The following is a 60948-nucleotide window of genomic DNA, read 5'->3' on the forward strand; positions in this document are numbered from 1 at the left end:
GAGCTCCTCCACCCGGCATTTTGTTGAGGTCGACCTAAACCACCACTTCCCATTGGCCCCCCAAGCCTCCCTCCTACGACAATCATGACATATCCGCCCAAACCACTGGGCCTCAGTACAAGTTAATCAATGTTTCTAGTATTCTACCATTCTGCAATGTTTATTATTATCATTATATTGTTATTGTTACTGATGTTACCACATTACTATAAACTGAGTTAATTGTATTGTTCCCGTTTCATGTAAACCACCCTGAGCCTTCGGGGAGGGTGGTGAATGAATGAATGAATGAATGAATGAATGAATGAATGAATGAATGAATGAATGAATGAATGAAGTGTGAAGATTCTGGGGAAGTATATCTAGGAAGAGCACAGAACCAGTTGCAAATGCATCACAGCAAACTTTCAAGACACCTTTGATGGATTTACCCATCTATGATCTTGGATCTCAGTGGAATTCTTACAAAAGATACCCCAAATTTCAAACAGATTGTTTGTTTTAAATCAGCAGGACACAGAGACATCCTAATCAACAATCTTCTGGACTTCTTTGATGCCCACAATTTTTGTCTGCACGATGTATTCTAGAAACAAAATTTGGAGATTCAGATTGTCACACTGTTTTACAAAGTAGTGACGTGTGAAATGTCGCATCCGTTTCATGTTTCTAATACACACTTAGATTCGTTTTGTAGCCTTTCATGGTGGGGTGGTTGCCAGCTTCCAGGTGGGGTTTGTCTCTCCGAATAGTGGCTGACACCCAGACTGCAGAGATCAATTCCACCAAAGAAAATAGCAACTTTGTTGTGTGGCATCACATTTCTGCTGAACTCCCTTCCCAAATCCTGTGCTCTCCAGCTTCTGCCCTCAAATCTCCAAGAATTCCCCTGCCCAGAACTGGCAACCCTATTTCATGGCTTGCCCCCAAAGAATCATGGGAACTGTAGTTTAAGCATTTTACCCTTCTCTGTGAGAGAATCTTAAACATCTCACCCCATGACGTTTCCCAACGTTCCCTGGGAAGAAAGGCAATAGCTGTTGAACCCGTCCAAGCCTGTAGTGAAAGCATCCCCTACCTACCAGTTGCCGTGAAGGATAGGAGATCAAGAGAGATAAAATAGCTCGTAACAGTAAACAATGAGCCAGCCCGGTCGAGAAGCCATCCTCTCTGCCTTGAAAGTCCAGAATGAGCCATTCCAAATATCGGCTTTGACGCAGCAGTGATCCTGGAAGCGGTTCTGCGTTAGAGGAGGAACAATGCCCCACAGTGCCCATTCTTACTGTAACATGATTCAGGGGCCGGCCTGCTTCTTTTCTGCAATGACTCTGGGAAACACACCCGGCTTATCGCTTCCACTGCTCTGCCACACTGTGAAACCAGACACCTTCCGAAGGGGCCCCAGGACAAAGAATGGGAAGATTAATAAGAATATTGCTCCACATTCAGGGGGTAGTCATGGGTTACCTTGCCCCGCCAGCTCACGTTACCTTTGAGCTTTCAGAAAGACCCCGTCTTCAGCAACAGCAGCCCAGCTTTTATACAAATAAAAGTGAGGCTTTGAAGAGGCCTTGGGACAAGCTCGCATTTGCTGTTCTTTCCCTTACAAAGGCATAAAAATTAAGCGAAACAAGCATCTATCACAAACCTATCTGAGACTGTTCTTCTTAGACTTACGTGCTCAACAGTACTGAGACTTTCAGGAAGGCATCTCAATAACCAGAGACAGAGAAATTGTCAGATGTGGTTTAGACCAGGGGTAGTCAACCTGTGGGCCTCCAGATGTCCATGGACTACAATTCTCATGAGCCCCTGCTAGCATTCTTTGGGGGGCCGGAACTCAGACTCCATAAATCCAATTTGGAATGATACAGAGAAGATTAGCATGGCCCCTGCGCAAGGATGGCACGCAAATTCATGAAGCATTCTATATTTTGTGCTCGCTTTGGCAGCACATATACTAAATCCAGTTCTCACAAAACTTTGAGGGAAGGTAGAGGAGAGTTTTCAACCTTATAATTACCATAAGAGGTGATTGTCCCATGAAATGTATAACCCAATACATAGATCCATTTTAGTGGAGCCCTTTTTTGATGACATCTACATGAGCAGTCACACAAAGAGTCAGGTATGCTGCTTTGAATGTCAGACTAGGGTCCAGGGCATGTGTGTCTGAATCTTTTCTCTGCCAAGGTGACCTTGGGCCAATCACATTTTTTGGCAAGAATAAAATGAAGGGAGGGAGAACGATATTGTGAGCTTTGGATTTGGACCCTCACTAAAAACAAAAGCGAGCTATAAGTGTTTAAATAAATAAAACCCCGAATGCAGATTGTTCCTGAGGTTTCTTTTTTCACATTTTACTCCTTCTAGCATTAGAAACACTCCACACCTGTGTAAAGAAACTGAAGCAAAGTAGTTCAGACAGACAAAAATTGCACCTAAAACATTTCCTCCGGGTGAGAATTTGTTATTGTAAAATAGCATTGGCAAATATGTAGCTTCCCTGATGAGGGAATACAAGACTGTTTCTTCAGCATTACAGCCGATACAGCTGTGAGCTGCTAATAGTTTTGCTCCTACAAACCAGAATGCCTTTTCTCAAAACAGTCTGTTTACCCATAGGAATTGTAAATCTGGATTTACCAGTGTTTATATTCATTCTTTACATACTCAGAGAGAAAAACTAAAACAGAAGTTCTGGGAAGCTGCCATTTTAGTTCTGCTAGTCCCAGACACGCGACTGCAGTATGCAAAGAGGAACTGCATTAGACAAAGAGGTAGCTGGCTGGCAACCTCTGAAATAGACACACACACACACACAAACTTACTATACATTCAGCCCTGCTACGGATGGCCCAGGCTAGCCCAATCTCATCAGAAGTTAAGCAGCTTAGTATCTGGATGGGGGCCCACCAAGGAAGCCCAGGGTCACGATACAGAGGCAGGCTAGGACACCATCTCTGAACGTCTCTTGCCAAGAAGAAGAACAAGAACAAGAAGGACAAGGACAAGAACAAGAGTTTGTTCTTATATGTCGCTTTTCTCTACCCGATGGAGTCTCAACGTGGCTTACAATCCTTTCCTCTCCCCACAACAGTCACCCTGTGAGGTAGGTGAGGCTGAAAGACCCGATATTACTGAAGAACAAGAGTTGGTTCTTATATGCCACTTTTCTCTACCTGAAGGAGACGCAAAGCAGCTTATAGTCAACTTCCCTTTTGTCTCCCCGTGGAACCCTGTGAGGTAGGTGAGGCTGAGATAGCCCTGATATTACTGCTTGGTCAGAACAGCTTTATCAGTGCTGTAGTGAACCCAAGGTCACCCAGCTGGCTGCATGTGAGGGAGAACCGAACCCAGCTCACCAGATTAGAAGAAGAAGAGTTGGTTCTTATATGCTGCTTTTCTCTACCCAAAGGAGTCTCAAAGTGGCTTACAGTTGCCTTCCTTTTCCTCTCCCCACTACAGACACCCTGTGAGGTAGGTGAGCCCTGATATCACTGCTCACTCAAAACAGTTTTATCAGTGCCATGGCAAGCCCAGCGTCACCCAGCTGGTTGCATTTGGGGGAACGGGGAATCACACCCACCTTGCCAGATTAGAAGTCTGCACTCCTAACCACTACACCAAACTGGCTTTCTACAGGTTCACCATTAGTCGGCTGTGACTGGCTGGCAAATGCCACTTCATTGCATGACAGCCAGCTTCTTTTCAGCAATGTGTAAATGCCTCCTTAAAATGCCTCAAAGGGGCAGGAACTGTGGCCGTTTTCTCCAGAGGTCATTGTGGGCCAAAGAGCCCTTGTGCGTGCTGTGTGTCCTGGTGACCTTGCGTCTGGTTGCAAGTGCTTGTTGTCCATAAACCTCTGGTGAGCCACATCCACACTCCATGTTAGAGAATATCAGGGAAGGGATTGAAAATATAACAGTCAACATAATAATATGCTCCTGTATAGATCTATGGTGCGGCCTTGTTTGGAAGGCTGCTGACACATCCTCTCAAAAAAGACATTGCAGAGCCAGAAAAAGTACAGAAGAGGGTGACCAAGACAATTAGGGGGCTGGTGCACCCTCCCTATCAGGCAAGGCTGAAGAATCTGGGACTTTTCAGTTTAGAAAAGAGACAACTAAGGGGGAGGCATGATCAAAGCTTACAAAATTGTTCATGGCAAGGGGAGAGGTGACAAACAGAAGTTCTTCTCCCGCTGCCAAAATGCTAGAACAGGAGGGCATCCATGAAGCTGATAAGTAGTAAGTTCAGGACAGACAGTAGGAAATGCTTCTTGACACAGAGAGTGATTAAAACGTGGGATTCGCTGCCAGAGGATGTAGGGATGGCCACACAAATAAACAGCTTTAAAAGGGGATTAGGTAGACACATGGAGGACAAGTCTATCAGGGCCTACTAGCCACAGCGCCTGACGGGAACTCTCCCCATTCAGAGGGAGTAAACCTCTGAATCCCAGAGCCGGGAGACAAGATCAGGGGACCCCCCCCACACACACACACAGCCTCCCTGCTCTGCTGTTGGCCCTGCAGAGGCGCTGGTTGTCCACTGTGCGAGTCAGCATACTGGACTAGATCAACCATTGGCCAGATCCCGCAGGGTTCTTATTTATCTATTTATTTAATTCATTCCGCTTATATACCGCCCCTCATCTGACGTCTTGGGGCTGTGCACATAGAACATAGAAACTGGAAAATACACTTTAACATTTGCAACTATTTGAAACAAGGAGAATTAACTAATATATAACATTTAACAGATCACAAAGAATGGCATAACAGTTGAGAGGGACATTTGGAGGGTCGATGTTGCAGTTTCCTGGCGGTTGGGTCGGATTTGGGGGTCCTCGTCGCCGGTCTTATCCAAAAGCCTGGTGGAAGAGCTCCATTTTGCAGGCCCTGCAGAACTGTTTGAGCTCTGATAGGGCCTTGATCTAGTTGGGGAGCTCATTCCACCTGGTTGGGGCTGCGGAGGAGAAGGCTCCGGCTGGTGTTGAAGCCATGCGGATTTCTTTGAGGTCAGGGATTGCTAGGTCGTTGGAATGGGTAGAGCTAGTCGCTTCTGATGTTCTTATTTGTTTAGTTAAGTACTCTTCCTTCAAGGAACTCTGGCTGGCATACATATATCTCCCCTTCCCCTGTTTATCTTCACAATAACCCTGTGAGGTAGATCAGTCTGAGAGAGTGACTTGCCTGGCATTACCCAATGAGCTTCGTGGCAGAATGGGGATTTGAACCTGGGTTTCTCAGGTTCGGGTCCAGCCACTCGAAGAATTGTACCACGCTGGAACTTCCAGGAGGCTGTTCTGCAAACATGGATTGATATGCATTAACATAATATTAAAGGATAGTTGAGTAGACCAAATTTGTTCTTGTATTTTGCGATTACTTCAGGCAGACTCTTGCCAAGAGTTCTAGGGAGAATCATGATTGATTTGCTCATGTATTTACCTCAGTCGTTCTCCCCAATGGAGACCAAAGGGGCTGATGTCATCCCTTCCTCTTATTTTATCCTCACAACAACCCTGTGAGGTAGACTAGGTTTAGAGTGGGAATGGCCCAAGGTCGCCCTGTGAGCTTCTACAAGAGAGTGGGGATTCGAACCTGGGTCTTCCAGATCCTAGTTGATTTGTCTATGCAAATGTTAAATTCCCACCTTCCAAAATAAGAATTTCAAGGCGACTCACGAAAGTCAACCGCAATATCAGATGTGGGTTGTTAATAATGTTGCCAGCTGTTAATTCTGCCCTTCGTCAGTTCTCTCCCTCCCCCCAGCTGCAGGGACAAACATCCAGGGGGGGGGGGGTCTCCCGGTCTGTTTTCTATGTTCTCCAGTCTGAAATGCAATCTGTCTGCTGGCTCTCTTGCTTTGAAAAGTGAGAACACGGAGGACTGTCTTGTGATAGTTATGTTTATAATTCTTCCCTGCCTTGTGCTGAATTGTCATAAAGATGAGAAGCACATGTTCTGCGCATTGTGTATAGGAAACATAAGGCTAGAAGCCCGGCTAGGGTTGTAAGGAAAATAAACGCACACTGCAGCATGCCCAGCAGACAGAGCAGAGCAGAGCAGAGAAGAGCAGAGCATATCTCCTCTCTCTTTTGTTCTCCCATCCTCAGCAAACGGGGAAGCAGGCCGGCCTCTTGCCTTTCAAGGAAGAGGCCATAAAATGCCACTTGTGCCTGGAGGGGGGGAGGGCTCCTCTCTCACGCTGGATGTCTAGCAAAGTCTATCTTCACTAGAAGCTATGAGCCAATTTCTACGTGAGGCTGACAAATTAAGAGAAGGGAGGCAGCACAAGCTCCACCTCTCATTGAAACCCAGGAGAAGCAGCTGCTGCATTTTGCACCCCAAGAACCATAGCCCTGGCTGACGCATGCTGACTGAGCACTCGGAGCTGCATGGCATGAACTGAAGCACAACGCAAGACTCGGGACCTGTGTCAAGTCACCAGGGGGAGGTCTCTGCCACCCTAGCCTCCTGAATAAATCTACTGTTGGATTGTGGCAGCAGGAGACTTAAACGTGGTGGCTTTTACTGAGCTGCCCCTTGCAGCAAAACACTGCACGATAAATTTGCAACAGACCAAATTATCCCTGTGGGGGGTTGGGGTAAGGATGCCAGCCAGAATTACAGTTGATCTTCAGACTACAGAGATCAGTTCTTTGGAGAGGGGACTCCATAGCATTTCTCCCCACTGAGTTTCCTGTCCTCCCTGGGCTTCACCCCCAAATGTTGAGCTGGCAACCCTACTCCTCCTACCTTCTGCCAGTGGCCGGAGGGGACCTGGCACCCCTATGAGGGAGAAGTGATTTTATTCCCTTTGTAAATTTGACCCAGCTATTAACAGAAAAGATGTAATATTCTGCTCCCTCCCCAAAGAGTTTCCCCCCCCAAATTCAGCCAGAAGCAGCTGATTCATACACTAATGCAGATCAATGACCTTTCTGCCTTGTGATGTTCATGATGTGCTTTTATACCCTTGAAGGTTTGTTCCCAAGGAGCAAGGATGAATCCACTATGACACAGTGGTCAGTGTGGTCAGGGATGTGCATTCACTCAAGCAAGCCCAACAAATTATGTACACTTTAAAAATAAATCAGAATTCTTCCCAATGAAAAACGGAACCTTGCAACTTGTGTGTGTATCTGGCAACATTTGCCTGCTCACATAAGGCGACTTTTGCCAGCTGGGAAGAAGGGCAGAGCCTCATGTAGGGCACGGAACTCCCAATTTCCAGCCACTGGAAGTCCTGCGGAAGCACCTCCCGAGAGCCAAGTTTTGGCAAGGCACTCCCAAAAGAGTTCCAACAAAAACCGTTTGCAGCTTGCTTTAAGGGAGAGAGAGAGGGGTGAGATTAAGGAAGCTCAAACAGGCACTTTCACTCACATCCTGTCATGATCTGATTTTTGGATGGATGGCCAAGCAGTCCATTCACGGTTGCCTGGCAGTTTGCTCCCACCTCCTTCCTCCCAACAGCAGGGTGCATCCTGCTTTTCACACAAGCCAAACCTGAGCCTGGTGGAGCCCTGTTTCCCCTCTCTTTGGTGCAGTGGTGGAGAGCAGCGGTTTCTAAGCCGGTGAGCCAGGTTTGATTCCCCACTCCTCCTCCATGTGCAGCCAGCTGGGTGACTTTGGGCTAGTCACAGTCCTGATAGTGCTGTTCTCACAGAACAGTCCTGCCGGAGCTCTCTCAGCCCCACCTTCCTCACAGGGTGTCTGTTGTGGGGAGAGGAAGGGAAAGGGATTGTAAGCTGCTTCGAGACCCCTTCAGATAGTGAGGTGCCTCCCCTCCCCCAGCCTCACTTTCCCCAGACTCCAGCTCCACATTTCCAGGTGAGAGTTGGCAACCCTACTTAACTGCTGTGTAGCTGCAGGAACAAAGAGTCGGGTCTGAGAACTCGGGGTCAAGCCACATGATACGCCGAACAGACGCCAGGTCATGTGCACCTGACCAGACTCGTGAACCATTGAACGCTGCTGGTGACGACAGCTAGTGTATTGCCTTCTTGCAAGACGGAAACATCACAGAAAGGCTACATACCACATGGAGGGTGTCTACGGATATCCCTCTACGCTGCCGCAGGGATCAAATTGCTTCTTTTCAGCCGTGACGCAGCTGGGCTCTGATTTCACCCGCAAGCGTTCATCTTACAACAGTGGTTCTCAACCTTCCTAATGCCGTGACCCTTTAATACGGTTCCTCATGTTGTGGCGACCCCCAACCGTAAAATTATGCAAGTGTTCTTTCGCAGAAATTAAACCAAAACTGACCAATGGCTGAAGATCCATTGTTCATGATTGTATATAAACTGTTTTTTTCCCTGGGGTTTCTCAGTTCAGTTCTGCCTTTTGTCCCACCATGATGATTTCGCTCTTTTCTGCTGCTCCAGACAGATGCTCGATCTACCCCACAAGGCTGTTGTGTGGATGGCACCCCCCCCCAGCCAAGCTGTTTGTCCCTGTGACTTCCCTGTGTCCCGACCCCCAGGCTGAGAACTACTATCTTACAAGATGGGCTTGAGCGAGTGGTGGGCTCCCTGCTTAGCATACCTCACAGGGTTGTTTTGAGACTAAAAGACAGCTCTGAGCCCCATAAACCAATGGCAGATTACAACTGTAACCCATCAACAAGCCAGTCTCCAGAAGATATATGTAAACGATTAATCCAAATGAGTCTGGTTCAAAGAAACAACAGCTTTGTTGCCCGGGGAAGGAGGTTTTATTTCAACTTGTACTGACCTCTTCCCCTCTTTTTCCTCTTTAAGTCCCCCATCCTGAGATACTTAAAGATTTTTTACACATACACAGAGAGAGAGAGATGCGTTGACAACCAATGTGCTTGACCTCACATATAGGTCAACTCAGCTTACTCAAGGTATACACCAGACACCTCCCACCCAAACCTCCTGGCCTTTGGTCAAAGAGCACTCAGCCATCTGCAGCTGTCTTGTGAGAAATCTTACTTAGGACTAGGATGTTTGTCTGGCCGTGTGTTTTAAAAACTCCTTGAAAACACCTTTTGGTTGATCCGCATTGTTAACATTATTCAGTGGCCCATTGCGTACGTTTCCCAAAAAGAATTAAGCGGCCATCTTGGGTGGGAGGTCACACCTGTGGGCCATCCATCATGAGCAGGCCAGGCTGGCCATGCAGCTGTCTGCTGAGCTACTCATTGGCACAGCAGGGTGAGCACTTTGGAAAAACTCGAGAGTTGTTTTCACAAGCCACTTCTTGGTTGGTTGTCAGGTACAGCCTGGGTCTTCCATCTGAATGCAAAGCCCACAGTTGATTGCCCTTCTTCAACTGATTAAGGAGCATGCACAGCATAACACGTCAGAGTTCAAGAATGTCCCCTAATCCAGGGGTAGTCAACCTGCGGTCCTCCAGATGTTCATGGACTACAAATCCCATGAGCCCCTGCCAGCAATGCTGGCAGGGGATCATGGGATTTGTAGTCCACGAACATCTGGAGGACCACAGGTTGACTACCCCTGCCCTAATCCACAGACCTCGCCTTAAGCTCTTGCTCCCCTTGCATTCATTTGTGGCACCCGAGACATGAATGTGGAATAGTGATTAGAGCAGGCTGTTCCCTGACAGCCCTGGAAGGGTTTTTTTCCCAGTTGATTTGGGAGTTAATTAATTTTAATATATTTTAATTTTAAAAAAATTATCAGATGATGTTGCCATATATGGACAGATCTACCAGCCTTCCCCTCTCAAAATGGTCAATGATGGACCTGGGGGGGGGGAGAGTAAGGGGCCCAAGCCAAACAAACCTTTGCTGGCTGGTGATGTCCAGTGGGAGTGTCTGGATGAGGTCACTTCTGGTAACATGTGAATTCTAGGGGCGGGGCAGGAAGGTGTGGCCTGCTGGCATTATTTCCGGGGTTTCTCAATGGTAAAAAGGTTGAGAAAGGATGGATTCGAGTATCAGACCGGCAGACCCAGGCTCACATCCTCACTCTGCTAGGGCCAGTCATTCACTCTTAGCCTAACCCACCTCACTGGATCGTTGTGAGGAAAAAATGGGGGAAAGGCAAACAATGTAAGCTGCTTTGAGTCCCCACTGGGGAGAAAGGCAGAAAGTGGATTTTTATGGGGTTTTATTGAATTTTACCGTATTTGACTGTTTTTATTTTGTGTGAACCACCGCAAGACCACTGGAAGAGCAGCGGTATAAAAATAAATAAACAAACAAGCAAGCAAATTATAGGCTCACCTCCCTGACCTATTTGCTCAACTGAACTGCATTTTAAGAAAATCAAGGGACAAAACATTTAATTCTCAGGACTTATTCGCTACAGTGAGGATGGTTCAGAATGTGACACGCCTTCTGTCAACTCTGGATAGAGCCAATAGGCCAGGTGAGCGCTGACCGAATGCATGGATCCTTTGATGCGAGCACCACCTTGATACACCATTTTATCTCTTTTATTGTAACTTAGTAGTCCATGTTTACATTTTTAGGTACACAATATTGGAGAAATATTGTTTTATTTATTTATATTTGTGACATATTGTTTTAATTGTGTTTTGTAATGGCCTTTGGCTACATACAATAAATGTTTATCGTATCGTATCGTATCGAGCAGTATTAGGCGTCTTTTTGCTGTAACAAAGGCTCGCAAATCTCTTGCCTGAATCACTTCTGAAAGACAAGGCACTTGAGAAGAATTGCCCTGGGCTTCAGTGTGAGGAACACGATTGGCTGTCCTCAAAACCCATGTCGCCCTTGCCAAACGAGTGGTACAGTGGGCTCTTTTATAAGTGCTTTTTCAGTAGACTGAAAAATAAACAAATGTCAAACTTCAAAGAGGGAACCATCAGGGAAGGAAGCGGTGCCAAGAAAAGGGCATTTTGGGGAGGGGGGGACCCGAGAATCTAATTGTGAGATGCAGACAACTGAAGCAACTTCAGCTCTAAAAATGACTTCCTAATTCTTCTCCTTATCCTACACTAAATGCCGTCTGGAAATGCAATCCATGTGAAGTTCAGTCTAGCATGCAGGAGAAATAGCTGAGATGTACAAAATAGGTAGATGAGTTTGTTTTTCTTGGGGGAGTGTGCTTCCCCCTTACCTTTGGGTGATCAAAAGCAAACTGTCAGGATCATGTAATGCTTATATTTGCCTTTGGTTTGCCTTTCCTTTGTCACAATGCCTCTAGGACCAAGAATATAGATCCCACTCAGCTAATTCCTGGAAATTCAGTAACAGTTCTTTACGTCAAATCTTGGTCAGACGCATGAATCTATTTAATGAAATGTATTCATTTAGTAAATGTACACTCTGCTTTGCTATTATAGCCTTGCTCAGGGTGGATTCTGTTGACCGTTAACGGAATACAATGATTAAAAGCAAATATATCTGAAATCGGCTACCTAAAGTAGCAATTGTTTAAATGAGCAATCAACAGTAATCTTAGGGCATTTCCGCACCCGTTAAATATAGTGAAATGCTTACCTTATGTAGTCGTTATATTTCGGTCCCTCCATATGACGTCGCCAACATCCAGCGTCTGGGCAGTAATAGATTTCCCCAACCTATTTAGCGTGAACTACAGGAGAGCAACCAGCAGAGGGAAGGTATGGAGGCTCAAATGTGCTAAAGGCTCCTGCCTCATCCTGCCCTTGCACCTGCCTCCCTCTCCCTTGTTCTTGGGGATGGGAATGTCTTTTTTAAAAGGTCTAACATCCTGGAGCGGACAAGCATGCAGGCAATGCCAGAAATAATTTTCCCCAAAAAAGTTGTAACACAAAGCATGCCTCTGAAGCCCCCCCCCCACAAAAATCAGGAAAAATATTAATTTTTAAAAGTATCAAGACTCATGATTCAATAAGGGGTGGCATTCAAAAATCACTATGCATCTAAACCTGGCCCACAGCTAACAACTTTTGCCGAAACCTAACCAGAACCATCCACAGAACAATGGCGGGGGGGGGGGTTCATGTCCAGAAAAAACAATGCTGTAAGCAGCCTTCTAGTGCTTCTTAAGTAGCATCAGGGTTGCTGCCCTGCAAGGATTTCTAGCATGTGACGGACTGGATATTTCTGGTTTTGTAGGAGCTTCAGTACAAGATTGGGCTCATTCTAAGCATGACTTATGGGGTTCCTGTCCTTTCCCCCTTTGAGCTGCAGCAACAATAAGCAACTTTGCACATAAAAGAAAAGCTGCCGGATGGTTGTGGAAAGAGCCACTATGTGGATGCTGCATTTGTGACACACCTGGGTGGGAACAGAGCTAAGCTTGGCCTACAAAATGGTGGAACTCAGCTTGACACCCACCCTCCAGGCCATTGAATGGCGTTTTTTCTTCTCAGCTGTGCCACAGTGCCGCTGTGAAGGGGAAAGATGGATTTTGACTTTAGTGAAGCCTCTACTACATTAATTTCTGGCCCCTTGCACTGACCTGTCAGAAAGCCAAGAGAAATTATTAATAAATGCCAACTTCTGACACACACACACACACACAATGAAGCTAGGCCAGGAGAGTTTCTTGACTATTCTTTATTTATTTTAGTCAAAGAATCAAGGTTGCCCTCTGCTCCCCTCCATGCTTTTATGGCCCTAATACGCATCCCCTAATTTGATCTTTTGTTTGGTATACACAATGGTAATAGTCTAATTGGTATTCACACTAACTCAAATTATAGGTCTGAATGCAGCGTGCGGCTGCTTATGCCAACCCCGATATTATTTATGCACTGTTTAAAAGAAAATAAGAAACTATTGATTTTTGTACAATAGAGGGAATACTGGCAGTGACCCTGACATTCATCTTGGATTGCCTTGTTTTTTAAAAATACATTTGAGAATGCCAAAGAGAAACTGTGTCACTTCCACGTGTATTTCATCCAATTCCGGGGGCAGGGGAGGGGGGGCATAAGCAATACTCCAGTGCTTTGAGCTGAAAAAGATTTATTGACTGTAATGCAGAGAAATTCTTCTTTGTTCCCTGGTGAGAAATGTTAGAGTGATCTAAATTTCCTCTTGATCTAGTTTTCATACAACAATTAAACATCATAAGGCAAAAAAATATTTACAGTGAAGGTGTTCAGACGCCACCAAGTACTGCCCCTGCCAATCGGAGATGGTTGAAACAGCAGGCCCTGTGTTATTGTACTGTCCTTTCTGCGCAGACTTTGAGTGTCTATACATAACTCTGATCAACAGGGCTCCCCAACATGGCGTCCACCAACCCCTTTTCTGGATCCCACCAAGTGTTTTGGGGAAGTGGCTGGGGCTTTGGTCAAGGCATATGACTGACAATTGGGGATGTTTTAAAAGGTGGCTTTGGCAGCTGCTGCCACTTCAGCACAGGGCTCTACCAGCCTTCCCCTCTCAAAATGGTCAATGATAGACCCAGCTGGATCATGCCATGAGGTTCCCCACCCACCAGACCTGAAGGGCTTGTATCAGGGAACCTTAAGAGCCCAAATCACCGTAGGCGCCGGCAAAGAACACACAAATACAATATTCGCTGAGAACTGGGGCCCTTGTGTGAGCGGGAGTCACTTCTGCTCCATGCTGCAGTCCCCCATGCCGCATCTCGCATGACTCCCAAAGGTCAGGAGCAGCTCTCCGGAGACTGAGAAGCCTCCATGGTCAAAAGGTTGGAAAAGACTGAACTAGAGATTACTTTTGTTGTTTTTGCTGAAATCAAAATGGAGAATCCAGAGAACTTCCTGAGTCTATTGTTACAATTCTCCAGTAATGTATCAATATTTTAAAATGGGGGAGGGATTCTGTGACTCCACTGATGTCACCACCAATGACCGTGAAGCCCTCCGTTGAAAATCCTCATTATTGAAGGGCTGAGTAGAAGGAAATGAACTGTCTCCACAGCCATCAAAATGCACAGGGAGAGCAGACATAAGGAACAACCTTGCCCAAATTGATTCCAGTGGACTGACTCCCAAGAAAATCAGGAGTGAGTTGAGCGTGCTGAAAAGCCCACTGACTCCATGAAAGGGACATCCCTGCAGGGGGAAACGGCATGCAGAGTTCAGTTTTGTTTCATCAGCGATCATCACCTAGAGCAATCGCGTGTGCCAGGATCCAACTTATTTTTCTTAAAACCGTTCTATTCACGGAAGTTCAGCAGGAATCAGAAGCAGCATTCAAGCACAATTCACTGCAATATTTGTGTTTATTTTAACTACTTACCAGGCCTTACCAGTGATTTATTACCAAGATCTCCTCAATCCCACTCCTAAACATTACAGAGTTGAAGCTGTGCTATCAAAAGCCTGGATGCTAAAAGGTCAAACGGCCATTAATTCAAAGGGTTTGACAGTCACATGTCAGTCCTCCAAGGTGCCTGAGATAGTTCTGCAGTGACTGGGAGGGAGGAGGGCACAGTCTGCTGCTCATCTGCATGTTTGGAGGCAGTTCCTGCTCTCCCCAGGTGAGCTGCAAGCTGCACTTCCAGGCAAATACCGTTGGAATGAACACGAACTATGCTCTTTCCAGAATAGCATACTAACATTCTGGAACCACGGCTTGATCTCTGATCTGATAACTTCTCTGAAGTCTGCAGGACTCGTACATTCAGGAAAAGGAGTTGGAGCCTGCATTCTCAACTCCTCCAGAAATTCTGAGAAATGTGGACCTCTGAACATACAGACACACGACAGCCTTGGATTTCGGAAAAACCTGTTAACTGGATAGGAGAGAAGGCTAACTATCCTGCAGACTAGAGTTTCCCAAACTAAATAAACCTACCACTCAAAAACAGATAGGAAACAGAGAGAAAAATATTCTGTCATGGATGATGAAAAGTTTATAGAACGGGCTGATAATTTTCTATCCTTTCCAAAAGTGCTTCAGAATATCCAGGGGAATAGTACCTGGAAGAGAAACAAGCATGCCTTGATTAGAAACAAACTACATCATGCAAAATATCAAAGCTGCAATCTAGCAGAGAACAAGGCCCACTTAAGCACCGCAGTGCTGGATTGTGGCTGACATATTTATGAGGAATAAATTAAAGAGGCTCAGAGACCGCCTGACATAATGATGTAATTATCCACTGACTGAGCCTTGATGTCATGAATTTCCAGGTGCCTGAAGTGCTTCCGTGCTTGTATCCTTAGACTGGAACAAAGCAAGGATTCAGGGCCAGGTTCTTAAACTGGCCCGTGGGATATGGAAAGGGCCTTTGGCAGCAGAGATGTCAGCCTCCAGGTGGGACCGGCAGATCCCCTGGAATTACAGCTCACCTCCAGACTACAGAGATCAGTTCCCCTGGAGAAAATAGATATTTGGGAGGAGGGCATAGGATGGTTTCTATCCTCTCCAGGCTCCACTCCCAAATCTCCAGAAGTTTCCCATACTGGATGGGGCAACCCTATCCCCTACACCCAGCGATGACCAGGGGGGGGCCTGGCAACCCTATTTTGGGCCCAGGTTTTATGTGCATCTTTATTGATTGAAGGCCTTTCTTTTCTCAAGTCAAGGCGGCTTCATCAGCCCCTCACAGTCAGTACGGGGCCGGAGGGCACTGACTTGCACGGACTGAGAATGCCACAGCGACTGGAGCAGTTCCCTACCCAGATGTATATATTTTAAAATGCCCCCCTGGAATTTTTTACAATGCATTTAGGAAGCCAGAGGAAATATGAGTTTCCTCCTTCATTTTTGTCTGGTTGACAAAAAAAACTAGTAATTGGACGCCTTTTGCTCCTCCTTTTGCAATCACAAAAGTTAGGATGTTAAAATCAGAGTCCAGGAGCACCTTTAAGACCAACAAAGATTTGTTCAAGGTGTTCTTAGTCTGAGGAAGAGTGCTTGCACTCGAAAGCTCATGCCTTGAATAAATCTTTGTTGGTCTTAAAGGTGCTACTGGACTCTGATTTGATTGTGCTACTTCAGACCAACACGGCTACCCATTTGAATCTAAAAGTTAGGATGATTTGCTCTCTTCCTGACTTCTCTGCTTATCCCGTGCTTAAGGATATGAAAACTGCATTCTGATCGGGTGTGATATTTATAAAGAAGATGCTATTGCTATGCTTGACTTGGAGGGGAACAGAATCAATCTAGAAAGTTGTTTTCATGTTGTTAATGTCACCGCAGGAAAAACTTTGGGAATTGGATTGCACTAGATATTGAGCAAACCTTAGTTTTTCCCTACTTCCTGCATCTTTTTTCTGCTGTATGATACAGCTCTCCTACTGGAGTGTAACTGCATTAGTGCCATAGGCCTGTGCAAAGCTGGCCTCAAAAAACAGTTCACATGGGTACTGTACACAAGATTTATCTTAAGAACACAAGAATTGCCCTGATAGATCAGGGTTAAGGTCCATCTAGCCCTGCATTCTTTATCACAGCGGCCAACCAGTTGTCCTGGAGGATCAGCAAAGTGAACAAGGGCATCCCCTGATGCTGTTGATATCCAGGGGGTTACTGCCTCTGGGTATGGAGGTTCTTTAACAAGATGGATCAAAAATCCCTCCCTCATTTGTCTGTAATTAGACAGCTATTTAAATAGATAACTGCTGCTTATCAACCCCCCCCCCCAAAAAAAAATCCCTCAAATAATATTCTAGCATCCTTGGTGCTTTGGTTACAGAAAATGGGGGGGGGGATTTCACCCTTACAGGATTTCTGTAATGCTGATTGGTTCCCATAAAGACTTTACTTGGAAGAGTTTTACTGCTGTCTAACTATAGCCTCTTGGATAAGCCATAAAAGTGTAAAAATAGGTTCTAGCGTTCCTTGGACACAGGCACAAAAGTCAAATGTTAAACGGGCATGACCAATAAAAAATGATTTGAAAAAAGAATTGGACAAGGGGGAGCTATATGGACAGATCCCAGAAGAGCTCAGTTTAATCGGCTGCATCCAGAAATCCCTGCAGAGATTTGTCCATCATGCATGCAACCAGTGATTGTTGCTGCTCTCACATGTTGCTGCTCTCACTGCATGACTGAAGGGCATTTGGGAAGCCTCAAATCCGTTTACAGGTTGGTGAGTGGGGAAACTCCAAATTCACTCTGGCACCTCCTCTGGGACACTGCAGTGAATTGGAGTAGTTTGGCTTGGATAACCTGAAAAGTACCCAAATCAATGTTGATTGGGGTACTTTTTTGCCTCATCCAAACCAAACTGCCTGCATTTGAATGGTCTGAATCAGGGCCATGATTTGGCAGTTTAAATGCATCTCCCCCCCCCCCACATGCACTTTCTCAGACAGCAGCTGAAAAGGTGTGGGGGGGGAACAGCACTGAGCTAGCTGCCCACTATCATCAAGGAGGGTGAGCGTGGAGTGGATGAGTCCACCCTCCCCAAGCTTCTGCAGCTACCCTCCCTGAGCTGCCTACAGTCAACTACTGGCTTGCAATGAGGAGGTGAGGCATTGGGAACTCTGCGCCTGCCCTCCCCAATCCCTATGGAGACAGCTGCTAGCTGGCATAGGGGAAAGGACATGCTCCCCCAACGCTTTAACAGGTAGCACCTGAGAAAGAAGGTGGGAAGTTATTTAAAGGGTGAGTCAGCAGCTGATCATTGCAAGCAATAGGCCCAACCAAAGTGAGCACAAAGTGGTTTGCAAACCCTTTTCCAACCAGGCTTTCTGTTTTTCTGTATTGAGCTTGTCAAGGCAGACACCACACTAAAACACAGCTATGTTCCCATTTCTTGAGTTTGATTTGATGACTGATTGATCCTTAATGTTGCCAAACCAGCCTTCCGCCTTGGGTTTCTATCACTTATTTATTATGTAGATATGTCCTTGATAAATGCACAAACACAAGAGATTCCTTTTCCAAGATAAACATAAAAAGTGTTTGTAGCTGCAAAAATGGCCAACAGGCTTACTTCACCTTCCAAAGAAAACTGTAAGCAAGCTGTTCTGTTATCAGACCAAGATCTGTTGATGTGACAACAGGCAAAGTCCTGAGTAACAGAATGCAACTTCACCAACTTTGTCTCAGGCCCAGCTAAATAAAAAGCTTGAAGGGTTTACCTGCTCTGCTGGCAATCTGGTCATATGAAATTCCTCCCTATGGCTACAATCAGCGGGACTTACTCCAGGGTAAACATAGGGCAAGCTAATAGCTTGTAGTTGAAGCAACGTGAATTCCACCACACAAAATGAACTGGCACCTTGAACCGAAGGAATTCCACCGGCTGTCTTCCTACCATGCTGGCATAATAAAGTCTCTCTGACATTAGCCCCAGACTGTGTCTGTCATTGGCAGCAGCAAAGTTTAAGCACATTTTATTTTATTTAGACTGGCTGGGTTACTCTTCGCAGAAACCAAAACCACTATGCCTAACTCAACTGCTCTGGACAAAATCAGAGTCCTGTGGCACCTTTAAGATAAAAAAAAACCTTTGTTGGTCTTAAAGGTGCCACTGAACTCTGATTTTGTTGTGCTACTTCAGACCCAGCACGGCTACCTATTTGAATCTGTTCTAGCTGGAAGGAGCTATAACTGACTTCCATGGGGAAAGCCAATGACCAGCAGAGGGAGCGCAACAGCATGACATCTTTGTGAACTGGACACTGTGAGAGTTGACCAACTTCTGATTTGTAGGGGAGGGAGCTGACATCAGCATACTGTTACAGGGGGGGGGGGCAATTCCTCTTTATGCACCAGGACTGAAGAGTGAGGAAGCATTGTTTGTTCCTATTCAGGAGACTAGCAGCGCAGTCCTAAGCAGAGTTCCACCCTTCTTAACCCACCATTTAGGATCGTACTCTGCTTAGGAGAACACTGAAGAACTCAAGAGCGAACAAACTGGGGATGAGACCACAGAGCCAAGTAGCCAAACAGAAGGGACTTCTAAATTTGAGAAAGGCTGCTCTAGACCAGGGGTGGTCAACCTGTGGTCCTCCAGATGTCAATGGACTACAATTCCCATGAGCCCCTGCCAGCGTTTGCTGGCAGGGGCTCATGGGAATTGTAGTCCACAAACATCTGGAGGACCACAGGTTGACTACCCCTGCTCTAGACCCTTTTGTTGGCTGTCCAGAGGAACAGACTAGCCACCGTGTGAGACAGGATTCTGGACTAGGTGGGCCATTGTTCTGGTCAGAAGGACTCTTGTTATATTCTTATGGTATCTTGTGGTTGTCTGGAGATCAGCTTAATAACAGGCGATTGCCAGGCTGCCTCTTAGACTAATTCCAAGCTGCCTGGAACTGGGGATCTTTCTTTCTTTCTTCCTTCCTTTCAGTAAATAAACTCACAGAAATAATTGGATACAAATTAAATGCGCACAGAACAGCAGAGCTCTTGTGAAACAATAGCAGTCTACCTACTGTTCCGCACGCCTAACCGGATGCTATTGTTGTCGAACTGAAAAGCACACAAGGAACTTCAATTATACCATAAATCTCCCGTGTTTGAGCACAGCTTTGAAGAGAGCATTCCGGCATTCTCTCCATGCCTCACCTGACTATCTCCTCGGGATAACAGTTGTTAATAGTATGGATGTACTCTTGAAGAAGTGAGCCAGCCTCTGCTTTTATCTCCTGGACCTTTTTCAGGCCGCCGCTGGTCACGAAAAGGCGTCGGGCTTTGGCATCGTGGGGCAGAACCTATCAAAATCAAAATAACAACTTCAGGCTTTCTTGTCGAAAATCCTTTCAAGCTGCAATGGATACAGAATGCAATCAAAAGACAGAGACTCCGAGTGTATGATTCTGCAAGGAATTCTCCTCTGCAGGCCTCGCTGAAGTGAAATTTAGGCATGATTTCAATTGGACTTGTGCAGGGCAAGTTCTTGGGGATTATGCCCAGAGCAGATGGCGAAAGAAAAATGATCGCTATTCAGGCCTATTCAGAATGGGGTTTACCCCCAGGCTGCTGTTCTTAGGTACTGCGCAGCACCTGTTGTTAAAGTAGAGTTGTTAGGCCAATACTGATGAGAGAGGCTGTGGTTTGGTGGAAGACCTGGACTGGCCAGGTCAGTATGGCAGGGGAACGGGGATGGAGGGGGGGGGGACTAAAATTATGGCTGACTATCATTGCCCAGTCCAGAAAACAGAACTTGCTGTCTTCTTTGGATCATAACAACTGATGTCAGAAACACAGAAGTGAAGAACACCAAGTATGGATTCCGAGATCGTTGCCCACTGTCCTGATATAGGTCATGTGCCTGGAAACCTACCCAGAAGATGGGATCCAAGCCCGGACCCCCGAAGGAGGAGGGGTGGACAAAGGCCCACTTACTTTACTGAATTGCCCAACTATGTGCTTCAGAATGTTAGGCGGAGCATCGTTGAGCAAGGGCTCGAGCGCCGGCAGGTAAGTGCATTTCTGGAGGATGTTCTTTAAGGCTTTCTTCGTCTGGCAAAGAGGAGAGAAAAGGCTGAAAATCATCAACATGCATTCACCAAGTTCACTTGCAAAAACGAGGCCTGAGTTCTTTCAACCACTGCAGGCCCCTTTCAGGATCCTTTACTGAAGATTCTTGGCATTTATCATTTAAGAGGAATCCACCCTCTTGGTTGGTGGAGATGGCTCACAATGTAATCACTAAAACCATGCAGCATCAATAAAACAAATAAACAGCAGAATCACAGGGTGAAGCAGCAACAGATGGTTACACCTCCTTGGGGGCAGGTCCCACCTCTGCTCCAAAAGACAGCAAATCCACCTGTGGGACAGGCACCTTAATGTGGGGCGAGGCTGGTGGGTGGCAGCCGCCTGTACTATACATCTGGTGGGCATATTAGTCCCTGGAAGCTAAGCAGGGTTGGCCTTGGTATTATTTGGATGGGAGACCAGCCAGGAATGCCAGGGTTGCTACACAGAGGCGGGCAATGGCAAAACACCTCCCAATGTCTCTTGCCCTGAAAACCCTGCAGGGTTGCCATAAATTTATTATTATTATTATTTATTTGATTTGTATGACCGCCGCTCTCGGAAACCGGCTCGCGGCGGTTCACAACATTTTAATACAATACAATATATTAACCATTAAAATTCCCCATTAAAACCCCATTAAAACAATGACTAAGTCACAATGATGGCGATTAAAACTATTCCCGTACAGGCCCACTGGATGAGCAAAAGGGAACGGAGGATAATTGGGCATAGGATGGAACACTCTGGGGAACCAGGTCAGTTTAGTACTGGCCTCCCCCCTCCGGGGAGAGGGGTCCGATCTTAGCCCCGGGCCATCACCCGGCCTTAGACAAACGCCTGGCGGAAGAGCTCCGTTTTGCAGGCTCTGCGGAACTCAGAGAGCTCTGACAGGGCCCGCAGCTCTTCAGGGAGCTCATTCCACCAGGTAGGGGCCAGGACCGAAAAGGCCCTGGCCCTTGTCGAGGCCAGGCGTGCCTCCCGGGGTCCTGGGATCATCAGCAGATTCTTACCCGCAGAGCGAAGTGCCCTGCGGGGGGCATAAGGAGATAGGCGGTCCCTCAAGTATGCAGGACCCAAGCCGCGTATAGTCTTAAAGGTTAGTACCAAAACCTTGAACCTGATCCGGAAACAAACTGGCAACCAGTGCAGCTGCTTCAGCAGAGGCTGAACATGGGACCTCCAAGATGATTTAGTGAGGACCCGTGCAGCTGCATTCTGTACCAGCTGTAACTTCCGGGTTAGAGACAAGGGTAGGCCCGCGTAGAGCGAGTTACAGAAGTCTAATCTAGAAGTAACCGTTGCATGGATCACAGTGGCCAGGTGTTCCGGGGGCAGGTAGGGCGCTAGTAGCCGAGCTTGGCGTAGATGGAGAAACGCCGTCCGGGCTACCTTAGTGACCTGGGCCTCCATGGAAAGTGAGGCATCCAGAATCACTCCCAAATTCCTGGCTTGGGGCACAGATGACAATTGTACCCCGTCCAGGCAGGGAAGACGCGCTTCCTGTTCCTGCTCCCTTCGGCCTAGCCAAAGGACCTCCGTCTTGGAGGGGTTGAGTCTCAGGCGGCTCTTCCTGATCCATCCAGCCACTGCTTCCAAACAACTGGCGAATTTTTCTGGGGGGAGATCTGGCCGGCCATCCATCAAGAGATAGAGCTGGGTATCATCAGCGTACTGGTGACACCCAAGCCCATAACTCCGTACCAGCTGAGCCAGGGGACGCATATAGATGTTAAATAACGTGGGGGAGAGCACCGCTCCCTGTGGCACCCCACATGGGAGTGCAAAGGAGTCGGATAAATGAGCTGCAGCCAGATGCCGTGTTCCACCACCAGTCAGTTCTTCAAATGCCCTGGGGCTCAAGGCCAGGGGTGGGCAAACTGTGGCCGTCCAGGTGTCCATGGACTACAATTTCCATGAGCCCCTGCCAGCAAATGCTGGCAGGGGCTCATGGGAATTGTGGTCCATGGACATCTGGACGGCCACAGTTTGCCCACCCCTGCTCTAGGCCATCTAGTGCTTGGACAGCGAGAACCAGCACCTGGGATTGGGCCCAGGAATAAACTGATAACCGATGTCATTCTTTTAAAACGGATGCAATATGTTTTCTGTAGCCTGTGCAGAACTATGACAACAACAACTAAAGCTTGCCACAAAATGTAGGTGCATTATGAAGGATGGTTGTAAAATTGCGGATAAGCAGATATGTGCAGCAGCAGACTAAACCAAATCTTGTCTCAGCACCAGCATACAATAATATGCAGTTGCATCTCATCAAAATCAGTGGGACTGCAGCATGCATTACTCAGTGTTGGGGTTTGGCTTTTAAGTGTTAAGGCCCCAGTGAAAATGGAGGAAGGAAGCCAGACAGCCACTGCAAAGATGCTAGTTCAGATGATTGTTCATCAATACAAGAAGCTGTAATAGAATTAGTGCTTATATGCAATACAGCTTTTGCTACTAGTAATGCCTGGCCAGGGGACTCTAATAAGGGAACAATATGGGACTAGAAGAAATTTCAACCTACCCACAGAATGTGCTGGTAATAATTTCTTGAACGTTAGCTAGTGTATGTATGACATGATGGATACAGTTTGTTTTTTGCCATTCTACTCAGGCAGTCGACTGTAGTATGTTGCACAACATGTGTATTCTTAAAGATTTCATACACCTGCCAGGTTTCTAGTCCTCATTATTGTAAAGCATTCTGAAAATATGCCCATGGCTTCTGCAAAGCATCTCATCAGTCTCAAGTGGAACTTCTATATCCCGCCGGGATACCTGTCCCTCCTGCATGACCTCTACCAAGTTCAATTAGGTAATGACATGATATTCTATCCCTCTGTACTTGTGTTGCAAGTGGATTAAAATGCTACAGAAATTAACAGCTTGCATCCACGTTCCCTTTCAAGAAATGTAAGGGGCAGATGTAACTGAGCTAGCCACAGCTGGGAGCTTGTCCTTCGTGCAAGTTAACTAATATTCACCATTAAACCAAAATACAGCACATGAATCTCCCTGTGTCAGAATTCTAAAGGTACGCATAGGTGCAAAAAGACTGGGGAACCCCCCCCCCCCATGTTAAATGCTGTTATCCTTGGGGCCTTGGTCCATGAGGACATGAGAAGATCACTGCTGGATCAGACCAGTGGTCCATCTGAACCAACATCCTGGTTTCTCCCATGGAATCAGCTAAATGCCTCCTGCATGTTAGGGCTGGAAGGCCATATCTGGCAACCAGCAGGTGCTTTGGGGGCAGGGACAAGGGGGTGTGTCATTATGTGCATTGCAATGTTACTTTTGCAGAAGAAAACAGTTTTAGCATGGAGTTTCCAGCGATTTCTAGAGCTACCCTATCTCACCCTCCCCCCCCCCCACACACTCCCAAAGTGAAGCTGTGGTGCAAGAACACTAACATGTTTTTAACATTTTCTCCCACCTTCTCCCAGAGTGGTGGCAGCCTACAAGAAACTTCTCACCAGGGCAGGAAGCCGGGCAACCCCAGCACAAGTGGAGGAATCACCATCCAGTTAAACAAAGCTCTCTTTCTCTGCCCTTCCTCTCTGAGATAGGCACACACTGAGCGAAGGATAGAGAGGAAGGGATATGGTACACAGGCAGAAGTTTGCCCTTATAGCCTACTGGTCCAGGGGCATGGATGAAGCAGATCTTAAAAGAGAACTACAGGGACCCCTCCACTATGCCTGTGTAGGAAAGATTCAAATCTACCCACTCTGTTTCAAAATTCGCCACTGCTAACGGCTTTGGGCACTGCAGCTTCCCTCCTGCTGTATAGAGGCAAACCCCAAGGCCTACTTGGTCGAGAAATTATACACACAAACAGCCGCTGCTCCCATGAGCCCACCTGGCCCAATTCACGGGCCAGGCCTAAGAGGGCCAACCTCCAAGATGGAGCCTGGAGCTCACCCAGAATTATAACAGATCTCCAGACTACAGTTCTCCTGGAAGAAACGGCAGCTTTGCAGGGTGGACTGCACAGGGTCGCGTCTCAACGGAGCTCCCTCCCCAGACACCACCCCCAAATCTCCAGGAACTGCCTCACCCTGAGCGATCACCCCTAGCAAGGCCTGTTTGGGGCAGGGGCATTGGGGTGTGGGGAGCTGGCCTGCCTTACTGCCCTCCCCAACTCAACAGCTAACGGGTGCAATTCAGAATGTCTGATGAGGGCAATGCTCCGGCATCCTTGGCTTCTGCACATGCCCGCAATTAGATCAAGAGGATGCCTAACCAACGTGCTTACCTTGACTTGAAGGTCTTCTGAACTTTCACTTGCCATATACAGGGAAAGTAACACCGGCAAGACGTTGGCTACCGCCACTGCACGGGCGTGTTCTGGCGTGTGTCTCCCAATCTGTCCCAGGGACCAAGCAGCCGCTGCCTTAATGTGATCTTCCGGCTCTTCCGACAAACACACGGCCAGTTGCGGCACCCCCTGCGGGATTCATCAAAGGACGTCATGCAGAAGCAGCCTAGATCAGGATCGCAGAAACTTGGCAGAGTCGGCAAAAAAGGAGGAGAAAAATTCAACGCTTCTCTCTGGACTCAAAAGGCCCAAGACAGCTCTCACTTATTCCCAAACCCAATGAATTTGTCCATCATAAGAATATGACACCTTTGACTTTTTCTGACACAAGGATAGTAAGAGCTGGCACGTGGACTGCTTCAAAGGATTCAGAGAACGGATACCAAAATTTGGGCCACAAAAGAAAGTAAGGCTGGCCATTTTACCAGGTTTCGGGTTTCCCTTGTCCGTTGATCATAAAACAACCAAATATTCTCTCTGTGTGCTTCTCCCCTGCTTTTCTATGAGACTTGCAGGGTTTCCAGCCAAGTCAGACCCACTGAAAACGAATGGACTGGGTGCATCCATGGGGCTGGGGGACAGGGGAGGGTTTCTTCTCCCCCCCCCCCACCACCATCCCTTTTTCATTTCTTTCCCAGCAGGCATCTTTCACATATGTAGAGACTTCCCCCCCCCCTCCCATTCACTGCACACAATAAATTTAAACACGACTTCACAAGTTATTATTCACGCAGGCACTGACCCTGGCGGATGAATATTGGAACTTTCATCAGTCAGGCTGGCTTTTAGTCCTGACAATTTTATAATTAGAATACTTTGCAAAAAAAAAAAAATCAATACATGCTAGTATTCAGCAGGAACCATTGCAGGCACTGTTTTTTTAAAAAAAGAGAGAAAGTGAATACCATCAATACATATATTTCACATACGTGGCATTGACATATTAGATTTCTCTCCGCTGCGTCAGGTTCTCTCACAGAACCCATTTCGGCTGAAAACCCCCAGACACAAAGGCTCGCTAAGCAGTCTGCCCGTTTCGAGGGTAGGAAAACCAAAACGCATTTTGTCTTTTCAAAAAAAAGACTGTTCTGTTCCTGGGGCGCTTGCACATTTCACGGGATCCCACAACTGCAAGGCTGACTGCGGTGCGAATGCTAAGCTTTCCTTTGTTGCTGCTGGGTGGTGGTTGTTTTTACCAACGCATGATCTATTTTTCTCTTTAAAATGCAGCACCGGTGGGAGAAAAATAGCCACACGGACGTAACAAAAGAGGGCCTCTTTTATAAGTTCTCATTTTAAAGACAATTAAAGCTAGACATCAAATATTTATTCTAAGAAGCCATTTGCCCGTTTCCTTTCTGCTGTTTGTAAGAAGGCAAGTCAATTAGCATCTCATGAAAATGCAAAACTGCAGTAGCAAACTAATCCATAACCTTTAAAAAAAAAACAACAACACAACTCCAAGACAACTACACATCACACTCCCAGACACAGTGAACAGGCACACAACTCGGGTGGCAGAGCACAATTTAATATAATAATACGGGGGAGGGGGGTTGTTCTTGGGAAAGAAACATTTTTAATGCTCAGTTTCCTTCAGGGCCTTCATGTGCCTCCAAACAATCCTGGGCAGCCCATCACTATTATCACTATTATGTTCATGATATTTTTAAGGACAGGCATAATGGTGGTGACTTAATAAACCCATTGTATAAAACAGGAGAATAAGAGTTGGTTCTTATATGCCACTTTTCTCTACCAGAAGGAGCCCCAAAGTGGCTTACAATCGCCTTCCTCTCCCCACAACAGACACCCTGTGAGGGAGGTGAGGCTGGTAGAGCCCTGATATCACTGCTTAGTCAGAACAGCTCTATCAGTGCTCTGGTGAGGCCAAGGTCACTCAGCTGGCTGCATGTGGAGGAGCGAGGAATCAAACCCGGCTTGCCATATCAGAAGTCCACTCTCCTAACCACTGCACCAAGTTGGCCATCATTTCTATGGGAGAGACTTGAATGTGTGTTCCACTAGGCCTGTGAAAATCCGAGGTAACGAGAAATGCCTGCCTTTGGCAGGACTGCACCTGAGACGACTACCCTGCAGTGTTGAATACAGAAAATACTGTAATAACCACTTCCTTCGACAAGACACATTTCTGTACAAAGAAATCTTATGTTTATTACGAATGTGCATTAAAATAATAACTAGGAAACTTGTAATGAAAGATCCCATCCCACAAGTGAAATCTTACCCTGGGAAAAGGTGCAGATAGAAATGCCCATAGGAACCGACTCGAATGAATTAAGACCAGACTAAAGATTCTTAACAACAACGAAGAAAACAAAGTGCCCATGAGCAAAATTCATACTGGTGCATAGCTTGTGGGCAACCCAAGGTTCACTTGTTTGAAAGTCACAGCCACTGCGACGAACAAGGCTGATAACTAAGCAAATGGGTTTAAGCATCCACAATAGCAGCAGATTTCTGCTACCAGCAGAAAGTATATATATCTAGGCCAGTGGTTCTCAACCTTCCTAATGCCATGGCCCTTTAATACAGCTCCTCATGTTGTGGTGATCCCCAAACACAAAATCATGCAAGCGTTCCTTCACAGAAATTAAACCAAAACTGACCAATGGCTGAAGATCCATTATTCATGATTGTATATAAATTGGGTTTTTTTTCTGGGGTTTCTCAGTTCAGTTCTGTCCCACCATACTCTTTTCTGCTGCTACAAACAGATGAACGCTCTATCTTGATCTACCTCGCAAGCCTGATGTGTGGATGGCGCCCCCCCTGGCCATGTTGCTTGTCCTGTGGAAGGGTCGTTCAACCCCCAAAGGGGTCCCAACCCCAGGTTGAGAGCCACTGATCTAGGTAACACTCTCCTGCCAATCTCAGTGAACAGGTCAACCTGCAGTGCTGCAGTGTTTTCCCTTCTGGGGTTACAGTAACAGGAAGGTGCATGAAGCAACTGTGGTGAATTCAAATAAGAAGGGAAATGTATATTAGTGTCACGGGAAAGCATTTTCAAAAACAATCTGTCCTTCTCGGTCTTTGGTGTGCCTCGCCAGTCAGGTGAACACTTCTCCTCCACTGCCTTGGCCATGCACTGGCACAGTCCTCCTAAATTGCGCTTGCGACAGGGAGCCAAGCACTAACCTTGGAGATTATCACCGCCATGGCCAGGTTCTCTGAATGGGCTGCCACATAGCCTAGCATCATGATCCCAGGGAGCCGGACATTGCCTTTGCAGTTGCCGATACAATCAATCACAGCAGCGACTCCCCCGGCATTCACTATCAGTTGCGAGAGCTGGAAGAAGGCGAAGCAGAAAGGTCAGAGATGCTGCCATTCCAAGCACCTGCCCAACCTGTACAGTCAAGCAGCCTGTTTGCCAAATCCCTTGAGCCCTACAGGGCTGCAGGGTCAATCCACTGATACAGACGCGACTGAAGCCCCCTGATGGTCAGTCCATCACTCCCTTACATGCTTACATCCATGTTAAATGTTGTCCCCGGCTGAATGAGGGGAACAGTTAGTCGATAGTTAGCGGTTCGCCTGCCAGTTTTGTTGTGTTCAAGATCCTGCCCATGGCCCTTAGTCCACTTAAATATTGCAAGGGGGCTAAAAAGAAATCCAGATTTGGATCCTACGCCAAGTGGGTAAAGTTGAGCTATAAATATTGCACAGTTTCTCCCTCTCCCCTCCAACCATGGTCTTCCTGTGACTCTTAAAATTGTGCCCCCGAGAGTCAAAGTCGCTATTCAAGGGGACCAAGGGAGGGCAGCTGCACTGAGGCAGGAATGGGTGCAAATCTCCATCCCCCACGCCCTGCAAACAAAAATGCCTCCCACAAGCAGAAACAGAAGGTGGAACCCAAGTCACAACCGTATGTAGTGGAAAGGGCTGTCTAAATACTAAACAGGGTCAAGCTTGCTTGGCTTCCAAGATCTGACAAGATTGTGCTAACCTGGGTCATCCAGGTCATACTTATCTACAAATGTTTATGGCATCAAAGTCAGTGTTTGAAATTGTGTTTGGAAAGTGACTGGAAACTACCAGAGGAATTTGGGCCACTGATATAACATGCGCCTAATAATCTATACCCCTAATGGATGTGCTCCAGAAAGATCTGCATCCAGCATCTTATAAGCTGGCATTTCTGGTGGCTACAGATGCAAGCGCAGTTGCTGCGGAGCTGCACATGTCTACTCCAAAGCTGAAATCCTTTGAAACCCATGGGGTGAGCCAAAAAACGACACAGCATGCAGGGTCACATTTCACAAACGTTCCCAGACCGAGACACAGTTTGCACTAGAGCTCCTCTGTTCTGTCACTGTGAAGGAGACTCGGAATGCGCAAACTCCTCTCCTCTTGTTATCAAGACTCTTATCTGTTCACGCAAACTACCAAAAAGGACAGAACTGGTGCAGCACATTTAGTCGTGTTGACTGTGACTGAAGTCTCTCCACCTCGGGCACCAATGCAGGGCCCCACATACTGTGGACCAATTTCATTTCTGAGTTAGCCAGAGTCCCCTCAGAAAGGAGCAGAAACCAGCATTTGCTAACAATGAAAGCTCTCTCTGGAAAGGGGGGCTAGTGACAGAATTTGCTTCACAACCCAATCCTACTACATCTCAACAGAGAAGGGGCAGGGGGAGAAAGGGATCCTCAAGTGAAGCTCAAGAGCAGATCCCCTCCACGCAGACAGCTGCGGTCTGCAATTCTGCCCACCCTCCCCCACTCCTCCTCCTCCCCCTCCTCTTCCTCCTCCTCCTCCTCCTCCTCCCCTTCTAATGCATGTGCTTTTAGACACAGAGCAAGGACTCCCTGTGGAGACTGGGCTCTCCATGGCACAAAGGAAGTCTTGACTAAGGCACAGATCCCCCAAATCCATTCTCCTCCCCCTCCCCATGCCTAGCAGCATCAGAGTCCTCAAAAGGGTACCTTGCCAATTTGCCTCATGACGTGGGGTGGTCAAACTCCCCAGAGCACCTGAAATAATTAGAATATTGGATCTCTGAGTGAGGTTCGGCTTAAATTAATACGGAGGGGGGAAGCTCTCCCTCTCCTTTCATTTCTTTTAATGCACCATGACATTTTGGAGCCTACCTTGGGCTTTTTAAAAAAAATCCGTTTTAATTGTGCGTAACATGCATTTGATTGAAGCTTAATTTTATATCTTGTTTGGGAGGACTTGGGAATATTGCAGGGAACAGAGGTTCCACAAAAACTACCAAAAAAGAGAAAGGACCAGTTTGCAAAATCTCTGGGGCTTTGACACATGGAGATATGCGTACATTTTTAAAAGATGGTGAGAAACAATTATGTGCTGTATAGATTTACTTTTGTTTAATTCAGTGGAAGGAGCTAAATGTAATATTTATTGCTGTTTGCTCTACCAGACTCCATGTTTCACATACTTAAAGGTATCCCCTGTGCAAGCACCAAGTCATGTCTGACCCTTGGGGTGATGCCCTCTAGCATTTTCATGGCAGACTCAATACGGGGTGGTTTGCCAGTGCCTTCCCCAGTCATTACCTTTTACCCCCCCCCAGCAAGCTGGGTACTCATTTTACCGACCTCGGAAGGATGGAAGGCCGAGTCAACCTTGAGCCGGCTGCTGGGATCGAACTCCTAGCCTCATGGGCAGAGCTTCAGACTGCATGTCTGCTGCCTTACCACCCTGCGCCACAAGAGGCTCTTATTCACATACTTGGTATCACTCTACTTCCTGAACGGGATAGTCCAGGGAAGCCAGATCGTGTCAGATTGCAGAAGCTAAGCAGGGTGGCTAATCCTTGGATGGGCAGCCTCCAAGGGCAGGCAATGGCAAACCACCACTGAACATCTCTTGCCTGGCTGCTGGGCAATCTTAGGATCTCCTGGCTCCATAACACACATGCCACATGACAAGTAAATATGGGATTTAGGGAGATATGTCCCATCAGCTCCTGATGGAAACACAACTAAGAGACTGTTACCATCCTCATACTAGGGAAACATGTTCACAAAAGGACTTCATGCTGATTTAACATTTTGAGTAGCCCATGAGGCCGCAATCCAGCACACTGTACAAACGCTAAATTCAGTCGGCTTAATTGTGCATAATGTGCATTTGATTGGCGCTTGAGATTTTGACATTTCATGACTTCCTTCCAGTCCCTGGCCACTACTACCTCCTAACTGTTAAGAACAGTCTCTGTATCGACAACCACCCCTAACAAGAAAAGTGGGTTTTGCCCGTTTCTTTCTTCCCTATTTGTATTCCGAGCACATCCAATAACAGCAACAAATATTTCCCTCCTCCCTTGCACCGGTGGAAATTCCACGGAGGTTTTTGCCTTGCCTAATGAAAGAATAATGCTGGGGATTTTTTTTAAATTTAAAATATAAACACTAATAATGTGACCTTGTATTTGCATTCTCCAGGTTTTACCTCAGGCGTATGCCTCGCTATCTCTCTAATGAGAGTAGCTGCATTTTTCTTGACGTATTCATCGGAGTCCTTCAGGCAGGTGAGCACAACGGGAAAAATTTCTGCTTCCACCACCATTTCTGCCAGATCCACAGAATGCTTTGCTATCTGGCTGAGAGCTGAGAGCACCTGACGCTGTGGTAAATAGGGACCAACCAATTGTTTAATCAATGGCTTATTGGGCAAACACTTTACATGCAAACACACACACCCCCACACACACACACATAGGCACATTCAGAGCAATCAAGGGGGAAAACTTCCCTTCTGACTGGAAAGGTACCAAAACCACCCAGAATGGTTACAAAATTCACAGTCTAGCCACGTTCTAATTTAACAGCCAAAAAAAAAAAAATCCCTCCTTTTTTATTGATCAACGTTTCTCTTTGTTTTCCTCCAGGAATGCAGTTTTAAAAAAGGGAAATGCATTTACATGAAAGAAGTCTCATTAGATTAATTATAACAGCTTCTGAGAAAATGTAATTTTGAATCCAAGAAGAATAGCAATTAGAATCCTCAGCATTCAAAATCAAAGGTACGCGAGTCATGGCTGCTTTTTAAAAACAACTATGAAACAATTGTTCATTTCTCTCTTTCTCACGGAACAAATCCCAAAGGTCAGTGGTAATAATTTTCATATTTGGAAAATATTTATTAACTTGCTGCTGGTAAAGCCTAAATTACAAGGAGCATATTCGTTTTTGATAACTTTATGGAGCATCCCATTACTGAAAAGCAGAAGGGATGACTACTTTAAATACTCCAATTTCTCGTCCTATGACTGTCCGTAGGCAAAAACTCTATGCAATACAAAAGGAGATCATACACGTATCAGAAACTTTGCAGCCAGGTCCAAAGCTGACTTACTAACAGTCTGTTCCACTGAAATCGCCAGACCAAATTCCAAATAGATGTGCTTAGGAATGCAGTCCAGCTACTTACAGAATACCCCAAAAATGTAATTGCTGCTTTTCAAAAGTGCCGAGATGCTAAATATACAAAAGACGCTAAATACACAAAAACAGTTTTAGGTAGCGTTCACAAATAAAGACTACGGTACCTCACACTTGCTCCCTGCTCCAGAAACCTGCCCACGCAACGTTTGGTCTGGGAGCCAAAGAAGTCTTGTTTGCCTCATTCTTTTCTCACCAGTTAAGACAAAGTCACACTCCAATCTCCCTTTCGTTCCCAGGAGTTTAGATAGCAATTTATACTTGGGGGATGCGGGTGAGGGGTGGGAATAAGACCCCTTTGAGATTGCTGCATTTCTATAGCCAATCACAAAGGGAAACCCAGCCCTGTTTCTTGGAGGGGGGGTGGAGTTTGAAAAGTACCTTTAGTTTGGCATCGGGGTTGAGGATCATCTGAGCCAAGTGAGCAATGGCCCCCGCGTCTACCACCGTCTGCGCCAGCTCCGGAGAATGCTTTGAAATATCGCTGAGCGCCGAAGCAGCAATCCTTCTCAAGGCGATCTCTGGCTCTTGGATACAGAGAACTAAAAGAGGGATGGCTCCCGCATCCACCACCGCCTGTGACAGTTCTGTGGGTCGGAGGAAAGTAATTAAGCGACTCCGGGTGAATGACCCTGGTGCGAGCCATTTGTCACCCTGACAGATCCAGAGGGGAGGGGGGAGGGGGGAGTGGCCTTCAGTGGTTTGACATCTGCATTTCAAATCAGCTCTCCTGGTTTCATAAAAAACCATGTGGACCAGTCCTCTGCTGAAAAGAACACAGGTCAATAGCTGGACCCTCATTTACATGTACACATTTGAGGTAGATTAGTCTGAAAGGATTTGTTACCCTGTGTGTGCCTGCGAGCAAGGGTGTGTTTAAAAAGCGTAAGCAGATGTCAGCTGCTTAAGGCCTGACTGCTGAGCGGTGATCAATAGACAAGCAGGGCTGTGTTTTTGGTTTTTTTGTTTTTGTGGGGGGGGTTCTGGCACCACTCACAAAGAAAAGCCAAAATGCTAAAATACACCCACTCCTTTCCACAATGGAACTTTATCCCACTTATATGACAAGCAGAAAAGGGAAAGCTAAAATACAGTAAGGCATCCTTTTGAACAACACAGAGCTTCGCTGCTCAAAACCCCCAACCTGCTTTCATTTGACCATCAAAATACCTTTTTAAAAATAGGTAAGCCACCGATCATCCTCTCTCCCTCCACTAAATCAGGGCCACGGAAAGCTTCCTTTAAGCCCACAGAGCCGATTGCTTGCATCTTGAACACCCACAATTAACTGATACAGTTAGTACGCTGTTACTGCAAGAAATTCTGTACTCCTCCTCCACATATTTGCCATTAGCTTCAGTAGTGAAGCAGAATATAGCAAAGGCAAAGGATTACAGCTAGGGCAGTTTTGAAGATGATGAAAAATAAATCCCAAACCCCATTAATTTCAAATAGGCTATTATTGGTTCTTAAATAAGGTTTTGTTCGGACTTCTCTTGTTATGCACATAACTTCTTATCTTTAACATTTAACCTGTCCCTGCACTGCCATGGCAACAAATAGCTGCTGTAATTCAAGGACCCAACTTTGATTTTGCATTTTCAGTCCATCAATCAAACTCTGCGGTAGAACTTTTCTTAATCAGGTTGTTAGAGCCACTGACTCTTGACAGTTTCTCGAGGGGTGAGTCCTGCTCATGAAACAATTATAGATTTTAGATTATATAATCTATAATGCATTAAATGTTTTGTACACACCTTGGTGCCAAAATAACTGCTTGAACTACATTTGCTTTCAATGGGCCATACAGGACACTCCAGTCTCTACATCCCCCAATATTTACTTACTGTACTTAGAACACACATCATCTTACCATGTCATCCTTCTCCTACATGTTATTCATGATATATATGCAATGGTGTAATCATGACAGTGAATGTAGACATGTATTGCGATAAACTAGGTGTTTATCACAAAACTTAATATAGATATTAGGAAAGTACTTTTTCCCATTTTCAAAAGTTGCCTGATGGTGCGATAGATGCACAAATTTATTTATTGAATTAATTTATACCCTGCCTTTCTCTCTTCCCCAGGGAGATCCAAAACAACTTACTTTGTTCTCCTTCCCCCCATGCTGTTCTCTAACAACTATGTGGGGTAAATGAGGCTTAGAGTGTGTGATTGGCCCCATGTCAAGCAGCCAGCCAGCTTCTGTTGCTCTCTGGAGTTTCCAGGTCCTACGCTAACACTCTGCACATGATACCAGAACTGGCTCTCAAAACATACTTTCAATGCGGTCTGGGTGAAAAGGAATGGCACTGAAGTAGTAGGAAATTCTAGCACAAGTTTTCTTTTTGCAAAAAACTTTGAAACTACGTGTACAACAAGAACAGGAAGTGAAGTGAGATCTTAGGATTAGAAGTATACCAAATTCTGATAGTATTTTTTAAAGATCCCCACCCCAGTAACACCAATACAAATGCAAATCTTAAAAGTGAACATGAGCAGATAGACCAAAGCATGGTATTTCTATTATTATTCTATTTAGTTGCAAAGTCCCCCTTCCCCTAATTTTCTTACTAACTATCTGGACCATGGATAAGGAGAAAGAGAAGGCAAGTGGGTTATTTCCCCCCACCGTTTGGTTGTTTGTTTGTTTGTTTGTTTTTAAGCAGGAGACACTGTTATGTATACACGTGTAACTTGGTATATGCTAGAAAATCCGTCGTATTTGAGAAAGTGGCCAAAAGGCTACAGGGACGTTAAAATTAAATCCTGCTTCTTAAGTTTAATTCTGTAATACAGAAAGGCCTCGTGTTAATTGTACCTTTAGCTATAAACCAGCATGATAAGGGGGAAATCTGATATTTTATCAACAGGATTTACAAGCAACATTTCAAACTCCGAGGCAAGAAGCAATCAAGGGTGACAAGCTGAACTAAAAGGGAAAGAGGGGAAAGCCAAGTGCTGTGCTGTTATTATGGAGATACTGGATTCAGCCTCTGCTTCAGCATCTTGAATTGAGTTTCCATTTTGCCTGAGAAATCAGCATTAGGTCAGGAGGTGAAGAATTACAGACTTAGCCAGTCTATATGGGTACTGAAACCACTTAACACCCATTGGGAAGGTCTCTCTTTGAACTCCAAGGTGTGCTTTCCTCCCTACTGAGATGCCAACAGCACTAGCTGAGTTTATCAGATTGCAGATAGTTTTCCCCAGGAAAATTTTTTTTTAAGTATGCCTCAATCAATCAATTTGTCTTTAAGGTGCGACAAGACTCCTTTTGGTTTTTGTTGTTGACTTTCTCGGTAATCTTGTTTTAAGAGCCTCATTTTTAGGTTGGAATAAATGTTTTAACAGTTTTAGGCTGGAATAACTCCGCATAAGATTGCACTGTAACAAGGCAAACCGCTTTAGAAATGTCCCCAATCTGAGGTGCTACTTCATAGGGAATCCCTTGTTAATTGGAATACCTTGAGCTAGTGTTAAGTGATGAGCTGGGCCCTTTTGCCCTGATGTCACCTCCATCAAAAACGGTCATCCCTATGAGAGGGAGGATTCCCCGGTTGGCCATGTGGTCAGTTTTGCATGCTGTGTATGGCCGTTTCCATGGACACAACTTCTCCATGTGACTGCATCGGGTACTGCTTCGTGGGGAGAGAATAAACGCTCTCTAGAAGGATGTTTCAGTGATTTATGAAGCCTTTCTAACAAGTATTTTACCCTCTCTTCTAGACTCCATTAGCTGGTGAGCAAGACAGAAACCCATTCCTTTTTTTATGTTTGGACATACTTGATTTTTTAAAAATCACCTTTGCTTTAGCAATTCAGTTAGATTCAAGTGGGTAGCCATGTTGGTCTGAAGTAGCACAGCAAAATTTGAGTTCAAAGGCACCTATAAGACCAACAAAGATTTATTCAAGGCGTGAGCTTTCAAGGCACACTTCCTCAGACTTCCTCCTTGTTCCATTTTGTCTGAGGAAGTGTGCATGCACATGAAAGCTCACGTGAGTAATTCAATGTTATGCCTCTACCCTCTTAAGATGCTGTGAAATGTGCAGAAAAACCTCCAGCCAGCTGGAAAACCAATTACTCCTGATAACACGGAGAAGAGTTTGAAATGTATGGCCAGGGTTCTCTTGACTTTTATTCCACGGCCTCCACTAAATACAGGCTAAAAGGTTAGCAGCATCACGGTTACCTGCGTTGTGCCTTGCTATGTAGCCAAGGGCCCAGGAGGCAGCCTCCTTTACTCCAGGATCAAAATCCTCCAAGCAAATCACCAGGGTATCTAATGCTCCGCAGTCAACTATGGCTTGGGCTAGTTGAGGTGAATGTTTCCCAACTGCTCGCAAGACAAATGCAGCGGCCTTCTTGTAGAATCGCTGCAGGAACACAGAGGAGAGAAAGAGAGATAATAGACTGCAGTTACTGGAGGCGTCTTTATAACTTGGAGTTGTAAACTTATCTGCTGTCGGTGTGCCCTTCATTCAGCTGATGGAGTGACCTCTGGCGTGCTGGAATAAATGTTGTTCAGTCTTTAAGGTGCTGCTGGATTTCTGCTTAATTGTATTTGAGGTAGAGGAGTCACAGCTTGGAAATACATTCGTATCTTACCTCATCTCCATTATATATAACGCTTAAGCAACCGATTAAATGGTTGAGAACAGTTCTATGCCGCCTTATCAGAGTCCCACTTGAGGCAGCTTGCAATCAAAATAATTGTTATCAATATAAAACAAGCCCCTGGTCATTCATGGTCTACCTCAGCTTAAGAGACAGAGGCCACTTACGTGTAAGGCACTAATCTGAATCCTCATTCAAAATTTCCTGCTGGTCACTGTGTCTGACAGTGAGCTACAATCTGATTATGACTGAGAATTAAACTCAGACTGATCAGAAGGGAATGCTTATTGACTGACTGATTTACTTGGTTTATATCCTACCTTTCTCCCCTTGCCAGCACACTTTTCCTGACATTGATTACTCCCAGTTACAAACCACATGATATGCCACTCAACTGTTATCAGAATTTTTAGAGGAATTTGACAACAACCTTTGTGAACGTTACCTCTGGTCCATTTCTTCCAGCACTCTTTTCTCATGTAGAAACTGCAGTCAGACCTACTTCTGGAAACCCTACTTGTTCTTTCTCTGTTTTCCCTATGTCTCTGGAGGGTGTGTATGAAAAACACACATATGCAAAGAGACAGCAGTCAGACAAACTCCATTGTCACAGCCCCTGATCATATGCTAAACCAGCACCCTGGTTCTCCATGTAGTGCACAGGTCCTTCGCCTCTACCACGCATCTAAAAAAACCAGCTATGTGAGGCCACCGGAGGGCCCAATTCACGCACTCTTCCCCCACCATTTTGTTATTTTTGGACGAAGGGGAGAAATCCACATGGAAGTCTCTGTCACTAGGTGGAGAAGAGAGATGCACGTCCAGTTTCATCACTCAAGAGGTTTAGTCCGCTGGGGAATGCTTAAAATGGGTAGAGTCACAGATGGGTCCCCCTTGAGACTTTGATTATTTTGCAGCACAGAAAGCCACAGTGATGTCATGTGAATTCCTTCTGCCATCACAGCACATGCTTCCAGGTAAGGTGTGGCAGTTGCGAAGATGGAATCTACACTAGTAAATGTGAAGGTGAAACTAGGGAATGGTAGGTATTCTGGATATAAAAACTGAGCACGCCAGGTGTGATTTGGACACAATTACGTCTCAGCAGGCCAATGCTAAGTGGCTCATATCGGTGCTGGCTGAGCACTAATACAGAAAATGGTGTAGCGGTTAATCATATTGTAAGCAGGAATTAAAAGATGAAGAAACAAATCCCAAAATAGTCAGGTTGAACAAAGGCTTTGGTTTTGAAACAAAAAAAACCTGCAAGGAATTGTCGACAATTACTTAAAAAAAAATTGCCTGCTCAAAGAACAACCATTTAAGATCACTGGCACTATTACATGCAAATAGTTGAGTATGCATTGGAGTATGCACATTATTACTTTCGAATAATTAGGCTTGAAGCAGGAGGCCATCTTCTGAAGGATTTTTAATATCATTGGTTAAAATCTGTTGGGAGGGTCCTCTATGTTGTTCCCATTCATTTCACTGGTGCCTGCACAGCCTTGCTCCCAAAGGACTGCATCCTGTATTGTTATTCAAAATGAGTGACTTCTGAAATAATGCACACTACAAACAGTCACAGATGTAGAGGCTGATACAATTGTGCCAACGTGATTCACATGTGCAGAGCCAGCTCTAGGGAGATTTAACATTTGGAAGGAAGTAAGTTAACCAAGTTTAATAGTGTTGATAAGTCCAGAAGAGCTGCTGGTAACGAGGCCACATTTTATGTGGCAAGCACACAGAAAGGTCAGCTCCAAACAGAAGCAGGTGAGGTCAGAAGTGAAATCTATGCAGTCTGTTCTTTGTAGTAATTTAGCTGTCTTTTCAGACATGATTCCTGCCTTCATAAAAAAAAGTATTCATCCAAGTAGCAAGTGGATAATATTGGTAAATAAGAATTCCTGGCTAATATGGGGAACAATGATACAGATGCCCAGTAGCATTATAGACACTAACCAGTTTTAAGCATAATATTTCATGGGCAGAGCTTACTTCTTCAGATGCATGATCTTCGGTAGCCCCGAGAAGAACTCATGCATGGGTCCCAAAATCACAGCTAGGGGGCACCCCAGGCCCTGCACCACAACCGGATGGACTGGGAGTGGTGGTCAACAAATGTAATAATAAATTATATTTGAGCCAGCTTGGTGTAGTGGTTAGGAGTGAGGACTTCTAACCTGGGAAGCCGAGCTTGATTCCGCGCTCCCCCACATGCAACCAGCTGGGTGACCTTGGGCTCACCACAGCACTGATAAAGCTGCTCTGACCGAGCAGTGATATCAGGGCCCTCTCAGCCTCACCCACCTCACAGGGTGTGTGTTGTGGGGAGAGGAAAGGGAAGGTGAATGTAAGCTGCTTTGAGACTCCCTTGGGTAGAGAAAAATGGCATATAAGAACTCTTCTTTTTCTTCTTCTTCTTCTAAATAAGTGCAAATAAACCCACACAAGGGAGGGAAGAAGAAAGAAAAAGCCAGCCCCCACCCCCGCCATGTCTAGTAAGCCATGCAGGGCTTGGGGGCACTGGGTGCATTTCCCACAATGTAGCTTTGGACTTGGCCGGGCCTCTGCCAACCTATACCTGACTGCCTTTCCCCAATGTCATGAGTTTCAGACAGCATGGAGCTGTTGCATGAGTGAAGCCACCACAACTGAGACTCCGCAGCAGGAGAGTGGGTTTCTAGGCAGTGGTGCAGGGGGGCCAGCTGGCTTCAGGGTGGTGATGAGTTGCCACAGCATGGGTTTCAGGGCAGCTACCCAGGCTGCTCCATGCATAAGACTGCCCAGGTGCATTGAAGCAGACATACAATTCACACATCAGACACAGGGAGCTCTGACTCCCAAAAGCTATAGTGGAATATATTTGACTAGCCTTCAAGACACCACCAGGGTCCTGTGCTGTTATGGGCTAACATGGTTACTCCTCTGGAATTATAGGGCAAAAATAGCAATCCTACAAAAGGGAAAGGTGTATTTAGGGGGGAAAGAGTACAAGATAGAACCAGATATGCAAAGGAAATAAAGATGCAAACAACACACTAATACAGCTGAACAACTGACTCAGCTAGAAATGGAAAATACAAGTTATTTCACCATTAGTAGGGAAATGTTTACTCTTGGCAATGGAACAAAGCAAGACTTTACCCTACAATGTCTGGCAAATGCAAATGAATCTTTCTTGTCCAACAACGCGGGGGGAGGGGCAGCAAGAGACACCTGATTTCATAAGGGGAAAATAGTTCAAACAAAAAAGGATTTTGGGTGTGTTGCACAACAGCCAGGGTAAGGGCATCAACCACAAGTCTGCAGAAGGAAGGGATGGGAGAAGTGTCATCTCTTGCTTTGCTGGTGATTTTAGAGATTTCACATGACTGTTACAGCCTGGCATTGGGGAGGCTGGGGGAGTATCAAAATCACAAGATGTCATAGTCCCATTGTATACGGCACTGGTCAGACCACAAATGGAGTACTGTGTGCAGTTCTGGAGGCCTCACTTCAAGAAGGACGTAGATAAAATTGAAAGGGTACAGAGGAGAGCGACGAAGATGATCTGGGGCCAAGGGACCAAGCCCTATGAAGATAGGTTGAGGGACTTGGGAATGTTCAGCCTGGAGAAAAGGAGGTTGAGAGGGGACATGATAGCCCTCTTTAAGTATTTGAAAGGTTGTCACTTGGAGGAGGGCAGGATGCTGTTTCTGCTGGCTGCAGAGGAGAGGACACGCAGTAATGGGTTTAAACTTCAAGTACAACGATATAGGCTAGATATCAGGAAAAAGTTTTTCACAGTCAGAGTAGTTCAGCAGTGGAATAGGCTGCCTAAGGAGGTGGTGAGCTCCCCCTCACTGGAAGTCTTCAAGTAAAGGTTGGATACACACTTTTCTTGGATGCTTTAGGATGCTTAGGGCTAATCCTGCGTTGAGCAGGGGGTTGGACTAGATGGCCTGTAAGGCCCCTTCCAACTCTATGATTCTATGATTCTATGATTCTATGATTCTATGAGTATTTTCTCCCCGCAGCTCGTTTTCCTTGAGTTTATCTTTTAAACCAAAAATTGACAAAATTGACCCAGACCCCCCATCTAACTCATAGCTATGTCACATCTGCTCTGATTATACTGTAATATCAGACAGCCAGTGGTGTAGTGGTTAGCATGATGGACCAGGAACTGGGAGACCCAGATTTTAATCCCCATTTTGCCATGGTCACTTGTGAGTGTCCTTGAGCCTCAGGCTTCTGCCTCAGGCTAACCTACCTCACAGGGTTGTTGTGAGGATAAAATGGAGGAGGAGAGAACAATTAAAGCTGCTTCTGGTCTCTACCGGGGAGAAAGGTGGCATATAAATGAAATAATAAACAAAGAACATAAAATAGTACAAGGTAAATAAGCATATGGTGGATTTTCAATATTTTTCCTGTATAACATTGCCTATTAGTGAGCATATATAAAAGCTTTTTAAAAATACATTTCATGATAATACAAGCACTAATAGTTATAGTTGATACTTAAGTGATATCATTTCCTAGACTTTTATGTCTTGCAGTATGATTGATGGGATCACAGAAGTGTAGTTTCTGTGCATTTTACATATATTTTTAACATGAACATCTAACTAATTAGCAACAGAGAGTTTCAAATTATTTCATTTTACCACACAGCTTTTTCCAAACCATCATTTCATTAAACAGTTCAGGAAATAAAATTAGGAGTAATATACTTCAGCTAATGAATTAAGAACATAATCTTAAAAAAGAAAAAAAAAAGACTCATTAAGTCACAATTATGGATACTTTCTATCCGCAGAGACCTTCTACCAAGAGAGATCAATGCACTTACCGCATATAGCACAGCGATAACCGTAGACGAATCTAAAGAGTCTTGTTAAATACCTAATTAAGACAGAAGATCTGACAGCCACGAAAGATGTGTTTAAGAAAAATCATAGTTCCTTACGTTCTGTTCAGCCAAGGAATAGACAAGCTGGGGAAGAATATCCCCTTTCACTACCGCTTCTGCCAGGTCATCATTGTAATTGGCGAGTCTCCCAAGAGCCAAGGCAGCTGTCTGTTGAATATTCGGAACGACGTCCAACAGAAGTGGTCTCAGCAGAGCCATTACACCTGAGTTAGGAGAGAAAACCCATCTAGTAATTAGAAAAACAACTCAAGAGCCCCTGCGAAACAATTAAATGCTATCTCTAAGAACATCCAGGGAAATTTGCACATCAACCTACATGGTGTTTATCCCATTAGCCAACAAATATGGGCCAAATGAGATGAAGAGACCAACTTTCCTGTGGAAGAGAAGATAAAGCCAAACTGTTTTCCAAGCAGAAAGTTATCTACTTGTCCTCTAAATCCCTTCCTAAATACCTGGCAGAGGCAGGTTGATGTGTCTAGCTCTAGTCGATAATAGCTTCCTTGAAAAATCAGGATCTCTCCAGCAGTGAGTAAGTTTCTAGTCCTTATGGCTGTGAAAAGCCCCAAAAGCTTGTGGGTAAGGGGGAAATCTAGTGGCGGGGGGCTACCAGAATTTCCACTGATCAGGAGACCAGTGCTCAACATGTATATCATCATGTCTAGGAGAAGTGGAGGTGGGACCCAATATAAGCAAATGTATGCAAATGTACTTAACTGGCACACTTTATATTGGTCACAAGGCTCAGCTTTGCTTAGCAAAAAACCTGAAATACCTAGACACACATTGCTTTTTCTTTTTCTGCCACTGAGTACACTAAGCCCTAAGTAAACCATTAAAAATAAACATTACCCGTACCAAGTTCTTCAAATCCGGCAAGGCTCCCAGATCCCTCTTCAGCCAATAAGAGCACTTTTTCATCATAAACACGCCTCACGTACTGCTTGTAGTTTATTCAATGGCCAGTGATTCATTTCTTTTTAAAAGGCATGGTGTTGCATCCACTGACACAAAGCCGCTGTCCCTGATCTCAGACATAGCTGGGGCTACTCACGGGAGGACCGAGGTTCTGACATGCGAGGAGCCCACTGCATGCGCCATCCTCCCTTTCATGCTTCTCTCAGTAAGAACAATACGATAATTAAAATATATTGCAGATGTGTTGAACTCAGATAGTGAACCAGGCCACCAAAGACATGGGGCTTTGTGGCACATCGAGACAAACAGGCCCATGGGTTTGGTTGGGGCACAAAGCCAGGCCTTGTGATACTTTGGGCTTGTTTTATGCTGCCCTTCTGCCAATCCTCCAGTTCAGCAGACCCAAGCAGGCAAAACCACACCCAAGCGGAACAGGGGCTGCCTATATACTGAGTGCCCTCAATAAAGGCACTGTCTCAGTCTCTCAGATTGACTTGGGCTACAAATACAAAAAAGAATTGGCCTAAAATGAACTGTGTGAATACTGAGGGCCATTCCGCACCAGGATCTATGTAGCAAATTGGTTGCGGAATGAAAAAACGCCATTTTAAATAGTGGAATTCGTCGTTATGCATACCTGCCTTTGTAGTGGAATACAGTTGCGTTTCTATCATTTCCCACAGGTTTCCGGTCTCGGCAAAAATTGCTAGCCAGGAAGCGATATTGCCGAGCTTTGTCCCGCCCCTGGCCATCAAGCAGCCCATGGGCGGCTGTTATCATGCTCCCAAAAAGCCCCTTAAGGAAGGTTTAAAAAAAAACACACGCACACGCTCGTTGGAACGAATCTGTGTTGATTCGTTGCAAGGGAGAGACCCATCTAGCTAGCAGGTGGTGTTTGAGCTGCCGTTTCATCATTACCACGCTCCCCCCGAGTGGAAAAAAAAATAACACCCCCCCCCGCACGGGCGCGATTTTTGGCTGAAAATAGGGTGAAAAATAAAGGGAAAATAAACCAGCAAACGGGGCTGTGTGTTGCTTGGTGCTTTGTGACTTAAAACAGCTCTGGGGAGGGACTGCAGCCAGGGAAGCCTCTCTGGGTAAACGAAGGCTCACCAGTGCGTTGATCTCCGCTCGCTCCGAGAAAAAAAAATGGCTATCGCTTTGCCAGAAGATCAGAGGAGAGAGCTAGGGGGAGGGACTTTGCAGAAACCGCAACAATGGTAACGCACAGAACTTTCCCGCTAGTGTTGCAGATTGGTTGCAAGAGTGTAGCGCTTTCCGGAGGGTGAATCCACTTTTTGGGATTTCCCTGAAAGCGCGACAACGAAGTGCTTTTTGCGAATCGGTTTCAGGAGTGTTGCAGATTGTCAATGACATTGTGCATAACAGCTAAACAGTAGCGATTTCAATTTGTAACCATTGTGCAATTTTGAACGAGTGCGGAATGGCCCTGAGACACTGAACTGGCCGTAGAGCAACAGGGTTGCCAATCCCCATTTGCGGCCAGGGGATTCCCCGTTTTGTAGCCTCTCACCCCCGTTTTTTGTAGCCTCTCACCCCCCGTCTTAAGACTCTAAGAAACTTGGAAAACTTACCAGGCATGGGGAGGGAACACAATATCCCTGCATCACTCAGCATAGGGACATCTGTGACATTGGAGGGTGACGCTCTGGTTTTGGGGAAAATCTCTGTGGTAAGAAGCTAATTCTACCATAGAGTCTTGCCCAAAAACCACAGCATTGTCCACAACGTGCTACATCATTTCTGGGTGACACAGGGATGTTGCATTTATTTCCTGGTTATTCCCTTTGAGCTCCCAGTAAGCTCTCTTCCTCCTCTGCCACCTGGTCCAACTAGCCTGGCAACCCTACAGAGTGACTTGAACCAGCTGCCATCCCATGGTCCTGATGGGGCCACTGGTCTAGAGATTGGGCCACCATGATGAGGACAACAGGGGGTAGACTTAACAATGGGCCAGTCTATCACCACTGTCACTGTTGCCACAGCTCCTGGCCCAGCTTGCTCCTGGCCAGCAGTGACTCTCCACAGCAGAGGTGCACCAGCAACATTCCTAGTATGCGTAAGGGCCAGTGTTCAGAGGTGAAAGTACGCCAATATCGGCCATTATGGAATACCAGTGAGAAAGTGGCACCACTTATCTTCTGCTCTGAGCCTCACAAAAGAGGCAGTACTATTAAGCCCCATCAGTGATTTGCACACCCTGCCTGTGACACTTTTGCTGCCTGCAAAGGAAAGAATCGGACATTGGGCAGATTACATGAGATAAGGCGTGGGGTCAGGAGACTGCGTAAATGTGTAGATTATTTCTCACATTTATTATTGCCTCCCACAGTGAAAGGTAAATTGTCTGAGAAGGAGCGATTAGGAAGCTGCATGCCAACACCGCCTCCCTCTTCCAGAGCCGCCGTTTCAATCACATCCACAGAAGCCACCTCAAATGCTGCCTGCACCAGCTCCTTGTCAACGGAGGACAGCTGGCCAGGCTCAGCTTCTTCCGCACGCAGAATTAAGGTTTCCCTTCCCACTCAGGCACAAACATGTACAGGCATTTAGGGTGGCACCCGCTGGTCCTCATCCTGCATGTGAGTCCTACACAGGCTTACAAGTGCCAAGGAGGACCTGCGGGCATCAAGTTGCCATGAATCAAATCTGAGCGGTAACGCAGAGCCTCACCTTCATCTGTCGCTAATGTACACTGCCAGGTGCCCTTCCTCCAGGGTACCCCCACACTGGATAAGATAAGGAGCCAGACCTCTACTGAAAAGGTATCATTAGTCCCTCCACATGATCTTGTGTTCTAGTACAAGCAGATGAGTGTGAGTCGAGGAGCCCCTTGGGAGCAGCAAGAACTCTGTCGTCGTGCCAGAAGAACTGGCCATGCCATTAAAACAGTGGGAGCTTACTAGTACTCTAGAGTTTGGGGGGGGGAGGCTCATACAAAACAAATCCTTCCCCAACAGAAAAAGGAAAGGAAAAAAATATTCAAAGGACATATTTGGCAGAAGATCAAGGCTAGTGTTTCTTGTTAATTAATTTGAATAGAGACAACCTCCCAGCTGCGTACTCACAAACATTAACATGGATACGAATTTACCACTTCACCCGTACACATGTCCAGAAAGGGTGAGAAAAACAGTCCTTTGATTTGAGCTTGACAGGGTGATTAAAGGGTAATTAATCTGTGTTAGCAGCCTTCCGCATGCACCCTCCAGTCTACCTTAGCTACATCTTGGGCACACGGCTTCACAATAACCTAGGTGCTAATTGATCCAACCAGGATGAATCACAAGCTATTTTGCAATTGTAATTCTTTTTTAAGCAAAGTTTTAAATGCAAATACATCAGTGGTCTTACTCAGGGAGTTCTAAATCCTGTTTCATTAAGAACTTGGAATTAATTCCAAAAGCATCACCTAAAAACGCTGCAATACAAAAAGTTCGTGAAAATTTCAATTTCCTAAAGAAAAGAAATGCTAAGATTCTAGATATCCATATTACGCTTAACAATCTTTTTTAAAAAGCAGCTGCTCAAGACTCCGGATATTTTAAAGCAATATTTTTAAAAATACTGCTTAAAAAAAATATTATCTCGAAATAGTATCCCCTTTATTGTCCCAAAGCATCTACAGTGACTTGCCAATGTTGCTGGACAGACACTATGAATTTTAAAAAAATTAAAACGAATAGTATTCTGACTGTTACGGAGCTGCTGTTATGAAAATACACACCAGTTTTAACAATAAATATAGTTTCATCCCATATAGAAACATATGCAAATATGTTAATGAAGAAACAGAAACACAAAACAAAGACATTCCATGATGGGTTCCAAAATTTTAATGTATGCCACATGTTGATTTATCAACTCACCATAACCTCTTGGACAGAATTACATCACATTATGCATACATATATTAGAAACTATTAATCTGGGGAGCAAACTCTATAATTTATGGTTCTTTGGGTAGCAATTACAAGGAAACGAGTCTCAGGGACTCAGGCTTATTTATATGCTTAATTACAGTAGCTCCTGCAGCATTTGTGCTGAGTCAAACCGAGACAATGGTGCAGCCCCTTTGTGAGAGACTCTGTGTATGCGTGCTCTGGGGTGCCAGGCTTTGAAACAGGGCATTCTGTAGCTAAGCGAAACCATCCAGAGAGATTACCCAAATTACTCAGCAGCAGTTTACAGCCAGTTTCTGCTACGTGCATTTCCGACATTAAAAAATCCCCACCCATCATCATCATCAGAGAAGAATAAAAAGCAAAAGCAGACTTGAATGCTGTGTAGAGCTGAGCACCATCATAATTATGGACAGAGTGGAGAGGGTTTTCTCTCAGTTATGCTCTCTCTCTCTCTCTCTCTCTCTCTCTCTCTCTCACACACACACATTGTTAGGATTCATCCAAAGAAGCAGAATTGCAACAGACTGAAGGCAGACAAAAGAAATATGGGGATAGCTATTACCTTAGACAGCTTTATAAACCCTCTGTAACTTTGAGGCTGCGCTACTGCAATGCACTTTACATGGGGCTGCCCTTGAAGCTTTTGACAGGTGATGATTGTTGGGTCCACAAAACGCTCAACATGTTGCAGCTACACATTCAAGCCGTCTGGTTTACAAAAGCCAAAGCTATAAAATGGCAGACACGCATGTTCAGTGAAATGTATGGGGAGGACATCAGGATCATGCTTTTCCGTTGCACTGTAAGCATTTTTGTGCTGATCTCTGAATATAGTAAACAATTCTTAACTCACGCTTGTCCACCGCAACAGCTATGGACTGGGCATCAGATACACATAGGGATACACTATGTGCGTAGACTTTGAATATGCAGACCTTACACACTGATTCATGGTGCACTGATAACACAGTTAAGGGTTTGCTATAAGATGCTTTGCACACTTGTGCATACATTGAGGACAGGGTTCATGAGCATGACTATAATTGGTTCACAGTGCCAAAAATTAACTTGATTTTCAGTGGCTAACAGGCCAGTCTCTGAGACAGAGGGTATTTATTTGATTTTGATGCTGCTCAGGATAGCCTACATGCTTTTCTCCACGCCCTCTTTTTATCCTCGCAACCGCCCTAGGAGCTAGGTTTGACTAAAAATGGTCACTTTCCTGAGGTCACCGAGGAGCTTCAAGAAGCGCAGGGATCTGAATGGAGTTGGACAGGCTAGCCGCTAGGCCACAACGTTTCTCAGAGGGCTGCAGCAAGATAGGATGCTCCTGAGAGGGGACCAAATCAGCATTTTGGCTCCCATTCCTAGGACTGGGTTGGATTGGGATGTTAAAATAACCCTGGAGAATGCTGCATGGAAGAGCTGCTGCAGTGCTGGGGGGGGGGTCCACTGGCTCAGACTCAGGCTGCCCCTGTTGTCAACATCGCCATCACCTGGGGGTGAACCAAGTGGGCCCAGCTGCCCTTCCTACTCAGGGCTGGCCTGACCAGATTGGCAAACGAGGCACCAGGCCTTAAGAGGTGCCAAACCAGATGGCCATGAATTGATTTTCTCTACTTGTTATTTTATTTTGCTTTATACTGAGTGGGGTAGCCAGAGTAATAGTTCACCTGGAACGCCAATACTTCTTGGGGCCAGCATGGCTACTGAACAAGGGCCCATTGGGAACTTTTCGAACCACTTAAGGGGTGGGTCTGCCCTGTCCAAGGATGCACTTGGCATGCCTTTGCTTCCTCCTCAACAAGCAAATGTCTGCCATGTATTCCTTAGCAAAAAGTGAAACCATGCACTAATACTCAATGTTGAGAGGACAAAATTTAACCCCCCCCCCCCAGAACATGGGTGATTTCAGAGCTGGGTTGGGGCTAAGAGGCAGGAAGGCAATGTGCACTGTATCGCCTTTCTCCACTCCAAACACAGCTTTCTAAACCTGTGGTGTGCGCTTATTTCTGTATCCATTAATATTTCTGCAGTGCCCACCGGACATTATTTTGTTTGGATGAGAATGTGACAGGAAACAGATTTTGAAAAGCAGACCAATACCTGGCCCTTCCACTTAAGGTCTCGTGGGCAAGGGCTTCACTTGGTGGTTGGCTGCATGGAGAGGACTAAGAGGGTGGGATTGTGGGAAGAGACTAGAACTTCGTGTTCCTCTCCTGTCAAACTTGACAGGCTTTTCTGAAGTTTCCAGGACTGCATAGCAGAGAAAGATAAAAAGCAAGTGAAAACACTGCCACTCAATACGTGGAACTGGCAATGTTGTGGCACCCCATTTGCATGCAGACTGGCCACCAGCTGCCTGTAATAATGCAGATGGGGGTCTAACCTCCTGAGCCATAACTGCTGGAAAAGAATACAGATATTCTTTAAAGGCATTGCCTAATAATCCAAACACAGAAACAGATTCGATGCATAAATCACAACGGAGTGGAAATAAAATTTGATGGGCCAATTGCTAGTCAGTCCCTCAGCTACATTTCATCTGAGGAAGTGTCCTCCCCCCCCCATACACACGCTCCCTCCATATGTCTGGGCTTCAGGCATGAGTTAGGAGTCCAGCATCTGCAATCTCCTGTCAGCCCAAACTATTGACTCAGAAGAGCATTCAGAGAAAACACAGACAGACAGACAGAAAGGCCATTGTAGTTAAGCTCCTCCTAGAGAGGGCAGCATTCCACTCCAGAGGGCATCACACTTCCCCCCCCCGACCCACCCACCCACCCACCCACAGGAAGGAAAGGCTGCCTTGAACGTTGCTTGGATGCCAGGAGCAACACCACTGGCTGGCGCTCAGTAGGCCCATGGTGCCACAGGGTCCTCTCTCTGTCGTTTTCTCCCAGAGAAAGCGACTTCTGCAGTCTGACTCACTGAACTTTTCATCACCACAAAGCAAAGGAATAACTAGATTTAAGTCCAGTAGCACAGCAGGAACCAAAAAGGTGTTTGGGAGGTAAAAGCTTTCAAGAGTCGAAGCTCCCTTCATCAGATACGAGTTGGAATGGAGATTTCGGAGTTCGTATGCACCGGTCAGAAGGTGGGAAGGGCGTTGCAAAGGAGGAACTTGGATGCAAAGGTACAATGGGAATGGGAATTAGCTAGATTAGAGCAGAGGGCAATGCTTGGGGGAAGGAAGTTAGCATTTGTAGTGAGACAAGAACCCTATGTCCTTAGTGTGCCCTTGGTTCCAATGCTCTGAACTTGTGAATGAACTCCAGCAAGCTCCCATTGTGGCTTCTCTGTTTTGAGGACTGCCCCTCTTAGGTCAGTGATGGAATGATATGGAAGATTAAAATGTTCCCCCACTCAGTTTTTATGTCAGATTTATATTAATTTACCCACTGAAACTAGAGTAAAGGAACTGGAGTCTCATTTCCTGTGAGCCTTGGCAATCCCATGGCAAGCCACAGGCCCTAAACTGATCCCACAGATTTCTTTAGGTGTGGGGATTCTGCTGCTAAGGACAACATGAGGAAGAGCCAGTTTATACAGACCCTCATCATCAGGTTCCATATGCAATTTGGGAACCGGCTATATGCTATGAAGAAGCACGCATGGCGCATTGTTCCCTACACATTATATACTGACAATTCATTCAAAATAGCAAAGGGATAGATGGACTGTGCAGGTAGTCATATGTGTGAATGGGTATTGCCCCAAATTTGCATTATCTTCGATAAGAGGCAATAGTGAAAATGGCTCAGCTTCATATTTCATGCCTTCCTCTGACCTCTGGCTCACGTACTATCTGGCTATTCTGTTCTCTCTCACTGCATGTATTTCCCTTCATTTCTTTGTCTCTGGAGGGCTTGCATAACCAGCGTCATCTCAGCAAAGCTAAACCATTTGCAGTTTTAGAAATGTGATCTCAGCGCCAAACTCCCTGCACTTACCGAATACCAGTCAGGCAGAATGTGATTGGAGGCAGGTACTAACTTTGTACACTTTGTTTTCCTTCTGAATACATGCAGCCTGTCGAACATGCTGATCAAAAAGTTTTAACTCTATTTAAAAAGAGTTGTTCACCCCCAAAATGAAGAACCACAGTTATTGTCAGATTTTTAACACCCCAAGAGGCAGGACTGGGGTTGCCAGCTGCTGCCTGGAAAATAACTGGAGACTGGGGAGTTCAACCTGTGGAGGATGAGGTTTGGGGAAGTGAGAGGAATAATGCCGTAGAGTTCACCCTCCAGAGCAGCCGTTTCCCCCTGGGAACTGAACTCTGTTGTCTAGAGCAGGGGTAGTCAACTTGTGGTCCTCCAGATGTCCATGGACTACAATTCCCATGAGCCCCTGCCAGCAAACACTGGCAGGGGCTCATGGGAATTGTAGTCCATGGACATCTGGAGGACCACAGGTTGACTACCCCTGCTCTAGACAACAGCTGTAATTCGAAGAGATCACTATCCCCCACCTGGACCTAGAAAGAACCCCAGCTGCTCAGCATGCACCTAAAGAATGAGGCCGTGACTGGTGGGTCAGAGCCTTTGAGCTGACTGGGGCAGAGTTAAAGCTCTAGACCAAGCCAATGGGCATGGGATTCCCAAAATTCCTTTCAATGGGAACAAGCGCTAAGGTTTGTAAGATTAAAAGAAGGGTTTTGGTGGCCAAAGCACCCAACCCCTCCTCCTTTGGACTCATATTATACCCTCAGATATGGCAGCCCAACAACAGTATGAAGGAAAACATGGAGAGAAGAGAGGAGTTCCTCTCCCATTTGAGCAGACAGAATGTGCTATTCCATCTCAGACTTTAAGAATAGCCAATGGTGCTATTGTGACCATACCATCTGAGGTTTATACTACAAAGGCCACTCAGAAATAATATATGTGCTTTGAAAATCTGAGAAACATAATTTAAAAGTTTATTATTATTATTATTATTATTATTATTATTATTTTAAGGACAGATATGTATTATGGAGGCCTTCCTTTCCTTGGAGAGATGCTGGAGCCCAAATAGGGAAGATTGCTCTTCTGAAAATGCCACCCAATTGATTTATTTTTATTTGAACTGTCTCTTCACTGCTAGGTCAATGAAGGCACAGGATAAGTTCAGAGCTGGTGTTTGATGTCAGCATGCTATTTCATTTACTAGCTGGAATTTCTGTTTTAATATTGCTGCCAACCCAACTTTCTAAGAAGTCTGAGCCAGAGAGAGGAGGGGGGACAGAAAGAGAGACAACCCTCCTGCCAGACTTTGCCCTTCCTCTTCCAACTTTAACATGGAATCCAAAATCTCACAAAGAGACCTGTGGGAGCTACCCCACCCCCATTTGCTGGAAAAGTGCAGAGTTCTGCCTGTGCACAGCAAGAGGAAGCAAACAAGTCTGTTCTATTTTTAAACAGTTATGCCCCTTGTACCATATAGCTGTTATCACAACCGCCAACTGTTAGGAGGACAAACAAGCCCACAGCAGGATCCAGTATTAACACCCCAAGAAATGTAGCAAAAAAAATGTAACTGCACACTCAGCACTGCTTGGAATAGAAGCAAACGGTCTGGAAGCTGGTCCAGCAGAGAGCTCCTCCGGCCAGCTGCCTCTGGACATGATTGAGAACAACCAGGGGAAGAAGAGCAGCAAGTAGGACCAAAATGTCTGGGCTCTGCGTATCTGAGGGACTGCCTCTCCCAATATATTCCCCAGAGAGCATCACGCTTGACACATTCAAACATGCTGGTGATCCCTTTTTGGCTATGTCTCTAGCCTGGTGGAATGAGTTGCCGGCTGAAATCCAGGCCCTGCCAGCACTGGCAAAGTTCCACAGAGCCTGCAGAATGGCACTCCTCCACTAGGCCTATGGTGGAAGCCATGATGGCCAAATACTAAATGGGCCTCACCCCGCTCCTCTCAATTTCTCCTCCTCCCTTAAGGGGACATATATTGATGGGCAAGAGAGGTGCTGCTGATGTATGTAGGGGAGTTTTATATTGGACTATATAATGTTTTCATGTTTTAACTGTGCCTATTGATTTTTAACACTATGTTTTATTGCTATTTGTAAACCACCCCAAGCTCACTTGCAGTCAGAGGGGCAGTATAAAAGCCAAATAAATAAATATAAATAAATAAATGGCTTTAGAGCCAGTGAGGTAGAGTGCTGTATTCAGAAGCAGGGAAACAGGGCTGGAATCCATTTTCTACCTTTAGCCAGTCTGACTCTCTCATTCCAATCTGCCTCACATGGTCAATGTGAGGATGAATTGGAGAAGAGAGAATCATATAAATCAGCCCAGGTTCCTTGGAAGAAAAGCATGGACAAAAATGTGCAGTTAAAATATTGCTATTAAATGAAATTTAAATATTCATATTCAATATTTTATAATTTAAATGAACACTGTAGATATTTTTAAAATTGTTTACAGAGATTGCTATTTATTTAAAATACATTAATATGCCTGCCTTTCTCTTGAGCATCTCAAGTCCCTGCAGGGAGGGTAGAATTCCAATCTAAACACAAACACTACTAATTTTTTTTTAATGTATTGCACATTTTTCAAGGCAAGATGGCTATTCTCATTCTGAGTCCCTTAGGGAGGCATAGAATGTCTAGATATTTTATAAACCTTGCTCAAGTAGATCCTGATGTAATGTGAAAGGGCAATACAGAAAATAAAACATTTCAATGAGATTGCCAAATGGACAGCTTGAAATTAGGGACAGTGTTCTGACAAGAGATTGGGAAATACTCAAAATGGCTTGTTAAAAAGGTAGAAGGATCTGTTATTTCTTGAAAAAAGGAACGTTTCTGGCCAGGACCTGTCACCACAAGCACAAGTATGAACCCCAAAATAGATACAGTAAAGAACAGAACAAAAATGTATAGTGCATAGGACAAAAACACAGCTGTAAAGCCAGCATCCTAATTGTCCTGCCTTTAATTACAACTGGGCTTAGTATTAATGAGAGCACAATGGGCTCCTGATTTTCCTTTGCAGCCCTTCTCCTAGGCATGCTTGCTCAAAATTCCATTGATTCATTAAGGCTCTTCAATTGGAATTAGCTTAAGATCATAGTACTAATGTAAAAACAACAAAAGGGTAACCTATGGCACCTTAAAGAGATTTTTTTAAATTATGGCATTAAGTTTCATGGACTAGTCCATTATCAGATGCATGCAGTATGTCCTCAGTTGGCATAAATAAATATATGCTTATAATAAGATCTGTAATTGGACCAATTATCTAGTGAACTCTTAAAACCATCTGTCCATCTTCCTCTGAAATGAACAGAAACCTAAGGGACTCCACAGATTTCATAATATTCTGGACTCTAAAGCAGACTTTCTTGGAAGTAAGCCTCAACAAAATACCAGACATTTCTGAGCAAACATGGTAAGGATTAGTCTCTACAAAGCTATGGCCACGATCCAGCACAGAATATATACACTGGACTGTGTCTTTTTTTAGAAACTGAAATCATTGTTTGCATAGAAAACAATACAGTTTCTTGGCAAAAGGAGCTAATTACTCCTTTGGTGCTATATAGATAGCTGTACCCTAGCCTTAAAAGAAGAAGCCGGGGGGGGGGGGGGAGCAAGGTAACAGATTTGTGTACAGCCTGTTACGCAGCTCTGTCTCAAACTGCATTGCATTTTTGTTTTTGGAAATAATTAGCTGCCATCAGTTTCTCAGTTAGCAGTTTCTAGACAAAATATTGCTATCAAACCAACTAATTATAGCCTGAAGATCAGAAGTGAGATTCAGGCTGCACTTCAGCCCAAAGGCTTACCAGAATAATCACAATGGAATAAATTTGTTGCGATTTTTTCCATATCTTTGTAGGCCAACCTGGTGCGTAAGAAAAAGATTAGCGGAACCAGAATGAACCATGTGCTGAATAAAGAGAGGAGTGTTCTGTAGTCAACAGTACCATACTACAGAGGGCCAGCAGATGGTTTAAGGCAGGGGTAGTCAACCTGTGGTCCTCCAGATGTTTATGGACTACAATTCCCATGAGCCCAACAGCATTTGCTGGCAGGGGATCATGGGAATTGTAGTCCATGAACATCTGGAGGACCACAGGTTGACTACCCCTGCTTTAAAGGAACACGATGAAACAACCAGATTGATTGATTGACTGACTGACTGACTGACTGTATATACCACCCTCCCTTGCGGCTCAGGGCAGCTTCCATGGAACATAATTGCGCTAAGGAGGCCTGTGTCCCTTCAGTGTTTGGATGGGACATTACACTGCGCCTATGTGCACTGCTTTGAATGACATGAAAGGTTCTCAACCGAACCTACCTCACAAAGTTGTTGTGAGGATGAAATGGATGAGAGGAGAAAGATCTAAGCCACTTTGGGGGCCCCTTGAAGAGAAAGATGGCGTAAAAATGAAGTATATAAATAAGCACAAAAATAGCCCATTTGGTGCAATGGTTAGAGTATCAGGCTGGAGGACTCACATTCGAATCCTACTCTGCCATTGAAGCTTGCTGGGTGACCTTGGACTAGCCATATTTTACCAGACAAACCTACCTCACAGGGTAGTAATGAGAATGAAATGGAAGAGGGGGAAACTCTGGGGAGAAAAGGGAAATATAAATAGAGTACATAAATAAATCTGGATTGAACACAGTTTAGACTTCTTGGAACAGATTTTTTTGTGATTCGATTTCAAGGTCTATTCAAGGGAAGAAACTGAAAGATGATCATTTTATGGTGGATGCTAATGGGAAAAATGCAGTTTACTTTATTATCTGGCTGTTGATTATCTCCTGCTTCTCAAAAGTGTATGCAGTACTTGTGGACCCTGCAATTTCTGCTCAGATGCACAACCAAACATCAGGATGATCTTTTGAAGTCTGTGAAAACCACTTCCTCTTTTGATTCGTTTCTGCTTATGAAAGTTGTCTCACATCCTTATTTAAAGAGACAGGCCTGGTTTTAAGGGCTGCAACCTGTAACTGATTAAGCCAGGCTTTCTAAGCAGAGTTTCATGAAACCCGGGGGGTGGAGAAGGGGGGGTTGGCAGCCCTGGAAGGATTTCCCAAATGAATGGGTGTTAATTAATTTTTGATATCTTTTAAAAATATTTATCAGGTGATATGGCCATATATGGTCAAGTCGACCCATTCACCCCCTCCCCAAATGGCCAGTGATGACAGTGAAGGGGTAGAAAGGGGAGGGGCCCCGATAGATGTGTACACAGAAATGCTTCCCAACCATATTCTGCACAATTGGACCACTTCTGAAGTTTCTCAAAGCCTGAAGAAAGTTTCAGGGGTTTCTCAAGGGTAAAAAAGTTGAGAGGGGCTGGACTAAGCCAAACTAAATTAACCAGTGATGTTGGAGGCCTGTGGATATGAGGCTCCAGCATGCAACAAATAATCAAATCTATTACACACCTAGAAAGCCATCAGACAAGGGTTATGATCTACATTGGACTTAGTGGGTCACAAGTGGAAGTCTCACGGAACTGAGACAATCTGAGATTTAACTAGGCCAGAAATGTTTTGCAACATTTTCCATTGTCCATTGTCCTCTAAGTTTCTAATGAGAATGATTTCTGTGAGTAAACTGTTAAGACTGGGACCGTAACCATATTTCTATTTTAAAATAAACTCTCCCCACCTCCCAAATTTAATTATATTGCAGTATCAAACCAAATTATGATCCACATCTCCTGACGTAAAATAAGCAGCTGATCTCAATTTATGGCCACAATATCCAACAATATTGAAATATAAATTAGAATTTAAAATGATACTCTTGAACAGAAACATTTACAGCCTCATATTTCAATTAACAAATAGCCTTATTATGTAATTTTTTAAAAACTTCATACTGCACAAACACAATTCAGCCTTGGTGTTTTCCATAAGGCATCCCGAAATGACAGGCTGATTGGTTATACTTATAACTGAACATGAGAGCACACTGTCATGAAATTATAACAATTTAAGACAAAACCTATGGATTTGGAAAGGATTTCTTTCTTTCTTTCTTTCTTTCTTTCTTTCTTTCTTTCTTTCTTTCTTTCTTTCTTTCTTTCTTTCTTTCTAGTATCCTTTGCAACCTATACTTGCCTGAAATGATATGCCTGACAAAGCATCTAATGGAAACAAGGCTTTGGGGAGGCATTTTCCTAAGCCTCATATTGTTAAAAATAAAATCAAGCTCATTAAGGCCCAGCCAAGTTTCTGTAGCATCTTAATCTAAATGCCTACATCTTGTTCGTATAACTTTGCATCTCCACCGTAATAAAGAATACTACTACATGTAAGTTATGAAAGATCCCAAAACAGCAGAGACAAAAATAAGATGTCTTTACTAAAAGTAATTTCATTGTGTTTTATTGTATTTTATTACATTCTTCTATCATAAAGTGTTCTTCAGTTTCTTCTATTAAAAACAGAATTTGCCAAGTGAGTAGAATTCGTTAAAAGCTTCTAAAGCTCTAAGGCCAAACCAGCAGGAATCCACCCTATCGATACAAGCAAGTTGTGCAAGAGGCTTTGCATTTCATCCATTCATGCTACTGAGGTTTACACAGGATCACCTGGCTACAGGCCAGAGCTTTGGGGATGCCTGCTGACAATCAGCTTCTGAAATCATTTACTTAGAAGCAAATTCGACTGAGAATAGTAAGCACAACTAAGATTCTTGCAGCATTTTACAGGCTTTCACCCTTGCTGAGGCACAAGTTTTCGTAAGCTTCAGAAGCATACAGAAGAAGATGAGAAACTAGGATAACAACCCTGTTTTTGCAAGGAAACTTTTTAAAAATAGAAACTTAAAAAAAAAAACCCTTTCATTCTGGAATGATTTTTACACAATTTTTTAACAGTGAAAATGTCTGTAATTGACATTTGTTTATAAGTGATTCCTAACAGCTGTGGAACATTTTAAAGCCATCGTATATTTTACAGTCCTTAACTAATCAGAGTAAAACAAATACTTTTAGAGTCATGAGGAGTGAAGTATTAGAAACTGGCAAGGGCAACAATTTGACAATATTAAAAACCCACCAGGTCCAACAAAATTCAGCATACAATTAAATACGTGTCATCAATGGAACACAAGTAGCTTGGGTTGGACCATTCCCTATGAGCAGGGGGTGAGTTAAAACTGCATCACTGAAAGCTAAAAATCTGTTGAGGGAGTTAAACATGTGCCTGCATTGTTACACTTCATTGTACATCCAAGTTCACATGGAATGCTTGTGCCTGAAAAACCTCCCACACATATAAAACAAGAATGACCATCCTTGCTGCTCCCTAACATTTAGACTAGAAACAGAAAAATCATATGTGCATGTTGAAATCATGAAGGCTGGAATTTGGCTGGAAATCAATCTTCTAGCATGGCCTTCAGATCTATTCAGGAACCTGATACAATGATTTAAAACTGCCAGAGTTATATATGTATGCTATAATAGCAGGGAAGTGGCTGATAAGTGCTTTAACTGGCCTACCTGAATTCAGTCTTTGTTTTCTATTGCAGAAAGTACTGTTGTTGTTGCTATTATTATTATTATTATTATTATTATTATTATTATTATTATATGAGGAGGAGGAGGAGGAACAATCATAAGCCTCTGAAATGGAAAGGCCTAGAAACAAGGTTAAAGCCTCAGTGATCCTGGTAAGAATTAGGTTTAAGACCTGCAAATAGTTCAAAAGTTAATCAAGAAGAAGAATCAACGGTTAGGTTCCCCTCTTGTCATTTCCATACATTTAATCCTTGAATATAAATGTCACCATTGATCCATCAATGGAATAAATACTGTAGATATCCCAAATCTGAAGAATTTAAAAACGGTAAAATTGAGAAATATGCCATCCCTTCACTTCAAATAAATAATCATTTCTATATAAACTTTAATATTTGGTTAATGAATGGATTGTAGTAGTAGTTCCATGTTATCATAAAATTAAGTATTAAGAAACAAAACAGAATGCCTCTAACTTATAGCATCCCTTGCTCATCAGTATAATCTTTTCCCGATACAATGGCAGTTTTTCTGGATTTATAAAAATTCAGCTATAATAAATATCTTTCGCTCAGTTTCACTGATAACACATAAATTCAAATATTGTTAGTTTTCTCTTTGAACATGGGAGCTCCCAAAAGTCGCCACATTTACCTCTCAGATTACCAGTGTCGATACCAAAGCAACTTTAATTAAAACTGGGAGGGGGAGAGAAACTTGTCAAATTTCTGCTTCTGTTTCATGCATGCCCACATTTTCCTCTCCCAGCAGCTGCGTCTAGAGTAGGGAGGAGAAAGACTGAACAGAGAGCAGGGAACTGCACCCCGCCCTTCCCCTCCTTGATCTGGCTTCAATTATTTCCAATAGTCTGTAAATAGTCACACATGGTAAGAGTCCCCTTGGTGCAATGAGTGGCTCTATAAAGCAAATATACCAGATGATTTAATACTTAAACCATATGTCTTACCGGATCATTTTCCTCGGCCCTCTTTGCCCTACTGGAAAAGACCGGGAAGCTGAAAGTACCAAAGGGCTCAATTCCACGGCAAGAGAAATGGAAGGCGGAAGACCAGGGTTGGTTGGTTATTTATTTATTTGTTTGTTTCATTTATATACCGCCCTCGCCGAAGACTCAGGGTGGTTTACATAGAACAGGAACAATGCAGATAACTCGACAATTGTGACAATAATAATACAATGATAATGGTAGACAATGTAATAGAACATCATCAATGGAACCTCGAGTCAACTATTATGTACTGATGACCCTGTAGGTTGGACACATTGGCTGTCGTTTCCATAGGAGGCATAGGAAGCCTATGGGAGGTGATTGGTTCAGGTCAACCTCAACCGAGTGCCTGGTGGAGGAGCTCCCTTTTGCAGGCCCTAAAGAATTGTTCTACTTCCATTAGGGCCCTGATCTCCTCTGGGAGCCCATTCCACCAGGTAGGGGCCAGGATGGAAAAGGCTCTGGCTCTGATTAAGGTCAAGTGAGCTTCCTTGGGGCCAGAGATCACCAGGTAGTTGATACTGGTGGATCGTAAGGCTCTTTGAGGGGTGTAAGTAGAAAGGCGATTCCTGAGGTACACTGGGCCCAGACTGCATAGGGCTTTAAAGGTGATAACCAGAACCTTAAGTCTCATCTGGAATTTGACTGGATTTCTACTACTTACTACTTACTACTTACTACTACTACTGTTACCTGCATTCTGGAGGGTCTCAATGTTTTGTGGCCTGGTCGCCAGCTCCGCCACGGTTTGTACAAACTGAGTCCTGGCTCTTTGGTACTGCTCAAAGACTGCAATGGGGGAAGGAAAGAGACAGGTGAGTGAATGGTCTCCAAAGGAAGGCCCCCACCCTCCCCTTCCCAGTTTAGAAGTACCTCTTTGGCAAACCAACTTTGAAAGAGATCCCAACAGCAGGTTTGGATTGAGATAGTCTGATCCCCAGCTGTACACATGGAGCAAGGGGGACAGGAGGTTGAGGCAGGGATCAACCAGACCACATCAAAGCGGCACCCCCCCCCCCCCATCCTCTGCTCTCTGGTTCTTCCGCCAGCACACAGGAGACTTCCTGGGAGGCTTCAGGGTGCAATGAGTGGCTCCATAAAGCCAGACTTTGCAGAGGCAGCTTGGTGCAGCAACGGCCTCTAATCCGACCAACCAGGTTTCATTCCCCGCTCCTCCACAAGCAGCCAGCTGGATGACCTTGGGCCAGTCCCAGTTCTCGCAGAGCTCTCCCAGCCTCCCCTACCTCATAGGGGAGAGGAAGGGACGGTCACTGCCAGCCGCTCTGAGGCGCCTTCGGGTCGTCTGAAGCGGAGTATAGAGCTCTTTGCCCTCGCCCAAGGGCCGGCCAGAAGCTGGTCCCCTTCCCCGGGGCAGTCCCCAGCCCAGCCGCCCCCCTCCAGCCCCGCCCCCGGCCTACCTTGCAGGACCTGCCGTTGGCTCATGGCCGCTCACGCCCCGCGGCGAGGCGGCAGCCTTGGGGATCGCGGCCTCCTCTCCTGGCCGAGGGGGGCAGAGCGACGCGGCGGCGGCTCCGGGGGGCGGCGGGGCTCCCTCCCTCCCTCGCGGCGGGGCCTGCTATCCGGCGGCTGCGCTTGCGTCCCGTCTCCTAGGCAACGGGGCGGAAGCGGGCGCCTGCTCCGGGCGGCCAGCAGGGGTGCGCTCCGCCCCATTGTGACGTCACGCAGCCCAGCCCGAGGGGGCGGTGGGAGAGCGACCCCCCCCCCCCCTCCGCGCAGGAGCCTTTTTCTGCTGCCCGCCTGGAGCCCAGCCGCCCCGGGGGGACGGCGCCGTCGGGGTCTTCTCGGCAGGCCGCTGGGCTCGAGGCGAGCGCTTCTCCGGGGCGCGAAGCGGCTGCTGCCCATGGCCCGTCTAGGCGGGAGGCTTCTCCGCCGGCCCCAGCCACTCGCGGACCCCTCGGGCCGGCCGGGAAGGGCAGCGATCCCGCGAATGCAGCAAATGT

The 60948-nt window shown here is 45.3% G+C and overlaps 1 protein-coding gene and 1 non-coding gene across 3 annotated transcripts; one reads left to right on the forward strand and one right to left on the reverse strand.

Moving 5' to 3' along the window:
* The first annotated feature begins 1835 nt into the window (after positions 1-1835).
* Positions 1836-1937, forward strand: LOC143821172 (U6 spliceosomal RNA). Its single transcript, XR_013225714.1, has one exon. It is a non-coding gene; the product is annotated as a U6 spliceosomal RNA (small nuclear RNA).
* Positions 1938-12501: 10564 nt separating this feature from the next.
* SPAG6 (sperm associated antigen 6) lies at positions 12502-60612 on the reverse strand. Of its 2 annotated transcripts, XM_077303035.1 has the most exons (11): positions 60406-60607; positions 59681-59776; positions 41671-41837; positions 36289-36472; positions 32466-32671; positions 31093-31266; positions 27811-27963; positions 24589-24780; positions 20193-20309; positions 19413-19558; positions 12502-14858 (listed from the first exon to the last, which is right to left on the reverse strand). In XM_077303035.1, exons 1-11 carry the CDS (start codon positions 60428-60430, stop codon positions 14792-14794), a joined length of 1527 nt encoding a protein of 508 aa, XP_077159150.1. In that variant the 5' UTR covers positions 60431-60607; the 3' UTR covers positions 12502-14791. The 2 variants fall into 2 exon arrangements, with proteins under 2 accessions (XP_077159150.1, XP_077159151.1); XM_077303036.1 differs by lacking the exons at positions 27811-27963; positions 31093-31266 and having other exon boundaries at positions 60406-60612.
* Between the last annotated feature and the right edge of the window lie 336 nt (positions 60613-60948).

Source organism: Paroedura picta, chromosome 11, assembly GCF_049243985.1.
Source record: "Paroedura picta isolate Pp20150507F chromosome 11, Ppicta_v3.0, whole genome shotgun sequence".
Taxonomy (NCBI): domain Eukaryota; kingdom Metazoa; phylum Chordata; class Lepidosauria; order Squamata; family Gekkonidae; genus Paroedura; species Paroedura picta.

What these genes read in the sequence shown, in the direction of transcription:
- SPAG6 (XM_077303035.1), bottom strand. Translation starts at nt 60,430, where the DNA reads ATGAGCCAACGGCAGGTCCTGCAAG. An exon ending in CAGAAGACCTTCAAGTCAAG is followed by an intron (nt 20,310 to 24,588) that starts GTAAGCACGTTG and finishes CCTCTTTGCCAG; the next exon opens with ACGAAGAAAGCCTTAAAGAA. An exon ending in TAGTTGGGCAATTCAGTAAA is followed by an intron (nt 19,559 to 20,192) that starts GTAAGTGGGCCT and finishes TGATTTTGATAG; the next exon opens with GTTCTGCCCCACGATGCCAA.